This window comes from Bos indicus, chromosome 17 (assembly GCF_029378745.1).
Source record: "Bos indicus isolate NIAB-ARS_2022 breed Sahiwal x Tharparkar chromosome 17, NIAB-ARS_B.indTharparkar_mat_pri_1.0, whole genome shotgun sequence".
NCBI classification, from domain to species: Eukaryota; Metazoa; Chordata; class Mammalia; order Artiodactyla; family Bovidae; genus Bos; species Bos indicus.
Genome location: NC_091776.1, coordinates 33,571,422 through 33,643,510, shown reverse-complemented (window position 1 = coordinate 33,643,510; position 72,089 = coordinate 33,571,422).

Here is a 72,089-nt window from a genome sequence, read left to right as displayed (position 1 = left end):
GTTCAGTTCAGTTCAGTTCAGTTCAATTCAATTCAGTCACTCAATCGTGTCCGACTCTTTGCGACCCCATGAATCACAGCATGCCAGGCCTCCCTGTCCATAACCAACTCCCAGAGTTCACTCAAACTCATGTCCATCGAGTCGGTGATGCCATCCAGCCATCTCATCCTCTGTCGTCCCCTTTTCCTCCTGTCCCCAATCCCTCCCCACATCAGAGTCTTTTCCAATGAGTCAACTCTTCGCATGAGGTGGCCAAAGTACTGGAGTTTCAGCTTCAGCATCATTCCTTCCAAAGAACACCCAGGACTGATCTCCTTTAGAATGGACTGGTTGGATCTCCTTGCAGTCCAAGGGACTCTCAAGAGTCTTCTCCAACACCACAGTTCAAAAGCATCAATTCTTTGGTGCTCAGCTTTCTTCACAGTCCAACTCTCACATCCATTCATGACCACTGGAGAAACCATAGCCTTGACTAGACAAACCTTTGTTGGCAAAGTAATGTCTCTGCTTTTGAATATGCTGTCTAGGTTGGTCATACTTTTCTTCCAAGGAGTAAGCATCTTTTAATTTCATGGCTGCATTACTGCATGTATGTCACCATCTGCAGTGATTTTGGAGCCCAGAAAAATAAAGTCTGACACTGTTTCCACTGTTTCCCCATCTATTTCCCATGAAGTGATGGGACCGGATGCCATAATCTTAGTTTCTGAATGTTGAGCTTTAAGCCAACTTTTTCACTCTCCTCTTTCACTTTCATCAAGAGGCTCTTCAGTTCCTCTTTGCTTTCTGCCCTAAGGGTGGTGTCATCTGCATATCTGAGGTTATTGATATTTCTCCCAGCAATCTTGATTCCAGCTTTTGCTTCTTCTAGCCCAGCGTTTCTCATGATGTACTCTGCATAGAAGTTAAATAAGCAGGGTGACAATATACAGCCTTGAACATAGTCCTTTTCCTATTTGGAACCAGTCTGTTGTTCCATGTCCAGTTCTAACTGTTGCTTCCTGACCTGCATATAGGTTTCTCACAGAAAACATTAGCTTCAGCATTATGAGCTCTAGAAGAAGAGCTGAATTAGAAAGAAATAGATTTTGATCTGAGAGAAATGCAGAAATGGTAGGCTAATAATGGCACAGTGGGATTATTTAATTTGAACTAATCCAATGAGAATATTGGCAGTTCTGAGAATCTTCAGGTTACAAAACAGCTACATTTTCTCCTTATATATTATTATTTATTTCATTTTCTTTCAACTGATCTTCCAAACCAGGAAATGTTTCTAATATAATTAACTACAATAAGTGATGGAAATGGGATTGGTTATCCTCACTCATTTTCCAAGCAAGCAAGATATTTCTTAACTATATATACCTGTGCACTTATATGTATATATGTATATATATATATATATAGAGAGAGAGAGAGAGAGACACACACACACACACACACACACACACACACACACACACACATATATATATATACCTGTGTACCTAAATTTGCAAATGAAAACTTTTATAAAAGTCTCTATGTCCTAGCATTCTGTCAATAATTTTCAAATGTACTGGTTACCTCAACTGGTTAGAACCTGGTATATCAGAGCCCAGATTTGGTTCCAGTGAATTTGCACTAATTTCCCAACTGAGGCACTGCTTACACTACTGGCTTACCAGAGTGAGGACAAAATGTTACAAATGATTCTTCCCCAAACAAAGGGGATAATCGTGTGTTTTGTATGTTAACTATTGTGAGTTTAGTCCAATGGACATAAGCTTTAAGAGACATGTTTTCATCATATCCTAGTTGAAATTCTGTAGCATCTTCTTTTAGAACTTGGCTCTGATGCAAAGTTTCGATACAAGTTAAGATAAACGTGGGGCTTTTGTGAGATAAAACTTGACATTTGTTGTAGTGACATTGAGGTAGGATTTGTTACATTCCCTTTACAACTCATAGTCTCAACAATTCTTTTGAAAATTCTCTGGCCTCCTTTCTTTAGTTAGAAACATTTTCCAGCTGGAAGTTATATACAGTGACTTTTGCATGTCTTCCTGCTAGTTTCTAAACATAATGGTCAGGCTGATGTCTACGATATAGTTTATTTAGTCTTTTTCTTTGAATTTGTATCTTGTTTTGTGCCTGTCTTGTCTCCTAGCTCAGTGGAACAAAAAATGTGCTGGCCAGCTGCCATCCTGTGAAACAGCTGCTTTTGGCTCTGGAAACCTGCAAAGTGGAACTAGGCGGTAAAAATGGAGCTTACTACTCCCAAATCTTGAACACTCCTTTGCTATCAATAAGTCAAAATTTAATTGAGGAAAACCAAGTTGAGTGCCTTTTATTTTCACATTCCTATATTTACTGACATTGCTGACCCATTTGATGCTGTTGACCCAGATCCCCTTAAAATTATTTTTCTTTAACTTTTACAACTTTACTCCTGCCTGACTGACCAATGATTATTTTTGGTGGATTCTCCTAACCAGTCAGTTCTCCTTTAAATGTGCTATTCTCTACATTTTATTCTTCTTTGGTATATTATTTAGCTTCTTGCTCTACGCTTTAGGTCAGCAATTCTGACTTTAAGCTAGTGGCTTTTGAATTTGCCTGCATACCAGAGTCATTTATGTGACTTTCTAAATACAGATGCCTGGACTACTGCTCTCAGAATCCTGAGTCAGTGTTTTGGGGGTGGAGACCAGCATCTATCTTTTGAAAATACCTCACAGGTGATTCTGATGAGCTTTCATATTGAAAAGCCCTACCCTCATGAATGATCTATACTCCTAGCCAAATGCACCAGTGATTTCTGAGTCTTTATTCTGATCGTGGGTTCTTATCTAAGCTTCAGACCCATACTTCAAAACTTCTAAGAATCATCTTTACATAGATAACAGAGTTATTTCAAATTCAGTATACTCAGTCAAACACATGATTCAACCCTATCTCTTCCATTCTCAGTCTCTCTCTCTTTTACTCTTACCACCCCCTGGAACAACGGAGAACCTTGTTCATCCTCAGCTTTTTTGCTTTCTCATTCTTATTCTTTCCATCAGTCTTCATAGCATACCTGTGGTGATTAATTTTATGTGTTGACTTGGCTGAGATATCGTGCCCAGATATGTGGTTAAATGTTATTTTGGATGTTTCTGAGACAGTGTCTTTTGGAAGATATTGACATTTAAATTTGTGCCCTTTGAGTCAAGCAGATTGTCTTCCATAACATGGGTGGGCTTCATCTAATTGATTGAAGGCCTGAAGAGATCAGAAAGAATGACTTCCCCCAGGAAGGGACAATTTTATCAGCAGATAACCTTTGGACTTGAACTACAACATCAGTTTTTCCTTTGGCATGCCGGCCTATGTTGCAAATTTTAGGCGTGCACACGCACGCAAGCACACACACACACACACACGTATTAGTTCTATAGTTATAACAGAACTAATCACTGATTCTGTTTCTCTGGAGAACCCTAATACATAAACTTCAGATCCCTCTCTTATATCTATCTCTTCCTTCCATTTCCACTGTTTTTCCTTAGCTTTGGCCTCCATCAACTTTGGCCTGGGATGACCCTAGCTGGTACCTCAGTGTTACCAGTCTCACTTCCATCCACCAGTTTTCCACACCGTCTTGAACATGATTTTTCTAAATCAGTAAGTCTGTTCACATTGTTATACTACTACTACTTAGAAACCTTGAGTGTTTTACTGTTGCTTCCTGAAGGATTAAACTTAAATCCTTTGCATGCAAGGTATTTTGACAACATTTTACATCTATGCTTAAGCATCAGCCCTGCTCAATTTCCTCAGCCAAGAAACCATTTGCGTCCCCTTAACTTGCCATGCTTCTTCTCAACTCAATGATTTTGTGCATATTTTTTCTTCTCCTTGGAATGAACATCCCCTACCTCCAGTCTATGTAATGAGCTCTCCCTCATCTTTCAAATCTAGCACAAATATCACATTTCTTTGGACTTTTCCTCCACTTTTGGGGGAAACAGCAACTGGATTTTTACTTCCGTGCTCCTGTGGCACATCAGAGAGCATTATTGGACTCAGTGGGGGCCACTTATTGGATATTTACTAAGAGTGAAGCAATGCGTTGTCTCATTGAATCATCACAATCATTTCTCTTTTGGGAAACAGCTTTGGAGTAGTATAGCAACTTGAAAAAAAAAAAAAAAAGAATCACAGAGCTAGAAAATGGCAGACCCAGGAATTGAAAGATACCAAAGTCTGTGTTCTTAATCACTATGCTAGATCGCCTCTTCCCTATCACTGCTACTGTAGCCACTGCATGCTGCTTATTGTTATTTATTTATTTCACATCTTCAGACTGAACTACAGGATTCCGTCTGTATCACCCAATGTTTGACAGAATAAATGGACAATTGGATTAATGATAATCTGTGGTAGTATTGACAGGTTTCTATAATCTCCATAAAGTTTTCAGTATTTAGCTATGCTTTATAAACTTTAAGAGTTATAGACAAAAGTTAATATTTATGTGTTGAATTATATTTTATTTTTATTGACTTAAAAGTATAACATTTTAGAGGTAGAAGGAAATTTTAGAGTCATTTAATATATTCACCCATTGCAAATACTTATCAGCTAAAAAGTGGAAAAAATAAGAGTATACAAAGACTTAACTAATAGATAGTAAATCAAAGCGAGAATATTTGAATTTTCTATATATAGGTTATATTATCTTCTAATCATAATTTTAGAAATATACTCCTCAAAATATTTTGGTACTTGGCTATATAGTGCTTCAAATTTTAATGTTAAAAAGTAGTCTATTATATCATCATTTATGTATATTTATGGGACTTCCCTGGTGGCTCAGACAGTAAAGCATCTGTCTAGATTCCCTGGAGAAGGAAATGGCAACCCACTCTGGTACTCTTGCCTTGAAAATCCCATGGACGGAGGAGCTTGGTGCAGGCTATTATCCATGGGGTTGCAAAGAGTTGGGCACAATTGAGTGACTTCACTTTCACTTTCATGTATATTTTTTTTGTTACACAGCACCTGTGCAAAGAAAAATTTAATTAAAATTGAATTAAATTTGAAATTTAATTCAAAACTCCTATGCATATTTCTTACTAAAATCTACCTCAGAGTTACCTTCTGAAATTCTTTTGTTAAATATCACTTTATGAATGTGAAGAAAACTACTTTGGTCATATTATACAAAAATTTAGAAGTAGCTCACTTAAAATACCTGTTTAGATAGCTATGATCAAACTTGTTATTCAGATAAGATGTGGTATAGTCCCTTTAAAGTCCAAGACTCTCTTTATTTCAGAATATTTACCATATGGTTAACTGATAAGAAAAAAAACTCCTACTTCCACTTAAGAGGTCAACCACTACAATTAAAAACCTTCCCAATGCCACAGGTTGAGGGAAAGCCAAGCCTCCTGTCAGGTTTCCAGGCCATAATGCTCTAACCAAGGTAACTTCAATTCCTTCTTTAAGCTTTAAAAGTTAGTATACCTTCCAATGAAAATCCATAATTTTTTTTCTTTCAAAAATACCAGTCACAAGTATCAAATCATTCTGTTCTTTATCCAGTGCTAAATTTTTTTTTAATTTCCTATGGCATTGGCATTTATTCTGCATAAGGTAGAAGGTGAAGATGGTGGTTGCCTAATGAAGAAACCTCAGAGATGGAGCATCTCCCAATTCTTAAGTTGATTGCGGCAATCTCTAGGCTTCAGGTATTTATGAGGGATGAAGAGACTTGCCAAATTGAAGGCCTAATACACACATTTCTTCTACTTTTTTTCCACTTAAAAACTACAAGGCAAACATGAAGGATTTCTCTGGGCCTAAAATAAAACTCAAGGGAAAATGTTGATGTTGGAAATCCTACATTTTGTCTTTTTTTCATTACACCATACATTATTTGACACAATCTTTTCATTATCCGCCTTGTAACACATCAAAAAACATCACATTTCCCTTTATTTCCAAGCCAACCATTTTGCTCTTATGGGACACCAGACATATGAAGGGTTTAACTGTATTTTATTTATGTATTCATTTATTTGGTTAAAATAAAAACTTAGAAGGAACCTCTGAGTTTCCTTTCACAGCTGTGATTAGAGAAAAACGAGAATCTGAAGCAATGAAATTTATAGACCTGTAAATCACATTCCATTTTCAGAGTCTGAAAAATTGTAGAGATTAAGAAACTCGGCGAAGAGATGTTCATTACTCTTTCATATGGACATTTGTTTAGTCAGTCTACTAATATTATCACAAAACTTTTGGGGACGCTCTAATGAGTCACTCAGGTGACTTTATGCTCACACATCACTTTGAGGAAGCAAAGGTTAACGACAACAGGTGTTACTGGTGTGAAATATTGTGCAGGCTAAAAATGCAGTCCTATTTCTTTGGAAATATTTGACTTAAAAAAAAAAAGTGAAAAACAGCCCCCAAATGGTTCTGTGCTCCAACTTGATTTTATTTTAGAATTGCTTATGTTACCAGGGTTTATGAGTGTTACTTCCCTGAAAGAACGGCATATCTTTCGGCTCTCTGTGTATACTTTAATGGAAATAGTGTGCCTTTATGGAATAAAACTTCTCTGAAGCCCTGCCTAAGACTATTTCACACCAGAACCTCTACATTGTGTCTGGAAAATCACTAACAGAGAAACAGACAGAAAACGAGCAAATCTGTTTTTAAAATCTTCTTTCTGAAACTTCCTGTGTGACTTTCTTGCTAGTATTCTTATTCCATGATAGTTGTAGTATATCAGCGATTTGCATTTTGGAAAGTTATCCTGTGTTATTTACAACCTATACCTCTGTTTCAGTTATGTGTTCAACAGCTGCATTCCACATGATCATTAAAGGAGCTGTCAAAAAGGCAAAACATTTACAGATAAAGACCCATAAAACTGAAGTCAAACCTTAATTACCCAGTGAAAGTCATGATGTTTTGAAACAATAGATATTTCTAAATATTTCACATTCATAAGCCTACTGTGATTACATAGAGAAGATGTAGCTTTCAAATTAAATTTATCTAGGTCATTAAATGTGGGAGAAGGCAATGGCATCCCACTCCAGTACTGTTGCCTGGAAAATCCCATGGATGGAGGAGCCTGGTAGGCTGCAGTCCATGGGGTCGCACAGAGTCGGACACGACTGAAGCGACTTAGTAGTAGTAGTAGTAGGTCATTAAATGTAGCTCATATTCCCTGGATACAGCAGTGGAGAGGCAGGGTAGAAGCCTTGGTTTGTACTGGATGGTATATAACCTACAACATGGTACCACGACAGATAATAGACAACTAAGTGTTCCTCAGAGATTTTCTTCATTACCCTCTGGTTTAAAAATTTTCACTTTAAATGCACATTATTTTTAGAACAAGAAAAATTCTGCTTATTTTATACATATACATCTAGTTACTGAGAATCGTAGACTCTTACATTTGTTACAGATCTCCTTTATAGTTACCCCAATAAGTCATCAGCTACCTCTGTTCTTTCCAGCCATGAGAAGTTCATCAAGTCATACACTTGATCATTCCTCTGAAGAGTAACATCCTCAGAACCTGCTGTCATAGCAGGTTAAATTTATGATACACAAGTCTAAAGAATATTTGTTCTCAACCTTACTTAAAAATAAATATTAATAATTAGTTGAATTAGGTGCAGCTCATATTTCTTTACATTATAATCTGTATTCCTCATACTTTATATAACAATATAAAATTTATAATATTATAATAAATAAACCAAATAAGGTAATTTATACAAAATTATAGAATTACAATGTAGAAATATAATTAACCTTATTTTTTCTTTCTTTTTATATAACCTGATTACTGTACTAATGTATAATTGTAGTTACCACCTGGAGAGGCAATTTGAGGTAACATATACCATGTCAATATTCTGTTTTATAAATTATTTGTCTTCAGTTTTCTGAATTCCATCTTATCCTCATCAAACATTTTGCAAAGAAAATTTGAAATTTTTGCTTCATATAACTCCTTACTTCATTTTATGTTTTTTTCTATTCCCAATAACAGATAACCTTAATTTTATTTTGCTTTACTGAATAAATTCAAGATCTTTCTTTCTCAGCTAATAATAATAATAATAATAATAATAATAATTAATTTAAAGCATCTTCTGTGTTAGTGTCTGTCATGTGTTAGGAATCTAAGATAAATAAGTATAATAAGCCAGGAACTTTCCCAGATTAATGCCCAGTAAATCAGAGAATACACTTGTCTGAGACAAAAGAAATAAACACAAATTGCATTCTACTTCAAACTGTGGAATAGTGGTATTTCCTTTGTAACTTCCTTTTAGTTTTAAATTATTGAAGACAGTTGAAAGGAAAAGATATAATTAAATGGTAAAATATTTTAATGTTTAAATGCACTTTGCCATGATTTTTCTTTTTGTGTGAAATACTCTTGACATACAGTATTGTGTTTTAGGTGTATTACATAGTGATTCGATACTATATATATATATATATATATATTCGATACTGATAAGTCTAGAAAGACTAAGTCTTTCTCCACACAATTAGCTACACTATTGTTTACTATATTCCTTATGCTGTGTGTTCTGTCTTGTGGCTTATTTATTTTATAACTGGAGGGTTGTGCCTCTTAATCCGCTTCACCTACTCCACCCCACAACCCTCCTCACCTCTGGCAACCACCCATTCATTCTCAGTATATGTGAGTCTGTTTTGTTCAATTTTTAGATTTCACGTTTAAGTGAGGTTATGTAGTATTTGTATTTCTCTGTTTGACTTATTTCACTTGGCAAACTATCCTCTAGATTCATCCTTGTCATAATTGTCAAGATTTCAATTTTTTATTGCCTGAGTAATATTCCATTGTATACAGACATATCTGGGAAATATTACAGATTTGATTCCAGACCACCACAATAAAGTGAATATCAGTAAAACAAGTCATATGGATTTTTTTTGGCTTTTCAGTGCATATGAATGTTATGTTTACACTATAGTCTACTAAGTGTCCAATAGCATTATATTTAAAAAAAGGATGTACCATAATTGAAAAATATTTAATTGCTAAGAAGTGCTAACCATAGTCTGAGGTTTCAGTAAGTCGTAATATTTTTATAATAGTAAATCAAAGACCACTGATCACAGATCACCATAACAAACATAATAATAGTGAAAAATTTTCGACTGGTGTGAGAATCACCAAAATGTAACACATAAACAGAAAATGAGCAAATGTTGGAAAAATGGTGGCTATAGATTAGCTTCAAACAGGTTGACACAGACCTTCAATATGTAAAAAGGCATTATCTTCAAAGTGAAATGAAGCGAAGAGCAGTAAGACAAGGTGTACCTGCCTGTATCCCACATCTTTATCCATTCACCTATTGATGAGCACTTAGGGTGCTTCCATATCTTGACTATTGTAAATAATACTGTAATAAACATTTGGTGTCCATATATCTTTTCCAATTACTGTTTTTGTTTTCTTCTGATAAATTCCCAGAAATGAAACTGCTAGGTCACATGGCAGTCCTACTTTTAATTTTTCAAGGAAACTCCGTGCTATGTTACATAGTGGCTGCACCAATTTATAATCTTAACACACACAAAGTTTCCCTTTTCTCCACGTCCTTAACAATGCTTGTTGTTTTTTGTTTTTTGGATGATAGCCATTTGGACTATCATCCAAATGGCTGAGGTGGTGTATCATTGTGATTTTGGTGTAGAATTCCCTAATGATTAGTGATGTTGAACATCTTTTCATGTCCTTTGAACATCTGTATGTCTCCTTTGGAATAATGTCTATCAAACCCTCTGCCCTTTTATTTAAATTGAATTGTTTGTTTTTTCTAATATTGAGTTGACCGGGTTCTTGATATTTTGGATATTAACTCCTTAAGGCAGTGGTTTTGGCACCTAGTACTGGTTTTGTAGAAGACAGCTTTTCCATGGACTTGGTGGGGTAGGGGGCATGGTTTTGGAATGATTAAAGCACATTACATTTATTGTGCACTTTATTTCTATTATTGTTACATCAGCTCTACCTTAGATCATTAGGCATTAGATCCTGGAGGTTTGGGACACCTGCCTTAAGGGATGTATCATTTAAAAATATCTTCTCCTATTCAATATGCTGCCTTTTGTTTTGTTGGTAGTTCCCTTTGCTGTGCAAAAGCTTTTTAGTTTGAAGTATCCCAATTGGTTTATTTTTACTTTTGTTTCCCTTGCCTGAGAGACAGTCCCCCAAAATATTGCTGAGACCAAAGTCAAAGAGTATATTGCCTGTTTTCTTTTAGGAGTTTTATGGTTTCAGGTCTTACATTTAAGTCTTTAATCCATGTGAGTTTATTTTGGTATATGGTATAAGAAAATAGTCCAGTTTGATTGTTTTGCATGTAGCGGTCTAGTTTTCCCAATACCATTTATTGACAATGCTGTCTTGTCCCCATTGTATATTCTTGCCTCCTTTCTTACAGATTAGTTGGCCATATAAGTGTAAGTTATTCTGGATTCTCTACTCTGTTCCATTGATCTATGTACCTGTTTTGTGCTAAAACCATACTGTTTTAATTCCTGGAGCTTTGTTGTATAGTTTGAAATCAGTGAATATACTACCTCCAGCTTTGTTCTTTTTTCTCAAGATTGTTTTGGTTATTTGGGATCTTTTGTTTTTCCATACAAATTTTAAAATGATTTGTTTTAACTCTGTGAAAAATTGTTGGTACTTTGATAGGAATTGCACTGAATCTGTAGATTGCCTTAGGTTGTAAGATCATTTAAGCAATATTAATTGTTTCAATTAATAAGCATGAGATCTTTCCATTTGTTTTCATCATCTTTAGATTTTCATTAACTTATAATTTTCAGTGTGCAAGTATTTTACCTCCTTGATTAGATTTATTCCTAGTATTATTTATATTCTTTTAGTGCAATAGTAATGGAGGAGGCAATGGCACCCCACTCCAGTACTCTTGCCTGGAGAATCCCATGGACAGAGGTGCCTGGGTGGGCTTCAGTCCATGGGGTCACTAAGAGTCAGACACGACTAAGGAGCTGCACTCTGACTTTTCACTTTCATGCATTGGAGAAGGAAATGGCAACCCACTCCAGTGTTCTTGCCTGGAGAATCCCAGGGATGAGGCAGCCTGGTGGGCTGCCATCTATGGGGTCGCACAGAGTCGGACACGACTGAAGTGACTTAGCAGCAGTAGCAGCAGTGCAATAGTAAACAAGATCTTTTTCTTAATTTTTCTTCCTGACAGTTTGTTATTAATGTATATAAACACATATTAATTTTGTATTCTGCCAGTTTGCTGAATTGATTTATTAGTTCTAATTGCTTTTGGAAGCATCTTTAGGATTTTTCTCTATATAAAAAAATCTCATGTCATCTGCAAACAGTGACAGTTTTACTTCTTCCTTTCCAACTTGGATTTATTTTCTTTTTCTTATCTAATTGCTGTGGCTAGGACTTCCAATACTATGTTGAATAAAATCGTCAAGAGTGGGCATCCTTGTCTTGCTCCTGACCTTCAAGGAAATGCTTTCAGCTTTTCACCATTGAGTAAGATGTTCACTCTGGTTTTGTCATCTATGGTCATTATTATATTGAGTCATATTCCCTCTAAACCCACTTTGTTGATAGTTTTATCATAAATGGATGTTGAAATTTGCATAAGCTTTTTTTCTGCATCTGTTGGATGATCTATAAGATTTTTATCCTTCAGTTTATTAACATGGTCCATCATATTGATTGATTAGGAGATATTGAACCATCCTTGCATCCCTTGGATAAATCCGCTTGATCATAGTGTATGATCCCTTTAATGTATTTTTGAATTCTGTTAGCTGATATTTTGTTGAGAGTTTTGCATTTATGTTCATCAGTGATATTGTCCTTTAATTTTCTTTCATTGTGGTGTCTTTGTCTAGTTTTGGTATCAGGGTGATATTGGCCTCATAAAGTGTGTTTTTAAGTGTTCTTTCCACTTTATTTATTTATTTTTTTAATAATTGGGGAAGCATAGGTGTTATATCTTTTTTTATAGAACTCTTGTGTAATTCATGTATGAAGCTGTCTGGTCCTGGACTTAACGTGTGTTGAGAGTTTTTTAAGTTGCTGATTCAATTTTATTACTGGTAACCAATCTTTCTTCCTGATTCATTCTTGGGTCATAATCTCACTTATTAACATACCTCACATATGTAACATACCTTAATGGAAGCAGTTATATAATTTTGTCTAATTTCTGCAAGTCTAGAGAAAATATACATATTCTGGCAAAAGTTTTGCTTGAAGTGTAAATGAACTTTTAGTATTTTTTCTTACAAAGTGTGTTTTCATAATTTAGTAGTTCTCCAAAAGATTTGTCCATGTCTTAATCCCCAGAGTGTTCAAGGAAAAAAAGTCATTGCAGATGTAATTAAATTAAGGATCTTGAGCTGAGGATATTATCCTAGTGAGCCCTACATCTAATAAGTGACCTTATAAGAGAAAAATAGAAGGAGATTTGTTATAGGCAGAAAATAAAATGACACTGACAGGGAAAGCAGTGTGAAGGCAAAGGCAGAGCAGTGAGTGATGTCAAAACAGTTGTGGTACCAGGAAACTCCAGAAGACAGAAAATATGAAGAAAAGATGCTTCTTGAATACATACATGTATATGTATGACTGAGTCTCTTCGCTATCCACCTAAAACTTGCAGCCTTGTTAATTTGCTATATAAAAAAAAAGTTTGTTTCATGAAAAAAAAGAACAGATTCTCTCCAGGAGCCTCCAAGTGGAGTGCAGCCCTGATGATACCTTGACTTTGAACTTCTGACCTCCAGGACTTTAAGAGAATAAATTTCTATTGTCTTCAAGCCATCAATTTGTGGTAACTGTTACAGCAGTCACAGGAAACCAAGATATCATGTAAGATCAATAATATATGTTCATCAAACCCAGGAACTATAAATTCTATGAGGGAGGAAGCACTAAGATTTTATTGATTGCTATATCTTGCACAGCCAGCCTGGTGAAGCAGAGTACTTATGAGGTGGGGTATCTAGGTGTATGGCTGACTTAGGAAAAAAAAAAAAAGATTGTGTTTCTCAATCTCCCTTGCAGCTGGCTGTAGCTTAGTGACTATTTTGTGTCAAAGGGGTAAAAACACATGTGAAGTAGTATCTAGAAGTATGTGCCCCTGATAGGAAGGAGCACCATGATGGATAAACAGGAGCCGCCAATTCATATAAGAAATATATTTGTTTTGGCACAAGATGAGGTGAGATTGAGAACAGAAACAATGCCTGGAAGAATAAGAACATAAAAGTGCTAAGCAATTCCTGAATGCTTACATAGACTTTTCTATAACAGAAAGGTTAAAAAGTACTACTGCTTTTTTTTTTTTTTTTTTAAGTTGAGGACAGGGAGGATTTCTCTCACAATTAAACTTACTTCTAACTTATATAAAACATAACTTGCCTGTGATATTTTTTGAATGAGTTTAATGAGTTTAATTATTCAACATAAATATTTTATATTGGGTGACAATCTCTTAGAGAAAATGGGAAAAGTTATTTTCTTGAACTATTTCTGTGGAAGGAAAGTTATGACCAACCTAGATAGCATAATCAAAAGCAGAGACATTACTTTAGTATAGTCTTAAACATAGTCAAGGCTATGGTTTTTCCTGTGGTCATGTATGGATGTGAGAGTTGGACTGTGAAGAAGGCTGAGCGCCGAAGAATTGATGCCTTTGAACTGTGGTGTTGGAGAAGACTCTTGAGAGTCCCTTGGACTGCAAGGAGATCCAACCAGTCCATTCTGAAGGAGATCAGCCCTGGGATTTCTTTGGAAGGAATGATGCTAAAGCTGAAACTCCAGTACTTTGGCCACCTCATGTGAAGAGTTGACTCATTGGAAAAGACTCTGATGCTGGGAGGGATTGGGGACAAGAGGAGAAGGGGATGACAGAGAATGAGATGGCTGGATGGCATCACTGACTTGATGGACGTGAGTCTGAGTGAACTCCGGGAGTTGGTGATGGACAGGGAGGCCTGGCGTGCTGTGATTCATGGGGTCGCAAAGAGTCGGACACGACTGAGAGACTGAACTGAACTGAGCTGAATTTCTTGATTGAAATAATTTTGTACACTGTCTCCTATTTATCTGCATATCAAGGAAAAAGAAATGATTTTTATAAGAATTTAATGGAAATATATACATTGTATTTCTATTTCTCTACCTCCTACATGTAAGCCATAAAATATTTTTATTGTTTGCTTTTAAAATTTTAATTATAAATGCTTAAGAACCAGGTTCCAACCCCGATTGTTCATCTGTTATCACTAGACTGTAAATTTGTATTGGAAAGAACTGTTATTAAATCAATTTTTATCATTTCAATTCCTAGGATCAAACTTTTCCTATGTTAATTACCCATAAACCCATCTTGTCCTAACACCTTTGAAAAAGGAATAAAATTGGAAAAAAAGGGTTTTAGGTGATGTCTTATTGATACATGTAGGTTAACTGCTACCTCCATAAAATATTGATCCTTTGGAATTTAATTTTTGTTTCCATACTCACATCTATATGATGCTAATGAATACCTGCTGCATTGATTTTTATGTCTCAAAGAACCCCTACAGAGGAGTTTCTCTCAACAATATTGTGTGATCATACATATTTTGTAATTTGAACAAATTCCATGTCCTACAGTTGGTCTGTTGCCTCTATGAAATGCCGACCTAATGTGTTTCTGACAGATGATGTTTTACTGTAATGTTCAAAGATCTTATGAAAAAAGTTTTCTTAATAATTATCTATAAAGGCAAATTTGTTCATATGGATGCCAGGAGTCAGACAACTAATCAACACTTATTAGGGAAGTTTTTGTGGGAAAGGCCAGGGTATAAGTTGTCAAGCAGCTTTTCTCTTCCTTGCCTTTTTTCTCCCTATGTGAAACTTAAAATCACCTTCTCACAGATTCAGATTTTTTCTCTCAGTGAGGATTTCTCAATTGGTGCAAATGAAATTAACCATCTTTTATTTCACTGAATTTAGTGGATACACCATTTTTATGAATTTTATTTTGTGTGGAATATTGAAATAAAAGAAAACATTCATGGGAGTTCTGATATATGGTAGTTTCTAGAACCTACTAATATTCCTGAAAATCCTCCATTAACAGAGTCCCTATGCCTGATGAGGGAAATAGAGTCACAGCGTCATTTCTAAATGCTGAAGGGATGAGGGAAATGGGGACTGAGTGCTTGAAGAGTGAAGATGAAGTGTGGGGGAACAAGCCTGAGGCAGCCCTGGTGGGTAGAATGGATTGGCATGGTATCTCATGATCAGGTTGGGATGGCCAAACTCTGAGCAGACTTGCTGGGGGTTAACTTTATACAAATATTCAGCCACACACATGCAAAATTGATAGCTCTAAATAATTGAATATTTACAGAAAAATTACCCTGGATGAATTCACTCATTGTGGTTAAGTTCAGGCAAGAAGGAATCTCAACTTCTCCATCCAGGGCTTTTCAAAGAGGATAAAAGTCATAAGAAGATTGAACACATATAAAACTTTAGAGCCCTTTGGATCAAACTAGAGAGCATTACAGTGAGGCATGTACTTTTTTTGCTCTCTGTATTGGCTGAAGCTACTAAGTAGATATTAAAAATGGCATTGCTTGAAGTGTGGCCTTGAATCCTATGATTTATTCATTTTTAGATCTTTTTTCAGGAGTTTTCCTATGTGCAATCAGTGTACTTGCCACTTTTTGGAATTTATTAAGACAGTGTCCTTGTCTGATTTCAGCAATCTGTCTCACACAATTAGTTGTAATTTTTATTTCCCATTATAGAGCCATGGATTACTTTTCCACATCAGTCTTTAACTGAACTGGACATTAAACGTGGATTCTTATTGAGCCACACAAAGCAATGTTGAGAGTTATTTTGTAGAAAAGCCCTGGTGATGTTGACTTTATTTATTGCTCAATCACCTTAATGTAAAATTCAGTATGGTCAGTTTCATAAAAATCAAGGCAAGAGTTGCAGACAGACTGCTTGAATCACTTCTGACCACAAGAAATGGACATGCGTTTTCAATTCCAACAAAGTATTTAACATCTGCATGTTATGGTGCTTCCAAAAACCTGACAGAAATGTCATCAATGAAACTGAGAAGAAAATATTTCTGACAGACTTTTTCTTTGGCTTTCCTAGTATTCCGCTTGCCAAATTTATGAAGAAAAAAAGCCTTGCTCTCCTGTACTTTCCAGATATTTACTTAAAAAAAAAAAAAAAGAGGAAATCTGGGATCAGTGGCAGAAGATGGGATTGCAAAATGAGCTGCTGTAATAATCAGAACTAAGGAGTAACTTATATTCTTGGCTACCACCATCGCCTAGCATACTGCCATGGCTCTGAAATAATAAGAGAAGTGAAGTGAAGGGCTTTTAACAATATTGAAAATTCGCTGTACTGCTTGACAGCTTAACATGTCAAGTCAATGTCTTTCAGGGCAAAAGTTTAAGTAGTAAATATGTATCTGTGTGTATGTGTGTGTATATATATATACACACATATATTTAATTCAGGATACAATATTGAAAAATCATTCTTCATATTAATGAGATGGACCTGGTCTTTTTTTAGAAAGGAAACTCTGGTTTCCTGTTATATACTGTGTCTAGGCTCTTAGGGTGAAAGTTATTTATTAGCTTAACCACGTAACCACATAGCTGCATTACCCTATAGTCTTTGCCGTCAGGCAGCTGCCACACAGCTATTAAGTTTCAGAGTTAGAATGTGAAACCAAATCTTATTTAACTCCAGAGTCCTCCTGCATGGCGACTGCACTGATCTGACCTGTAGGAAAAAGTGAAATGCATGTGCTAAGGTGTATTGTGAGCAGGGGATGATGTGTGCTGGTCGATAAATAGCCTATCAACTAAGTCTCCCACATTTCCTCTGACACTCTTCCCATTCACCTAGGCTCCTTTCAATCCTTTCCTTACAGGGGAGCAAAGAATAAGCTTAAAATAGATGCATCAAATTATTTTACCTTTCAGTTTATTTGTAATGGTTTATTATGAAAAATTAAATTTACATTTTATATATATATAAATAATTATGAACTTCCAGGCATACAGCTTCCATAAGCACCAACTCATGGTCAGTATTCCCTCCATGTTATTTTGAAATGAATCTTTAAACAACATTATTTCATCCATAAACATTTTGAGTTGTATATCTAGAATAAAGAATTAAAAAAAACATAACTACAACAGTATTAATACTCGCCCAGATAAATGAACACTATTTCCTTAATCTCATCAAGGATCTTGTCAGTGTTTAAATTCCCCTGATGGTATCATACTTTATTTTCACAAGTTGATTAGCTTAAGACAGGATCCAAATAACTTTCACATCTTACTCTCTTTTCTTTTGGTTTATATGTTTTAAGTCTCTTTTCATCTCTAGGTTCATACTCAGTCTCTCAATTTCTCTTTCTCCCTTGTTCCCTTTACCTCGCTCTCCCCTACAGTTTATTTGTTGAAGAACCTGAATGAGACTTGTCCCAAAGTCTGGATCTTATTGCTTCCCACAGTGTTCCTTTGTCCTCACTATTTCCTGTAAATTAGTGGTAACTGCCAAAAGACTTGATTGGGAACAGATGTGACAAAACTATTTTATGGTTGCACCTGTTATTAGGATCAGGAGTTGCATATTGTCTTATGGTATCTCTTGTATTGATATTAACAGGGGCTTAGAATCACTGTTTGGACCCATTAACTTACTGCATGCGTGCTAAGCTGGCTTCAGTCATGTGTGACTCTTTGCGAGCCTACAGACCATAACCTGCCAGGCTCCTCAGTTCATGGGACTCTTCAGGCAAGACTGCTGGAGTAGGTAGCCATTTCCTTCTCTAGGAGATCTTCTCCATCCAGGGATCGAACCTGCATTTTCTATGTCTCCTATATTGGCAGGCAGGTTCTTTACCACTAGCACCACCTGGGTAGCCCCATTAACTCATTAGCACTTACCAAGAGCAATATTCTAATTCTTTATTTTTTTCCTGCATTTATTAGGTGGTGGTGGTGTGTGTGTGTGTGTGTGTGTGGTGTTTGTGTATAGATACTATATAATATACATATTACCATCAGAAGTTACATTTTGTTTGACCATCTCTCCCGTATTGTATACATGTAATATATACACACATATATATAGTCTGCCTCTTACTCTACTATACTATACTTGCTATACTATATTCTTACTGTAATATACTGGAGATCACGCATAATAGTATATAAAGATATTCCTTGTGATATGATCCTTTAGTTTTATCTGTCAACTGCACTATGATAAGGAGTGCCCAGATAGCTGGTGAAGCATTGTTTCTGGGTGTATCTAAAAGGGTGTTTCCACAAGAGACTGACATTTGAACCCACAGACTGAGTAAAGATCAGCCTCACAAATACAGCAGGCATCATCCAAACCCTTGGACCCAAATATTACAAAAAGAAAGGAGGGTGAATTGTCTTTCTTTACTAGACTGGGAATATCCATAACCTCCCACCCTTTGACATCAGCAGCTCCTTTTGGTCTTCAGGGTTTTGGACTTTGACATATACTAGCTTTCCTGGTTCTCTAGTTTGCAGACAGAGGATCATGGTGTTTCTTGGCCTCTATAATTGCATGAGTCAGTTCCTACAATAAATATCCTCTTGTGCATATCTGTATACATATGCTATTGGTTCTGTTCTCTGGAGAACGCTGAATAACATATTCTTCATTTCTTTTTCTAGCTACGGTTCAGACAGTTTAGTTGCTCAGTTGTGACCTACCCTTTGTGACCCCATGCACTGCAGCATGCCAGGCTTCCCTGTCCATCACAAACTCCCAGAGCTTGTTCAAACTCATGTCCATCGAGTCAGTGATGCCATCCAACCATCTCATCCTACGTCATCCCCTTCTCCTCCTGCCTTCAATCTTTCGCAGCATCAGGGTCTTTTCCAGTGAGTCAGTTCTTTGCATCAGGTGGCCAAAGTATTGGAGTTTCAGCTTCAGCATCAGTCCTTCCAATGAATATTCAGGAGTGATTTCCTTCAGGATTGACTGGTTTGATCTCCTTGTAGTCCAAGAGACTCTCAAGAGTCTCCAACATCACAATTCAAAAGCATCAGTTGTTCACAATACTCTATTATGTGGAAACACCACAGCTCACTCAGTTCCCTATTAATTAACATTTTGGTTATTTCCAGTCTTTAGCAATTTCAAATAGTGTAGAAATCAATACCCATGTGCACCAAGTTCATTATATTCTGGCCAATGTATCTTTGAGGGTGAGATTTCTAAGTCAAAGAGTAAATGAATGTATTTGATGATCTGAACTCCCTCTCACATACTGAAACTCTTATCTTTAGTAGGTTTCTATTACTCCTAGGGAGTGGGAAGTAAACCCTTAACATGAATAAAGATCCCATGGTCTTTAATTAGATTTTCAGCTTCCATGCCATCATGATCCTACTCATTCTCTGCCCCAGCCACACTATACCTCTGTTCCTCAAGTGGTAACATTTGCTGTATGAAATAAGAAATTTGAACTGATATTTAAAAAGATGCTTTTTTGATCATACAGGCACTCTCCAGTGTCATTATGTGGTGGTTAATGAGTTTGGTGTGAGAACTTGCACTCAACTATTGTAGAATACGTATATGTCTAAGGTCCAAAATCTTAAACTGTGATGTGAACAGACTTCCAATCCCCACTCCATGTATCTTATTTTACTTAATTGCTATCACCATCCCCATACTAATGTAATAGAGGAAAAAGATAAATAAATATTAATAAATAAAAGATGAACTTAGTGGTGCTGTTGTTTCAGATCTAGACAAAGAGCATTCAGGAATATGTCCTTCTTAGAAGTATAAACAGTAATAGCTCTCAACTTGAAAACAAAAATTGTGTTGGGTAGCATTATATGCCTCATTATAAAGGGTGCCTGTAGTGCATAAAAAATTTAAAAACCAGCTTCAATCTGCTAGAAGATTCATGGCCCATTTCTATCACCTAAATTCTGATAGCAGTAGTGGCAAGGAAAAAAAATATTGGCAAGATAGGGCAAAAATTTCTAATAGTGACCATATATACTGTTGATGTGGGAGATGCAGTTTCCATTTCTAGGTTGTGAAGATCCCCTGGAGGAGGGTAGGGCAACCCACTCCAGTATTTTTGCCTGGAGAATCCCATGGACAGAGGAGCCTGGTGGGCTCCAAGACCGGATTGCAAAAAGTCAGACATGACTGAAGCGACTTAGCATGCACACATACTGTTGATAAGACCATGAGAAACAACAAATACATTTTAGGTAAGAATATAAAAGAAAGTAAGAAATTTGGAAATTTCTGGTAGTCATGGGTGCCAGGATTACTTTGGTTCAATTTCCACATGAACATCATACCTTAGTCTAGAGGTCTAAAAGAGGAAAGAACACAGAAGGACTCCAAAAGCTCAGAAATGTCAGCATTTGGCTTTTAAAAATCCCAGAACTGTTTACATCTGGTACTGTATTGCAAGACTGCATAAGCTGTAATGTCTTGTGATTCACTTTAAGGCAACATATAAATACAGAAAGATCTGAAATGTAAAACAATCTGTTTTGCAACTCTTGGAGCATTCCACAGAGTCATTGTAGTTTCCAGGGAAAAATATGCTTGTGAAGAAGAATCTTTAGCAATTGGTTGCATTTACAAAAAAATATCTGATCCACAGAGAAACATCCTGTTCTTAACTAGATCATTGCAGAAATCCTCTAAGTGTAGGTTTGCATCTGTTAAAGGGAATGAAGCAGATTTTCCATTGACCTGGTGGTTTTCAGTGGGCTGTACATAGTGCACAGCTGTAGGTGCATTCTCCAAGTTTCCAGTTTGTCATTGATTTTTTTTTTTTTTTTTTGCCAAATGCAAGGTGCAATTGTAATACTTTATTGGCTTATAAAAATAGCCAGAAAACACATTATGACAATAAGAAAAAAAACTCTCACTTCAATAAAACTATATCCATCCACTCAAAATAACTTGGATTTCTTGTGACCAATGGCATAACTCTATTATTTACTTAAATTACAATTGTGATGTAAAATTTATTATGCACAAGGCCTATAAGATGTGATTTCACCAAAGTGTAGTATTTTTATTTGTAGAAAGTGAGAGGCTTTCCACACAAGTGGAGAACGTGGATTTGAGAGACAAAAGTTCTGCATCAAGGACTTGACTTCGCTAGCTTGTGATTTTGAACAAGAAGCTTGATATTTTCCCCAAGTTCTTTGAGTCCTTGTGAACAAAATTAAGACTAGGTTTCTTGACAGTCTCAAGAAACACATCTCAGAGTCTCCTGATGATCACAAAAATTATCAAAGAACCTTGAGAAGAGTAAATGTTACCATCTGTAATCTAATCATATAATTATTTGTTACTATTAGTAATAGAGTAGAAGACAATAGGTCGCAGTGGTAACGAATCTGCTTGCCAATGCAGGAGATGAAAGAGACCCTTGGTCGGAAAGATCCCTTGTAGTAGAAAATGGTATCCTACTCCAGTTCTTGCCTGGAGAATCCCATGGACAGAGGTACCTGGCAGGCTGCAGTCCATGGGGTCACAAAGAGTCAGACATAACTGAGTGACTGAACATGCAGGAAACAATAAAATTAAAACTAATATATTGAAGGGTAAAATATATTCTCTTTTAAATATTGTGTAACTGTGAATGTGCTAGTAACACATGACTAAAAGTAGAACTTTTACTATATTTAACAGAATTAATAAATGCCAGTTTGTATCACTTTCAAGACAAAATAGTTATTTCAGAAAGTGATGGAAAGCTTTTAAATATTAAAATATAATAGGCGCTTACATTTTGCTTGCATAAATTCGATGCCAAATATAATTGAAATTGTAGTTAAAGAAACCTAAGAAACTCTTCTAAGGTTAAGTATATGACTAATACATTCTTTTATTTCAGAAAGAAAACTTCATAGTAATAAGATTATATACCTAAAGGCATTGCTATTTTTTTTAACTTTTGCTTATTATAATTATTTGTATGCAGCCAAAGCTAATATTTTATGTCTGAAATGAAAGATACCTTTAGGTTGCTTCAGGGTTATAATTCTTTACACATACCACTTTGATCATATATGGGAAAAGTAAAAAACATTTTGATCAATGGGAAAACGACATTTTTGGCCAGTGTATTAGTACCCAATATCACTTTGCTAATTAAGTATAAGATAGCATGCATAATATTTTCCCTTTAATTACCAGATAAAAATTCATTCTGAATTCTATTTATGGAACAAATAAACGCAAAACAAGAAAAACCGTTTAGCATTCACGAAGGACACTTGAGTACTTTTATTTTACACATCAAAGATGAAAATCACAAACAAATTAAATGGTAGAAAACTATTTTCTTTTATCATTTAAAGTGTGTCCTGTACACAGTCCAGCAGACTGTGACAAGATTAGGGAAGTCCACTCTACTACTCTAAAGAGTTAAAAAAAAAAAAATCAAATAAAATGTAACCAAGTTTAAAGAAAATACCTTCTTGAGCCAGAAATTAAAACTATCAAATTTGTAAGTTTCAGACCCAAAAGGGAAAGTAAAAGCTAACCAGTGAGATACACTTAAAGCCAAATACCCCACAGTATATTGAAATCAGCTGTGCAAAGAATGGGCTCTAGTACTGCTTCAGTCATGCACAAATGTTAACAAATATTAAGATCTGGCTTGAGTTGTGGAAGGTAATAGTCTTGATTTAGAGTTCAGTGTACACTTGTAGCCTAGAGATAATACTTTTGCCCAATCTGTGACCAAGAGGTAAACCTGAAGCCTATTTTCCATGACATAGTAGTTAGAAAATCTTCACCCAGTAATGCCAAGATGCTATAAGAAACAGGAAGAGAACTTGCCTTTTATTCAGGGCATGGCTGGAAAAAGAATTGCTCACCCAGGGAGAAATTAAAATCATAGCCAAGACTCTTCATGCAGTGAAGTAACCTCAAGCTAAGTAATTAACATAAATAACCATGAAAACTTCACTTGTCCTAAAATAAAATATGTTAGGTCTTGAAAAAGGCAATTGTAAAAATCACATCATAGAAATGCCTCCCTATTTGAGAGAACCTGTAAATCTCACTGTAAACTCTGAAGATGAGCTTGGTAAAAGTGTACAGTCAAGAGAACAATGGATACATAAGGAGATAGGATATGGGGGAAGAAGAGAACTGGATATGGCAGAGAGGGGGAAAGTTAGATGGGAACCTGGGTTTTTGAATGTTAATACTTTGAAAACGAATTTGTTTTCCTAGTAACATTCTAATTAAGTCTTGGAAAATGACAATATGTTATTTGTCAATTATCCAACTATTTAATTTTCAGAAAAACGCAGTTTAGAAAATAGGACGTAAAACAGTATTGTATTTTTACCACATGCCTGTTACGAGAAAAAAAAAAAAAAGACTAAATTTTTTCTCTTTCTCCATCTGCCCAAATCTGGTGGACTCCTGTGAGTCTACCATTGGAATGTGCAGTGAAGAGTAGGACAGAGCAACCAGAAGTCAGGCAGAGGGTCCAGAAAATGAATAAGTTAGAAAAAACGATAAGACTAAAAAAATATATACGTCATAACCTCATCTAGACAAGAAATTCAGTAGGTATAGAATTCTTGGAATTTTCAACAGTATCTAGATATTATCTTCAGTATACTTTTGAAGCAAAAAGAAGACACATAAAACTGAAAAAAGAAAAAAAACATAAGCAAAAATGAATTCTTACTTTAAACAGACAGAACTGAGTTTTAGCTTGCTTATGACTTGCAGAAATGTTACATTGAGTAAACATAGTACTTAGATAAATAATTGAGAGAAGTTGACAAAATTTAAAATAGCTGGAGTTCAGAGTACAGACCATCAGTATGCATATATCAGAAAGAAAACATAAATTTAAAAAATTGGTATTAGAATGTAAAGAGTGCTTAGGCCGCCTCATCAGCCTAAGAGGAAATAGAACACCAGCGATGATGGAGGGGGGAGCCTGCCACTTGTACCCCAAAGAACAAGAGAATCTCATCACAAGATGCTCCACAGAGTGGAAGAAACAGTACTTTTAGGTTACAGTTGGAGGGACTGGATTCATTTTTACCCATTTATCTCCTAAAGAACATCTTGGTTGCTTCCAAGATTTGTGAATCATGAAGAAAGCTTCTGTAAACAGCCTCTGCATGTTTTTGTGTGGACATAAAGCAGAGACATTACTTTGCCAGCAAAGGTCCATCTAGTCAAAGCTATGGTTTTTCCAGTGGTCATGTATGGGTATGAGACTTGGACTGTGAAGAAAGCTGAGTGCCAAAGAATGCTGCTTTTGAACTGTGGTGTTGGAGAAGACTCTTGAGAGTCCCTTGGACTGCAAGGAGATCCAACCAGTCCATTCTGAAGGAGATCAGTCCTGGGTGTTTTTTGGAAGGAATGAAGCTAAAGCTGAAACTCCAATACTTTGGCCACCTCATGCGAAGAGATGACTCATTGGAAAAGACTCTGATGCTGGGAGGGATTGGGGGCAGGAGGAGAAGGGGACGACAGAGGATGAGATGGCTGGACGGCATCACGGACTCGATGGACGTGAGTTTGAGTGAACTCCAGGAGTTGGTGATGGACAGGGAGGCCTGGCGTGCTGCGATTCTGGGGTCGCAAAGAGCTGCACATGACTGAGCAACTGAACTGAACTGAACTGTCAAATGATCAAAATCCAAAACTTTGACAGCATCACGGACTCTATGGACGTGAGTTTGGGTGAACTCCAGGAGTTGGTGATGGACAGGGAGGTTTGGCATGCTGCAATTCATGGGGCTGCAGAGTCAGACACGACTGAGCGGTTGAACTAACTAACTAAAATATAAAGAGTGATGTGAATCATTATTTTTATCTCTATATCTCTGTCTGCCCTAAAATGCTTAATGACAGCTCCTTCCTTTTTATTTAAGGAAAAGTTAACATAGGAACAAATTTCAAAATACTACCAGATCTGGATTTCTATCATATTCTCCTCCTGTGTCTCAGACAGTCAAGAATCTACCTGCAATGCAGGAGACTCAGGCTCAATTCCTGGTTCAGAAATATCCCCTGGAGCAAGAAATGGCAACCCACTCCAGTATTCTTACCCGGAGAATTCCACGGACAAAGGAGCCTGGCAGGCTATAGTCCATGGGGACAGAAAGAGTCAGACACAACTGAACAGCTAACACTTTTCACTTTCACTTTCTCCTCCACAAAGATGTGAAGGTGATGAGCAGGAATGGTCTAAGTAACTGGCTAATTGGTTTAGTTATTCATTTGCACAGGTAATTTATTAAATACATTTATTGAGGATAAAATTTATGTTCACAAAGAAGAGACACTATAGAATACTCCTCTTCCATATATTCCTGGAAAGGATTGTTGAACTTGGCAAATATTTGCTTTTTTTAAGATACTAACATGTATCCCTGCATCAGCCAAAAGCAGAGAATGGTTAGACATTCCACTTGATACCTGTACTTATGTCTTTCAAATGGTGTTTCCAGTTTCAGTGTTTTAAATTAGATTAGGAACACAATGGGTAAAGTTTATTTCTCATTCCTAATTTGATTACACTGTTTGTGGTGATAATAATGATAATATTCACCATGGCATTAATTTCAAAGAAAATAGCTCTTCAAGTTCTTTCCCTGTTTCTGCAAAAGAAAAATACCATAGATCCACATTACAGATTCAGTATAAAGTTCGTCCTCAGCTCTGTCATTCATTAAAATACACATCTCATTTTCAAAGTTGCATTTCATGAACAAATTTAACTTGTTTAACAGCTTGCCCAATTCTACTGTACACCGTTATTGTATAGTGTAGTCAATTTACATTTAAACATAAATCAATTTTAAGAGAATAACTAAAACTTCACTGTCATTAGAGGCAGATGGAAACTGAGGCAATTGAATCAAGGAGAAAGGAGACATTGATCTTGTGGCTACACCATCCCTTGTCTCCCATAACTCTTCTAACCCTGTGAATAATCAGGCTTTAGGAGCATGAGATTATCTTGGTTGAAATAAAGACAGTTAAATTGAATTATGACAGTATGTACTCAGTGCCTATTAAGAAATACTAGGAGTGAGTGGGTATGGATTTGTTTATTCCAGTTAAAGTATTTACTGAACATGCAGGAAACTGGACAAATTTACTTCACATTGGCAGAAGATCACCAATGATTAAAATGGGAAGGGACTCCTGTCTTGAATAAGTGCATTGGGTTTTCATCAAAGAAGCAGAACTGCTCAGAGATACAGAATAAAGAACTGATTTTGAAGATTAGATCTTGCACAGACTTCTTAAACTCCCACACTTGTCTGTTTCCCACTGCCTTTAAACTGAGTTGCATGTTAACTGGAAGGAGATGACAGTGCTATTAGTCATGGAGATGCACAGGTACCTAACTCAGGGCTTGAGAAGTTGAAGACCCAGATGCTACCTCATGTCAACAAGATGAGCCAACAGTTCAGTAACAACTTGAGTGAGCTACAGCGGTGTTTGGTTCTGTATTAATTCTCAGAGAGAAAATAACTTCTTATTTATTCTTCATCTTAGACAAATTGTTTTGATGACCACCTTTAATCTGGACACATTCAGGGAAGGCGATTTTGGAAAATGAGGTTCCAGCTTACTTAATGTCCCAGAGTACAAAGGCATTACACTGATTACATTGTGGGAGATATTCATGAAACAAGCACACAGGCATATAAAAGTATAACTGGTACAAGTATCATGGAAAGGAGTTTTAAAGTGCTTTGGGATGAAAGGAACTGACTAGTCAAGGAAGTCAAAAGCTACCTTGAATTCTCAACTGAAGGAAAAGAAAATTTACTAAGCACACTTAGAGATAAAGAAGCTTTTCAAAAAGTGGGAAGAGCATATGCAAATGTCTGATGAGAGGGCTCATAGCACCTGTCTGAGTCTATGGAAAAGTGAAATGAAAGTATTAGTTGCTCAGTTGTGTCGGACTCTTTGTGACCCCCTGTACTATAGCCCACAAGGCCCCTCTGTGGGAATTCTCCAGGCAAGAAAATTGAAGTAGGTAACCATTCCCTTCTCCAGCAGACCTTCCTAACTCAGGGATTGAATCCAGATCTGCATTGCAGGCAGATTCTTTACCATCTAAGCCATCAGGGAAGCCTGAATCTATAGGTAGAATTTAATCTGGACTTTGAAATATTAAGTTCTATATCTTTATGTAGCTATATAACTACATTAGGTCTATAAGTATAGTTATAGACATCTGTGTATGAGATATGCTACTGCTGCTCTAAGTCACTTCAGTCGTGTCCAACTCTTAGCGGCCCCATGGACTGCAGCCCACCAGGCTCCCCTGTCCATGGGACTCTCCAGGCAAGAGTACTGGAGTGGGGTGCCATTGCCTTCTCCAATATGAGATATAGTCAGAGATAAATACTTAAAGATAGAAATCATTCAATTTCTAGACGTAGAGTATATAAAATGAAGATAACTGATCAGCTTATTTTCTAAACATATATTATTTTAAATCAAGGTTGTTTGCCTTAACCTTCAGAAGCTTAAAGTCAATCAATTAGCAAAATGTCTTAGAACAAGGCAAAAATATAAGTATAAATGATTTCAGTTCACTCATTTATTTAAAAGCATTTACTGTATGCATGCCTGCAAAGTACCAGATTATTGTAACAGAAGCTTAGAATGCGATATATCTATGACAATTGACTTCTATATATGGGGCAAGAGAATTTGCAGCAGAAAGATTTATGGAAATAAACAATTATATCGAGAGTGAAGATATATAAAATACTATTAGCATAAGAGTGGGTTTATCAGCAGGGGAGTAATACTAAAAATGACTTAAAAAGAATGATTTAGCAGGTGAGCAAGCATTAGAGGAGTTTCAAGACAAAATGAATTCTACATGCAGAAGTACTGAAGAGTAAATCAGCACATTTATTTAGCCCAAAGAGTTCTGTGCAGCATGATATTTTTTGAAGCATGAATGGAGAGATGCATGTGCAGGGAGAGGACAGGATCAAATAGCAAGAGTTTACACATATGTGAAGAATTAAAACTCTATCCTAGAACTAAGAGTGGTAATAAGTTTTGGCCAAGAAATGTAAATGATTAAAAAAACTAAACAGTAATATCGAAGATAAATTGAAGAAAAGATATCTGGAAAATCCAAAATGTCTGCCTAGTGCCATCAGATAACCTCAAAAAGACAGTTTGCAAAAACTCTCTTTGAGCCACTCCGTTATAGTAGTCTTGTAAGTATGGACAACTTAGTCTTTTTAGAGTAGCTGGGAAGTATGAAGCACAGAAAATAATTTTGTAGATATATTAAAAATTAATGCAATGAAAGGACTTCATTTTCTGTAATGGAGTGGAAAGCACTGTACTTGCCTTCCTGCCATAAGTAACTAGAAAACAGATAAAATATATGAAGTAACTGTGTTATGATGATGGGCATTATTGAAAGCAGGACTGTGATCCTTTAGGAAAGGGGGAAAGATAAAGTGAATGATATTCTTTCTGTATTTTTCTTCCTTTATAAGCCATGGTGTTGTAAGGGGGAACCCAAGCAGAGCACAGTATCCTCACTGAGTTGAGGAGACAGATTACACAGCAAGGATGTTGCTCTGGTGGGAATGTATAGACGAGAGTCACAGTGAGTAGGTAGCCATGAAGCAAGAGAATTTAAAATATCTGTACAGGATTCCCCTTAAGGATTGCTAGGCTGCATAAAGGTAAAATGAGATCTCATGAGGCCAGGCAAAAAACAACAACAACAACAACTCTCAGAGAAAGAACAATTACCATGAAACTCCAAGTGCGACAATTTCCACAGCTTCCAAAAGGCTAGGTGATAATTGACTTTGAAATGCCCAGAGGAGAAAGAGCTATATACCCAGGGCATTCAATAGAGATCTCAAAAAGCACAATTATGTGCTAAATTAAATAGGGTAAGTGAAAGTGAAAGTGTTAGTTACTCGTTCATGTCCAACTCTTTGAAATCCCTTGGACTATAGCCCACCAGGTTCCTCTGTCCACGGAATAAATTCTAAAGGCAATTCTAGACCTGCTGTAATAAAGCTTAAAAGCAAGTCTGAAAAGGATCAGGTAGTTTCACAAGTAATATAATTGCTGAAAAATAAAGTTGAAGGAAAAGTATGTCATATAAAAACTCATATATAGAAAGCAGTGAAAAATTTACAAAATGCTGAATACAACAAAATCTTTTGTTAAGAAACAATTGACTGTTTAAGCAAAAATAAAGGTAATGTATCATTGAGTTTATAAATTATGTATATACAAAGTGAAAGTCCCGTGCAACTCTTTGCAACTCCATGCACTGTAGCCCAGCAGGCTCTTCTGTCCATGGATTTCTCCAGGCAAAAATACTGGAGTGGGTTGCCATTTCCTACTCCAGGGGATCTTGCTGACCCAGGAATAGAACCCAGGTTTCCCACATTGCAGGTGGATTCTTTACCATCTGAGCCATCAGGGAAGCCCATGTTGAAAGTGAAAGTTGCTCAGTCCTGTCCAACTCTTCGAGACCCCATGGACTATAGCTTGCCAGGCTCCTCTGTCCATGGAATTCTCCAGGCCAAAATACTGGAGAGGGGAGCTGTTCCCTTCTCCAGGAAATCTTCCCAACGCAGGGATTGAACCCAGGTATCCTGCATTGCAGACAGATTCTTTACCATCTGAGCCACCAGAGAAGATTGTAGATTTAAGATCTAAAGATTATGACAATATTAAGATAAAGGGAAAGAGGGGATAATCTATGAATATTGTCTAGAAGTTTCCACATACAGGTGGAAGAATAAAGTATTTGAAGACAAATTGTAACAAATTAAGGATGTACATTTTAAACTCTGGAGTAATCACTGAGAAAATAAAACTTTATAATCATCCCTCATCATCCATGGGGGACTGGTTCCAAGACCCATTTTGAATACCAAAATCTGCAGATGCTCAGGCCCCGTAGTCAGCTGTCCTTATCCCCAGATTCTGCATCTGTGGATTCAGCCAGTAGCAGACTATAAACACAGTACACAATCTACAGTTGGATGAATCTGTGAATTCAGAACTCTCAGATAAGGAGAAAAAACTGTATGTTTATTGAAAATAGACCACATGTAGGTGGACCCACACAATTGAAACCTGTGTTGTACAAGGGTCAACTCTATTGCCAAAGATCCATTAAAGACCATAAAAATGAATATTAGAAAATACTCAATCCAAAAGTAATGAGAAAAAAACAAAATAAACAAATACTAGAGCTATACATTTTCCATAAGAAACATATTTTAAATGTAAGTATAAAGATAGTTGATAGAGGAAGTCGGCTAAAATTCAGTGAAGCTATAGAAGACTGGAACAATACTATCATCCAACTTGACATAGTTGGAGTTCATAAAATACTCAATTGCATGACATAAGGATACACATACTTTCTAAGTTCTTAGCAAGATAGACCATCTTCAATGAAATAAAAAAGCTCAAATTCAAATAATGGTAAATAAATATATTTTTTTTTAACCAAAATAGCATTAAATTAGAAATTGATAAAAGTAAGCTAACTCAAATATTTTGAAGTTAAGTTGCTACCTGTTTAACTTCTGACCTAACCATGACTCTAATAAATTGCAGATAACTAGAAGTATTTTGAAATAAGTGATATTTAATTTATAATATAATAGCATCTGTGAGATAATGCTAAATTAGTACATAGAAAGTTGATACCATTAACTGCTTTTGCTAAAAAAAATCATAAAATTAATGATTAAGGTTGCAACTTAATTAGTGAGAAAAATAAATGCAAATTAAATGTAAAAAATGCCGAAAATAATAAAGAAAAAAGTAGCAATCAATTAACTAAAAAACAGAGAATTAATAGAGAAAATAAGCCTAAAAGTAGTTCTTAACAAATATCAACAAAACTCATAAACCTGTAGGTTGATTTTATGAGAAATGAAAAAGTGACAATATTACAGATCCAATAGACATTAAAAATAGCAAGTGAATAAAATGGTCACTCTTTAGAAGCAGGATAGATTGCTACACAAAATTTGGTTCAGCTGTCAAGACTAACGATGCTGCACCCAGGCCAAGAAGACATAGAATTATTTATTACTTACGTAACGAAGCTTTCTGAGGCTAGCGTGGCATTTACCCAAGCAGTCTGAAAGTGGTTTGAGAGAGCAGGGAAAGGAGGTTGACTTGGGATTTTTTTGTGGTTATGGGGTGGGGTTGGGAATAGGGCTCTCAATTGTGTAAGCAGGGGCTTGTATGGTTTAAAACTCCATTTATAATCAAAGAAAGGAGCACACACACTCTTGGTTTTCCCAGCTATGAGGCAGAAGGAAAAGACAGATAGCTGAGGTATAAAAGCTGTTAGCACTCAAACATCAAAAAGTAGAGTCTGACTTTTAATTATAGAATATTATGAACCAATACATTTATGCCATTAAACTTTATAATTTGAAATGGACAAATGAAACATTCAAATGATCAAAGCCTATAAAAAGAGCAATAGAAAATTTTAATAATAGTATGCATATGTTTATGTATATAATAAAATTCACAATGAACACCTTCTCACAAAGAAAGATATCTTCACCGTTGAATTCTATCAGATATTTCAGGAAGATATAGTACCAGTTTTGTGAACTTAGTTGAAAATAAAGCAGAAAAAAATATTTACCAGCAAAATTTTTGAGGCTAGCATTATTACCATTATCCAGAAACAGACCAAGACCAAGGGAAAAAGCCCTGTAGATCTATGAACATAGACACAAAGACCTTAACAATGTTTCATTAAATTAAATCAAATAGTATATAAAAAGGATAATACATCATGACCAACTAGTATTATCCCAAGAATGCCTATTTGGTTTAACATTCAATAATAAATCAATGCAATTCATCATGTTAACAGAATAAAGAAGAAAGCTATTATTACTTCAGTAGATAGAGAAAAAGCATCTGCCAATGTTCAAAACTCTATGATTTTTAAAAGTCTCCTCAGTAAGCCAAGAATAAAGAAGGTTTCATCAATATGATAAAGGTTGTCTGCAAAAAAACTACAGTGGATGAGTGTTGAATGTTTTCTCCTCAACTCGGCAAGACAAAGACGTTCCCTCTCGTCACTTCGATACAGTATTGAGCTAGGGATCTTAGCCAGTATGGTGTACCAAGGAAAATAAATAATAGGCAAAGAGATTAAAAAGGGAAAGCTAACCTGGCTAGATATCTAGGCATTGAAAATCACAAGAAAATATTCAAAAGCTTGTAGAAATAAGAAGTGAATTTAGTGCAGTTGAATGATAACAGGTCAATAGAGAAAAAAGCAATAGATTTTAAGTGTGAATATTGTAACTATTCATGAATGAAGTGTAAATTAAAATAAAAGGCCCTATTAATAGCATGGAAAGAAATGGAATATTTAGTATAATTTAATAAAATATATTCAAGACTTGTACCTTGAATACTGAAATATATTGGTTGAGCTGAATTAAAGAGGTCTATTGGGGCTTCCCTGGTGGCTCAGAGGTTAAAGCATCTGCCTGCAATGCGGGAGACCTGGGTTCAATCCCTGGGTTGGGAAGATCCCCTGGAGAAGGAAATGGCAGCCCACTCCAGTATTCTGGCCTGGAGAATCCCATGGACGGAGGAGCCTGGTGGGTTACAGTCCACGGGGTCCAGAGTTGGAGATGACTGAGTGACTTCACTTGCACTTTTCACTTTCATGTAAATGAAGAGATATCATGTTCATTGATTTGAAGATGCAGTGTTCTAAGATGTTTATTCCCCTCAAACTAATCTACAGATTTAACAAAATCTCAATATTACTAGGTTTTATTTTAAACTTACAGGCTGATTTTTATTTTATAAGGAAATACAATAAGCTTAAAATAGCCAAAATTATTTTGAAAACAAAGAACATTGAGGAATTGACACTTTTTAAAATTCATATTAAAAAAAAAAAAAACGTTCTCAACCTGGATACTTGCGACATTTTGGGCTAGATAATTCTTTCCTTTGGGTAACTTTCCTGTGCACTGTATGAGGTTAGCAGCATACTTGGCCCCTATTCACTAAATGCCAGTAGCATCTCCTGCTGCCCTGCAGTTGTGACAACTAAAACTGTTTTCAGACGTGACCAAATGTCCCCTGAAGACTAAATCATCCCCACTTGAGAATCACTGAAAATTACGTAATTAAGACAGTTGGTGTTGGCTAAAGGATAAAAAATAAAGATTATTGGAACAAAAAGATAGGGCAGAAAAAGACCAATGCTTAGAGTCTCCTTAATTTCTTACACAGTGACAAAATAATTGAAGAGGATAGGATAATCTTTTCAACAAATGATCCCAGACCAACTGGATGTCCATATGGGAAAAAAACTTCTACACTCACTTCAAGCCTACACAAAAATTAGTTCAAAAATGGATCATATTCCTAGATACAAGAGTTAAAACACTAAACCTTCAACAAGAAAACATAAGAAGAACTATTTATGACAATAAGAAAATTTTTATTTACATCAGATTACTAAAGTATATAAAAACTTTGCAAATTGTACATCATCAAAATGAATAATTTGTTTTTTCCAAGACTGTTAAGAAAATGAGAAGTCATGCCATCAGAGGACAAAGAACTTTTATCAAGAATATAGTTTAGAAATCATAATACTTTTATACATATATAAATAATACATGAAGAACTCTTACAATTGATTGAAGATAAGTATCCCCCAATTTTTTTTACAAGGCAAATTATTTAAACAGATGCTTCAAAAAAGGAGCCAAAAAAGTCCAGAATAAAACAAACTTAACATCATTAATTGGAGAAGGAAATGGCAACCCACTCCAGAGTTCTTGCCTGGAGAATCCCAGGGACGGTGGAGCCTGGTGGGCTGCCGTCTATGGGGTCGCACAGAGTCAGACACGACTGAAGTGACTTAGCAGAAGCAGCAGCAACATCATTAATCAAGGTATGATTAAACTATAAATATAATGAAATGCCACTATACACATATGATGCTTTTGAACTGTGGTGTTGGAGAAGACTCTTGAGAGTCCCGTGGACTGCAAGGAGATCCACCCAGTCCATTCTAAAGGAAATCAGTCCTGGGTGTTCATTGGAAGGAATGATGCTAAAGCTGAAACTCCAATACTTTGGCCACCTCATGCGAAGAGTTGACTCATTGGAAAAGACTCTGATGCTGGGAGGGATTGGGGACAGGAGGAGAAGGGGGCGACGGAGGATGAGATGGCTGGATGGCATCACCAACTCGATGGACGTGAGTTTGAGTGAACTCCGGGAGTTGGTGATGGACAGGGAGGCCTGGCGTGCTGCGATTCATGGGGTCGCAAAGAGTTGGACACGACTGAGCGACTGAACTGAACTGAACTGAAAACAAAAGAAAAGTTCAACAATAGGCACGTGGATAAACTGTAATATATTTATGGAAATGAGTATTTCTCAGCCGTAAGTAGAAACAGAATCTTATACATGATGTGCTGTTGTTGTTTAGTCGCTAAGTTGTGTCTGACTCTTTGTGGTCCCATGGACTGTAGCCCGTCAGGCTCCTCTATCCATGGGACTTCCCAGGCAAGAATACTGGAGTGGGTTGTCATTTCCTCCTCCAGGAGATCTTCCCAACCCAGGGATTAAACCCATGTCTTCTGCTTAGCAGGCAGTTTCTTTACCACTGAGCCACCAGGGAAAAGCCCATATGATGTTCAAATCTCAAAAACATATGCTTAGTGAAAGAAGCAGTCACAAAAGAATGTATTTTATATGATTCCATGTATATGAGACTCTAGTACAATAAATATACTTGTAAAGGGGATTGAAGGAACTTGGAAAAGTGATGGAAATGTTCTACGATTTTATTGGATTCTCTTTCTTGGATGAATACATTTATTAAACTACATCCTTTTTAAATAAATGATATCTCAATAAAGCTGTAAAAGAAATAATTAAATGGGAATAAAATAAATTATTTCCTCAAATTTGTATGAAACACCTTAATAGAGTTAACAATTGTTCTGGATATAGCCCACAAATGGTTTTCCTTTTTTTTGTTCCCTCATTTCTGATTCTTCACAGACAGTACAAAGTGAAAGGAAATTGTAAGAAGAAAAAAAAAAATTCCTAGCAGGAAGCATGCTTATTTTGAGTTTTAAACTCTGATGTGCTCAGTCTCTTAGTCATGTCTGACTCTTTGAGACCCTGTGGTCTATAGCCTGACAGGCTCCTCTGTCCATGGAATTTTTCAGGCAAGAATACTGAAATGGGTTGCTGTTTTCTACTACAAGAGATCCTTCTGACCCAGGGATAGAACCTGTGTCTCCTGCATTTCCTGCATTGGCAGGCAGATTCTTGACCACTGAGCCACCTGGAGAGTCCAAACTCTGTATTGATACTTATATGATCCTTTTAGTGATATGAAAATTCTCATTTATTAACTTGATGAAAACAACTGGTTTATTCTTATTGTAATTGAAGTTTTTTGATCTCTTTAGACAGAAACTTAATCCTTATGAGTTCTTCTAGCAACTGGACTGAAGAAGGGTAGGGCAACTCACTCCAGTTCTCTTGCCTGGAGAATCACCATGGATAGAGGAGACTGGTGGGCTACAACATAGAGTCAGACAGGACTGAGCGACTGAGCACACACATAGCAACTGGATGTATGTTCTTTTAATTTCTGTGTGTGTGTGTGTGTTAGTCATTCAGTCATGTCTGACTCTTTGCGACCCCATGGACTGTAGCATGCTGGGCTCCTCTGTCCATGGAGTTCTCTAGGCAAGAATACTGGAGGCCGCTGCCATTCCCTTCTCCAGGGGATCTTCCTGACCCAGGGGACAAACCCCAGTCTCCTGCATTGCAGGCAGATTCTTTACCATCTGAGCCACCACAAAAGCCCTTTAATTGCTATTTTTAGTTAATTATTTTGAAAAATGCTACACCAAAATATTTATGATTATAAATAATTTCTAATTATTGAGACTGCATATATATACATGATACATACATAATTTTTTAAAGGAAAATTAAGCAAGTTAAAAAATGTATGTAGTAGTTAACTTTGGAAGTAACCTGTGCAGAGCTTGTACTGGAATTTTATTTTCAATGCTAGAGTTCTACTGCCCTCTGCTGATCACTACACCCTGTACTGATGGGGAAATGGAATTTATAGGAACTGTGACTCCCTGCAAATACAAGACTGAGCAAGAGAAGCAGAATTCTCTCCATCAGCTCCCCATCTATGATGTATCTATCCATTAAAGGAGAAACGTGAATTCATACAGAATTAGAATTGCAAGGACTGTAACCTTTTAAAGTCTGTAGTGACGTAGGAAATTAGATATCTTTCTCATTTTATTGAAGTCAAATTTGAGACTTCCAAAATGAAGTGACTTTATCCAATTAAACTCAGTGGTGAATCCAGAAATAACATTCAGAGCTTGTCTTTATTCAAATGAAACAGCCAACTACTGAACACAGTATCACACATGGTCCAAATTATTTGTAAAAGCGAGATAACAAGCAGTAACATGAATACTTGAATGTAGCAACTTTTTTTTTAGGTACCCTTGAATACTATATACAAAAAGTTCTTTCTTCCTTCCCTTCTTTTTATTTTTGCTTTCTCCTTCTTCCCTTTCTCTCTCTCTTTCCCTCTCTCCCTCCCTGTCCCTCTGTCTTTCTTCTTCTTTCCTATTTTCTTGAGTAAATTTTGGCCCTATTTATGATCAATGGGGACAGCATAGGATTAAGGTAAAGAGCCTGGGTTTTGTCATTAGATGTGTATTTTAATCCCATTTCTACCACTGATAAACCACATGATTCTTAAGCAATTAATTAAATCTCCCTAAACCTCAGTGGCTTCATCAGAAGATTGGAGATGGAAATAATGGCATGATGTCATGCAGAGACTGTGAACATTAAATAAGATTGTGAGCACTCAATCATACTCACTTAAGCAATAAATATTATGAATATAAAAATAGAATTTGTGCAAGAATTTAAAGTGCTTATGTATGTAGTGGGCTTAGAAAATGCCCAGTACTAAAATACAGATAATAGTGTTATTACTCCTACAACTCCTGCAATTTGGTTTTTTTTTTTTTTGGAATATTATACTTACACTTCTAAATATTCATTTTGGCTGGCTTATTATTTGGTATTTAGTACTATTCCATAAAATTTCCCCTATAGCCAAAGTAAGATCTGTGAAATTTTTAAGTGATATGATTTATGAATGTTGAGAATGACTTCCCTTTCTGTAGATTAAAATGAGTTTCCATCAGTCATATCCCAGTGGATATAAGTCTCAGTGTACCTTTGGATGAAATACTGACAATTTCATTCTAATGCCAGTTTTTGTTTGGGGGAAGAACACGCATAACTGTATTATTCTCTATTGACATGTTATAGACATGAAGCAAGATTGCCCGAAGAAATATCAACAACCTTAGCTATGCAGACAACACCACCCTTATGGCAGAAAGCTAAGAGGAACTGAAAAGCCTCTTGATGAAAGTGAAAGAGGAGAGTGAAAAAGCTGGCTTGAAACTCAACATTCAAAAAACTAAGATCGTGACATCTGGTCCCAGTACTTCACGGCAAATAGATGGGGAAACATTGGAAACTGACAGAACTTATTTTCTTGGGCTCCAAAGTGACTGCAGCCATGAAATTAAAAGATGCTTGCTCCTTGGGAAAAAAGCTATGACCAACCTAGACAGCATATTCAAAAGCAGAGACATTACTTTGCTGACAAAGTTCCGTCTAGTCAAGGCTATTGGTTTTCCAGTGGTCATATATGGACGTGAGAGTTGGACTGTGAATAAAGCTGAGTGCTGAAGAATTGATGCTTTTGAACTGTGGTGTTGGAGAAGACTCTTGAGAGTCCCTTGAACTGCAAGGAGATCCAAACAGTCCATCCTAAAGGAAATCAGTCCTAAATATTCATTGGAAGGACTGATGCTGAAGCTGAAACTCCAATCCTTTTGCCACCTGTTGCAAAGAGCTGACTCATTGGAAAAGACCCTGACACTGGGAAAGATTGAAGGCAGGAGGAGAAGGGGATGACAGAGGATGAGATGGTTGGATGGCCTCACCGACTCGATGGACATGAGTTTGAGCACGCTCCAGGAATTGGTGATGGACAGGGAAGCCTGGCATGCTGCACGGGGTCACAAAAAGTTGGACAAGACTGAGCGAATGAACTGAACTGAACTGAGACATGAGCCAGGCAGTTTAAAGAGAGAAAAGTAAGAAAGGGAAAGGTGGAACTGAGTATTGTATTTCAGTGATGGGCGTGTAGTTCAGGTCAAGAGCTTGTAGATGTGTTCTTTATTACTGGGGTGTCATTGCTTCTAAGCTCCTCAGTTGACAAAGCAAGGGAAATTATGTGTTAACACAACTTGTTATTAGCTTTCTCCTCTTGCTTATTTGTAAACTCTCACTCCAACACTGGAAAATCTAATTCTTAATATCTCCCTTTATTTACTTAGTTGTTCATTTGCAGGATACATTTATACCAGTACTGGAATTGTTAACTTGCTCCCCTATTGATGCAACTTTAAACTTTACCAACTAGAGTATAGTATTTATGTTCATGTCCTTTTGCCTTATATATTGACTCCATTCATTTCCAGAGTTACTTGGGTCAGGATTTTTTCCTCTTGTTCCGGTCAGTGAGATTGTTTCATACATTTGTTATATTCTCTGGTCACCATCTTGATTTCATCCTGAGCTCCCCTAAACTCCTAAATGATTTGTTTCTGTTTTAATCTGCATACATTAGTGTTTAATCTTCGTGCTATAAAGCTGTATGGGTTTTGATAAATGCATAGCATTATATTTACTCCATTATGGTTATTGTTCAGAATAATTTCACTACCTTAAAAATCCTTTGTGGGGAATTCCCTGGCAGTCCAGTGGTTAGGACTTGGCACTTTCACTGCAAAAGCCAGGGAACTAACATCCCAGGAGCCACACAGTATGGCCAAAAAAAAAAAAGAGAGAGAGAGAAAATATCCCTTCTGTTTCACTTACTTAACGCCCCCTCAGAAAACCTAACAATTACTGGCCTTTACCTCTCTCTGGTTTTGCTTTTTCCAGAATTTCATATATTTAAAAATATAGTATATATGCCTTTCCAGACTTACTTTTTTCACTTAGCAATGTGTATTTAAGATAACTCTATATTTATTTTATGGCTTGAAAGTTCATTTCTTTTTTATCATTGAATATAATTTTCCATTATGTGGCTGTACCACAGTTTGTTTATCCATTCGTCTATTAAATGAGGATTCCTGTTGCTCCATATCCTAAACAATAATACTTGTTTTTCAGTCACTCAGTTGGGTCTGACTCTTTGCGACCCCATGAACTACAGCATGCCAGGCTTTCCTGTCCTTCATATTAGCCGTTCTAATATCTGTTCAGTGGTTTTAATTTGCACTTCTCTGAAGACCAGTGATATTGAGCATTTTTTCACATGCTTTTTTTTATTATCTGTGTGTGTTTTTTTTAATGAGTTACCTGTTCACATCCACTGCCCATTTTTAATTAGGTTGCTTTGTTTCCTTACTGATATATTTAGGTATTATATATTATTCCTGAATCAAATATATGTTTTGAACATTTTTTGCAGTCTGATTTGTCTTTTCATTCTCTTAACTGTATTATTCTGCCTTTTACAGAGCACACATTTTTAAAAAATTTTAATAAAACCCGAGTCAGTTTTTTTTTTTTTTTTTTTTCATCTGTGGATTATGCTCTTGGAATTGTACCTAAAAACTCATTACCAAACCCACGGCCATCTGGATTTTCTCCTTTGTGTTCTTCTTGAAGTTTTAGAGGTTTGCATTTTACATTTCGAACTATGATTCATTTTGAGTTCATTTTTGTGAAAGGTCTGTTTCTGTTGTCTCTGTACCTAGGTCCATTTTTTTTTGTCTTTTTGGCATAAGGATGTCTTACTGTTCCAGCACTATTTGTTGAAGACTGTTCTTTCTCCATTAAATTGCCTTCACTCCTTTATCAAAGATCAGGTATCTATATTTGTGTGCGTCTTTTTCTCTGTTCTATTCCTTCTGTATATGCATTGATTCTTTTTCCACTTTGAGGAGCTATTTTGATCACTGTAGCATTATATTAGGTCTTGAAATCAGGTAATCTGATTCCTTCAAATATGTTATTTATTTTAATAGTGTATTGTCTCTTCTTGTTTTTTTGCCTTTCCATATAAAGACTAGATTCCTGAAGGAATTCCCTGGTAGTCCAGTGGTTAGTACTCAGCGTTTCCACTGCCAGGGGCCTGGGTTTGATTCCTGATCAGGGAACTAAGATTCCCATAAGCTTCAAGGAGCAACAACAACAACAAAAAATACCTAGATTTCTGAGATTTTGATTGGGATTTTGTTGAGTCTATAGATCAAGTTAGCAAGAAGAACTGACATCTTGATAATGTCTTCCAATCACAAACATGAAATATTTCTCCATTTATTTTGCTCTTTAATTTCTTTCATCAGAGGTTTTATCGTTTTCTACATATAAATCTTGCATGTGCATTGTTAGGTTTATACATATACTTTGCATTATTTTAAACGGTATTTTTAAAAATTTTAATTGTTCATTGCTGGAAAGTAATTTAATTTTGTATATTAGCATAATATCCTGTACCAGTTTTATAACCACTTCTTAGTTCCAGAATTTTTTCTAGATAGATAATCATGTCATCTCTAAAAGTGTTTATTTTCTTTATTCCTTTCTTTCTATCAAACTGGATAACTTCAATTGATCTGTCTTCATGTTTGTTAATTCTTTCTTCTATCTGCTCAAATCTGCTGTTAAGTACCCTCAGTCATTTTTTAATGTAAGTAATAATGTAATTTTTAACTCCAGAGATTTTTATTTTGTTCTTTTTAATAATTTTTACTCTTCATTAATATTCTTTATTTGATGAGACACCATTAGTATACTTTATAGTTATTGTAACATATTTTTAATAGCTGAATTAATGCCTTTTTTACCAAGTTCAACATCAGGGTCCTTTCAGGGACATTTTCTTGTTGGCTACCTTTTTTTCCCCCCTGAATATATACTGCTGTTTCATCTTTCTTTGCAGATGTTTTATGTAAGATATTGTAAACCTCTGGCATCAAATCCAGCCCCTCTCCAGGATTTTTTGTTGTTGTTGCTATTTTTTTATTATTATTAATAATTTCTCATTGTTTATTTAAGTGATGTTCCTAGACTAATTCTATATGGTCTTTATTCACTTTAGTATACCACCATGACTCTTCAATTAGCTTTCTTTTTTAAATTCTTTTTTTAAATTCTTTTTATGTTTAAGCCTGATTTCCTAGGAATCATCCTTGGGTCCCTATAATTTAGTGGCCATCAGTGACTGGTCAGAAGATTTCTAAAATGCCTGAGGTACTCTTTGCCAAGTAGGGCAAAAAAATGAACTCATCCTTTCAAACTTGTGACAACTTAACAGTCAGTGTTAGCTTTCACTTCCTGCATTAAGAGGGCCTAAAGTCAGCTAAACATGAGTAATAAAGATTTGTCTTTCCCTGTGTCTTATCTGGGTATACTAACACCTTCATCCGCACACACACTTCTAGGTCCTCAGGATACCTCAGCGCTTTTTGGAGTTCCCCAGGGTTATCTTCACCCCCCCCACCCCCCTCAGGTTTTCCTTTAAAGTGTTTTGTCAGGGAACACATGTATACTAATTAAATTAAAAAAAAAAAATAAAGTGTTTTGTCAGGCTCTTGTTTCAGTTCAGTTCAGTTCAGTCGCTCAGTCGTGTCCGACTCTTTGCAACCCCATGAATCGCAGCACCCCAGGCCTCCCTGTCCATCACCAACTCCTGGAGTTCACTCAGACTCACGTCCATCGAGTCAGTGATGCCATCCAGCCATCTCATCCTCTGTCGTCCCCTTCTCCTCCTGCCCCCAATCCCTCTCAGCATCAGAGTCTTGTCCAATGAGTCAACTCTTCGCATGAGGTGGCCAAAGTACTGGAGTTTCAGCTTTAGCATCATTCCTTCCAAAGAAATCCCAGGGCTGATCTCCTTCAGAATGGACTGGTTGGATCTCCTTGCAGTCCAAGGGACTCTCAAGAGTCTTCTCCAACACCACAGTTCAAAAGCACTTCTTTACATCAACTGAAATCACAGCCTGAGGCAGCTGCGGTGTTACTAGCATACTGTTAATGTTTTCGGTTTTTCAGTAATGCCCTGGGAATAGAGGTTTTTTGTTTTGTTTTGTTTTTAATTATTTACTTTTGTTGTGTTGCAGACAGGAGACAAAGACAAAAAAAGAAAAAATGACAGTCCTGTGGGACTAGATCACGTTCAGGAAAATGCTGGTTGGTTCAAACTATTGACTGCTCTGGGTATTCATCTTTTAGTGGGGTCCAGAAGAGGCTAATCTTTGCTGCTGGCTGTGAGGCCACCTGCTTTTCTCAATCACCATGCCTCCTAGCTGAGGAGGGAAGGGGAACAGGAATAGACCCAGTTGCATGCATGGGTGCGTGCGTGCCTGCTCAGTCACTCAGTTATGTCTGATTCTTTGCAGCCCCATGGATTGTAATCTACCAGGCTCTTTTGTCCATGGGATTTCCCAGGCAAGAATATAGGAGTAGGTTGTCATTTCCTTATTCAAGGGATCTTCCTGACCTAGGGATCAAACCCACATCTCCAGTGTCTCTTGCATTGGCAGACAGGCTCTTTATCACTGAGCCACCTGGGAAGCCCCCAGTGTTCTTATTGAGGCTCATTAATTTTTCTTGAATTAACACTTTCAGTTTATTCTATTCCTTTGGTGAGTTTTAAAAGTTCTGTCTAGAATGATTGAGTTTAATTGTTTAGTCAGGAATTTCATTGTGTTTGTGGGATAGTGAGTTTACTGAAGGACTTATTCAGCCATTCCAGAAATCAATATTCCTGATATTTATATAAACTAAATTTTACTCCATGAGCTTCCTTAAGTCTTCTCTCTTTGACTGATCGTAACATCTGTGTTATTCTTTCATGTTGTTTTTGCTTGCTTTTCATTGCTATGTAGTGTTCTATTTTATGAATATACTGTAATTTATTTATTCTATTCTTTGTGAACATTTGTGTTATTTCCAATTCAGGGTTGTTACATTATGGAAGTTCTTATGTTTTTGACAAACGGAGGAGGAAATGGCAACCCACTCCAGTACTCTTGCCTGGAGAATCCCATGGACAGAGAAGCCTGATGGGCTTCATGGGGTCACAAAGAGTCGGACTCGACTGACTAAACAGCAGCAGCAAGCGCTCATTAAGTATGTACCCAGAAGTGCTGTATCATAAGGTAGAAATATATTTAGCTTCAATAAAGTGAAAGCCGCTCAGTCGTATCCATCTCTTTGCGACCCCATGGACTATACAATTCATGGAATGCTCCAGACCAGAATACTAGAGTGGTTAGCCTTTCTCTTCTCCAGGGGATTTTCCCAACCCAGGGATCTAAACCAGGTCTTTACCAGCTGAGCCACCAAGGAAGCCCAAGAATACTTGAGTGGGTAGCCTATCCTTTCTCCAGCTGATCTTCCCAACCCAGGAATCAAACTGGGGTCTCCTGCATTGCAGGTGGATTCTTTACGAACTGAGCTATCAGGGAAGCCCCTTAGCTTCAATGGATATTGCCAAATAGTTTTTCTAAATTACTGTAAGAAGTATCTCCCACAAGAAACTCATAATTATGATTATATTATTTACTAATTACCCTAAATTTGAACATACACTTAATATAAATTTATTTAATAAATTTTATAGGAATTCAATATATTGATTCTTCTCTTGAAAATGGCAAAGATCTTACACTGCTTTAACTATCAGCTAAGCTGTTCTCCAGTTTGTTGTTTAGTGTTTTATATTGGCCTTTTTTTTTAATAGTCACACACACTTATTTTTTAATAATCAAAGGTAAATTAAGTTCTCTGATAAAGTTCTCACTGTTTCTATTGTTATTGTTGTAGATTGTACCCTATTCTGTTCTGTGCGTTCACTATTCTTTGGTACAGGACATATTTTAATAGATATTTTAATTAGAATCTATGGATCACAAACTGTCATAGCCATCTTACACTCTAAAAATGTTTTAATTTTGCTTTCACACTTTAATGGTGATTTGATCTGCACTACAATTCTTACAATTTTATTCCTTCAGCCCTTGGGATATATTTCTTTTAATTCTGCTAGCATCTATTATTATTGCTTATGAGAATCTGTCTTCTCTCTTGAGGTTACATTTTACAATATTTCTTTTTGCTTTCGATGTTTTTCAGATTTAAACGATGATATATGTATTTTCATTTTGCTTAGAAAACACAATTATTTTTAGTTGTCATACTTTTTTCAAAATTCTAGATAAATTTTAAATATTATCCTTTTTTTGTAATTTCCTGCTTTTTTTTTCCTAAAATGATAATAAGTTTCTTCTCAAATGCAAATTAATTCGTTTCTCAATCTGCCTTGCTTGTGTCTTGATCAAATGTTTTCATATCTTTATATATCTTCATTTTTTTCCCCAGTGGCATCTTCATTGCCATCATATATTCAGTAATTTTATCTTCTGCTTGAGCTATCTAAAGTATATTTCCTATCATGTGTGTATATGTTTATTTCAATGACTGTGTTCAGTGTCAAGATTTTACATGGATATGTTTTGTTTCATCATTTCTGCCTTCATTTTTCATAATGTCTTATCAGAATAAGCTATTAAGGATGAAATGAATTCCTTAATTTGTCACTTTCAGGACCTAAATATACCTTAAAAAATTCAGTCTATTCCATACAATTATTTTCATATGAAGTTACTTAATGTCCTGGCTATAGGATTTTTTGTCTGTAATTATTAGAATTCTCTCTTCTTTTTCATTTAAAAATTTTGATTTGCATGCTAATTTTGACAGAGAAGTGTTTTTCTGTCAATATTTGTTCATATTCTCTTTCTTCACCCTTCTGGATGGCAACTAGATCCTCAGATGAGAACCAGAATTTATAATTAATGACATTTCCATTCTCCTGTTTGTAATTATATTGAAGATGACATCATGTCAGTGGGTGGTTTAATTCTGTTCTGTATTAGAAGACTGGGTCTGCTTCTCCCTACCTCTTGCTAAAAAACTGTGACTTTAGGTGGTGGTTAGCAGCAGTTTCCTTCGCTTGCTTTTATGAGAGGGATTAAGGATACTATGTCCATAGCTCCTAAATTCTCTCTTGAGCTTGGACCCATTTGAGTTCTCTCTTGAGCTTGGATCCATTAACTTGGTCATGTGGAACATGGGATTCTCATTGTCTCTAAGATCTGAGTTGCTTGTTATGACTTGAAGTTTAGCACCACACTTTGGATATTAGTTCTATTTTTACACAGTGATCTATTTTCCTTGGTTTTTGATACCACATTTCATTTTAACATATTTTATGTATTGTTTCTACAAGTTGAAGTAGAAGTTCCTATATATTGTCCTTTTCTATTGATTGCCCTAATATCTCGCACTGAGTTTGAGCTTCTGACATTCTATCTTTGAGTCAATTTCCAAATATCAAGTCATTTTCCCTCCCTCTATTGTTTGTCTGTTTGCTTCAGATTTTTTTTTAATTAAACAAGTATTTCTCATAATATTAACAAATTAGTTAAGGTACAGAATGTGTGTTGAAATATATGATGAATATAGAAGCTTACATAATACAGAGTCTGTTTTTCTCCTGTACAACAATACTGAGATAACAAGTGGATAAAGGTGGATAGATGGCTCTGCCATTCTCAACATTTAACATTAAATTATAAATTCCAGGTATCACTGCAGTAGTGCATCATTTCCTAGCAAGCAGAACATGTGAATAGGACTAGAGATGCAATCTTCCAGTTTTACTGAAAACAAAAACAAATATACTTTCTTATCTTTGTGCCAGGCAGTTCTGGGACCAAGCATATTTTCCTGTGTCTGCACTAAACACAGGGATCATAGATAAATTAATTAATAAACTGCTTCATGAAATAATTCTTCCTGAAAGACTAGATAGCAAACTAATCAAAATACCTTGATGACGGAAACAAACAACTTTTTAGTCAAGATTGGCTTTAAAACCCTTGTCTGGTTTGTACCCACCAATCCAAAGCTAGTATGTCATCAATATTGCTTTATTTCAACTATTTTTTGCCTTTCAAATTTCATATTAAAATCACTCATCCCAGTCCCAAAAAGTCAAAAGATATTTTCCCCAAATTCTCTGCTGCAGAACACTGCTGTTCAGATGATGTTGCCTCCTGGCACAGTAGGCTTAATAAACTTAGCTTTTACTTGATTAACAATTGTTTCTAGTGATATTTTGGGGAAACTATTTTCAATATTATTAAGGACAGTAACTGAAAATGGTGCAGATCTACTCAAATTCCACTGGCCATAGTTTTTGAATTTCCACATTTCGGTCAATGTTGGAAATTGTAGCATTTGATGGGTAAATTTGTGTCCTGCTAAAAATATGTTATTATAGAAGAAGAAACAAAGGATACTGGAAGACTATTAGTACTGTGGCATGGCCAACCTCTCTGATCATAGAAATAGTCATCTTTATCCTTCCCATTCATTCAGCATTTCCCAAGAAAGACTAATAAAACCTCCAGTCAGTTATTCAGTTTATACTGTATTTTGGGGTGATGTTCAAAATTCTCTATCAGGTCTAGTCAGTCAGTCAGTTCAGTCACTCTGTCATGTCCTACTCTTTACAACCCCATGGACTGCAGCATGCCAGGCTTCCCTGTCCATCACCAATTCCTGGAGCTTGCTCAAACTCATGTCCATTGAGTTGGTGATGCCATCCAATCATCTCATCCTCTGTCATCCCCTCTCCTCCTGTCTTCAATCTTTCCCAGCATCAAGGTCTTTTCCAATGAGTCAGTTCTTTGCATCATGTGACCAAAGTATTGGAGTTTCAGCTTCAGCCCTTCCAATGAATATTCAGGACTGATTTTGTTTAGGATGGACTGGTTTGATCTCCTTGCAATCCGAGGAACTCTCAAGTATCTTCTCCAACAACTTTTCAACACAGTTGAAAAGCATCAATTCTTCGGCACTCAGCTTTCTTTATAGTCCAAATCTCACATCCATACGTGACTACTAGAAAAACGATAGCTTTAACTACATAGACGTTTGTTGGAAGAGTAATGTCGCTGCTTTTTAATATGCTGTCTATATTGGTTATAGCTTTTCTTCCAAGGAGCAAGCATCTTTTAATTTCATGGCTGCAGTAACCATCTGCAGTGATTTTGGAGCCCCCCAAAATAAAGTCTGTCACTGTTTCCATTGTTTCCCCATCTATTTGCCATGAAGCGATAGGACCGGATGCTGTGATCTTAGTATTCTGAATGTTGAGTTTTAAGCCAGCTTTTTCACCCTTTCTTTCACTTTAATCAAGAGGCTCTTTAGTTCTTCTTTGCTTTCTGCCATAAGGGTGATGTTATCTGTATATCTGAGGTTATCGATATTTCTCCAGGCAATCTTGATTCCAGCTTGTGCTTCATCCAGTCCAGAATTTCTCATGATGTACTCTGTGTATAAGTTAAATAAGCAGGGTAACAATATACAGCCTTGATGTACTCCTTTTCTGATTTGGAACCAGTCCAATGTCCAATTCTAACTGTTACTTCTTCACCAGCATACAGATTTTTCAGGAGATAGGTAAGGTGGCCTGGTATTCCTGTTTCTTGAAGAATGTTCCACAGTTTTTTTGTGATCCACACAGTCAAAGGTTTTGGCATAGTCAATAAACAGAAGTAGATATTTTTCTGGAACTCTCTTGTTTTGTTCGATGATCCATTGATGTTGGCAATTTGATCTCTGGTTCCGCTGCCTTTTCTACATCCAGCTTGAACATGTGGAAGTTCATAGTTCATGTACTGTTGAAGCCTGGCTTGGAGAATTTTGAGCATTACTTTGCTAGTGTGTGAGATAAGTGAGTTGGGTGATAGTTTGAACATTCTTTGGCATTGCCTTTCTTTGGGATTGGAATGAAAACTGACCTTTTCCAGTCCTATGGCCACTGCTGAGTTTTCCAAATTTGATGGCATATTGGGTGCAGCACTTTCACAGCATCAACTTTTAAGATTTGAAATAGCTCAGCCGGAATTCCATCACCTCCACTAGCTTTGTTTGCAGTGATGCTTCCTAAGGCCCACTTTACGTCAGGCTCCAGATTGTCTGGCTCTAGGTGAGTGATCACACCGTCGTAATTATCTGGGTCATGAAGACCTTTTTGGTACAGTTCTTCTGTGTATTCTTGCCACCTCTTCTTAATATCTTCTGCTTCTGTTCAGTTCAGTTCAGTTCAGTCGCTCAGCTGTGTCTGACTCTTTGCGACCCCATGAATTGCAGCACACCAGGCCTCCCTGTCCGTCACCAACTCCCGGAGTTCAACCAGACTCACATCCAGCGAGTCAGTGATGCCATCCAGTCATCTCATCTTTTGTCATCTCCTTCTCCTCCTGCCCCCAATCTCTCCCAGCATCAGAGTCTTTTCCAATGAGTCAACTCTTCTCATGAGGTGGCCAAAGTACTGGAGTTTCAGCTTTAGCATCATTCCTTCCAAAGAAATCCCAGGGCTGATCTGCTTCTGTTAGGTCCATACCATTTCTGTCCTTTATCTTGCCCATCTTTGCATGAAATATTCCCTTGGTATCTCTAATTTTCTTGAAGAAATCTCTAGTCTTTCCAATTCTATTGATTTCCTCTATTTCTTTTCATTGATCCCTGAGGAAGTCTTTCTTATATCTCCTTGCTCTTCTTTGGAACTCTGCATTCAGATGCGTATATCTTTCCTTTTCTCCTTTGCCTCTAGCTTTTCTTTTCTCAGCCTCTTGTAAAGCCTCCTCAGACAATCATTTTGCCTTTGTGTGTTTTTTTTTCCTTGGGGATGGTCTTGATCACTGCCTTCTGTACAGTGTCATGAACCTCCTTCCATAGTTTTTCAGGCACTCCATCTATCAGATCTAATCCCTTGAATCTGTTTGTCACTTAGGTGAATGGTCTTGTGGTTTTCCCTACTTTCTTCAATTTAAGTCTGAATGTTGTGATAAGGAGTTCATGATCTGAGCCACAGTCAGCTCCCGGTCTTGTTTTTAGTGACTGTATAAAGCTTCTCCATCTTCTGCTGCAAAGAATATAATCAATCTGATTTCGGTATTGACCATCTGGTGATGTCCATGTGTAGAGTCTTCTCTTGTGTTGTTGGAAGAGAACATGACATGGACCTAACCATATGTTAAATAAAAGAAAATTACCAATAATCTTTGCCCTCCATATTCAGTAATTGATAAGAAATAGGTTAACTTCAGACTCCTATTTTGAAAACAATAAATGGGAAAAGCATAGTCATAACAGTAATGCATTCCTGAGATGCAGAATGTGTGAAGACTATCTTTTAAGACATTAGAGCAAGTTTTTTTGTTAACACCGGTTTCTACTGTCTGGGAACAATTCCCTTGTTCATTGTCCTCCATGAGATCTGGGGGAATCTTGCTTGTCCATTATTGTCCCTGGTTACATCTAAAATTTGCATGGGTAAAAGGTAGGCTTGGAGAGATTCTCAGCCTTTATTTGCAGGTTGGAGGATCAGGAATTTCTTTAGGAGTAGATCAACCTACATTACAAGCTTTTGTAATGTAGGCTCATAATGTTTTTGTAAATACAGGTATCTCAAAACTAATAGGCTTCTAGTCTGTTTGCTTACAGTCAGTTTCATGTGAATTACAGCCAAGGACCTTGTCTAGTCATGGATCTTAAACTTGTTCAAATCTTTTTTAGTTACTAGTCTCTGGAGATGGCCCATCTCTTTTCTCTCTATTTAACAGCAACTGCCTTGAGGCTATCTAAAACAATAGGGATTGAGAAGCAACACTTTCAATCTAATCTCTGATTTGGGCTAGCTTCCACAGTCTGGCCAGGATCACTTGAGACTCAGGTCTCAATCTTACCTCATTATGTTTATGGTTTAGCAACCTTGGCTTTCTAACACTATAAAGGTCAAAATTACTTGCTTCTGCTTATAAGTTATATAGGCTTCAGGCTGCAGACAGAAACTTTCATTATCAGAATGTGTTTTCTATCATAGCTGTTTGAAAATACTCTCATTAGAGTTTCTCTCCTATTACTTTGTTTGTTTGTTGTTGTTTGTTGTTGTTGTCGTTGTCCAGTCCCTCAGTCATGTCCGACTCTTTGTGACCCTGTGGACTATAGCACGCCAGGCTTCCCTGTCATTCACCATCTCCCAGAGTTTGCTCAAACTCATGTCCATTTGAGTCAGTGATGCCATCCAACCATCTCATCCTCGGTTGTCCCCTTTGCCTCCTGCCTTCAATCTTTCCCAGCATCAGGATATCTTCCAGTGAGTTGGTTCTTCACATCAGGTGGCCAAAGTATTGGAGTTTCAGCTTCAACATCAGTCCTTCCCATAAATATTCAGAGAATGTTACTAGTTTACAAGCTATAAACTATCAGCCAGAAGATACCAATATTCTGAATCTTTCTGATAAACTTACTAAAATATAGACTACTGACATTTGATTTTCTTTCCAAGTTATCAGAAAAATTGAGAGTGTTAGTCACTCAGTTTTGTCCTTCACTTTGCAACCCCATGGACTCTAACCTGCCAGGCTCTTCTATCCATGGAATTCTCCAGGCAAGAATACTGGAGTGGGTAGCCATTCCCGTCTCCAGAGGATCTTTCGAACCCAGAAATTGAACACAGGTCTCCTGCATCCATTGCAGGCAGATTCTTTACCATCTGAGCCACCAGGAAGCCCCAAGTTATCTGAGATAATAGTAAATCTAGGCAAGATCCTGTGGGACTCCTGAACATGGAAACCTTTCTGTCTCCCTCCAGCCTCCATAACATTCCCTGAGTTTCAAAGGGCAGATTTAGACAGTTGCTAATCAGAGAAGGGAGAGGTTACAGAGACAAGGAAGGAGTAGTCAAGAAACAATAGTGCAACCTTGGGGCAGGGTCTTGATTTTGCCTCAAGTGATGTATACATAACAGTATCTGTGACCGACTCTTTGCGACTCCATGGACTGTAGCCCACCAGGCTTCTCCATCCCTGGGGTTTTCCAGGCAAGAGTACTGGAGTGGGTGGCCATTTCCTTCTCCAGGGGATCTTCCCCACCCAGGGATCAAACCCAGGTCTCCTGCATTGCGGGCAGATTCTTTACCAGCTGAGCCACAAGGGAAGCCCAAGAATACTGCAGTGGGTAGCCTATTCCTTCTCCAGCGGATCATCCCAACCCAGGAACTGAACCGGGGTCTCCTGTATTGCAGGCAGATTCTTTACCAGCTGAGCTATGAGCCAAATCCTTTATAGAATTAAAACCCAGCAAATGGAAGATATCAGCATTTTTCACACCAGAGAAGACCACCTGACACCAACTAAAGGAAACAGAGAAGCTCATCAAGAGGATTATCAGATATTAGATTAAGGGAATGGAGGCCCTGTACACATCTTAAGTCATATCAGTAACTCTACCCTTGAACCATTGACAAAAAACTCCTCACCAAACTCCCCTGGGTTAAGACACATAATTTTTTTTTTTCCACAAGAGACTCCTGTGTCCCCCTTTGCCTGGCAAGGCAATAGAGCTATTCTTTTCTACTTCACTCAGCACCCTATCCCTGAGATTTAATTCAGTACTGGTGTAGAGAGGTCATACTTTCAACATCAGCAGTTTGAATAAATTTGGTTAATGGCCATCATATAATTAGAATAACTGGATCTCTAATTAGCAGTTTTTATATTCCTAATACCAGCTGTTTGTCCACTAAGTCAAGCACACACACATTTATCCTTAGTATTACTTCAGCATGGGAAAGATTAGAGATCTCTTCAAGAAAATTAGAGTTACCAAAGGAACATTTCATGCAAAGATGGGCACAATAAAAGACAGAAACGGTATGAACATAACAGAAGCAGAAGATATTAAGAAGATGTGGCAAGAATACACAGAAGAACTATACAAGAAAGATCTTCATGACCCTCATAACCATGATGGAGTTAACACTCACCTAAGCTAGACATCCTGAAATGCAAAGTTAAGTGGGCCTTAGGAAGCATCACTGCGAACAAATATAGTGAAGTTGATGGAATTCCAGCTAAGCTTTTTCAAATCCTAAAAGATGATGCTGTGAAAGTGCTGCACTCAATATGCCATCAAATTTGGAAAACTCAGTAGTGGCCACAGGACTGGAAAAGGTAGTTTTCATTCCATTCCCAAAGAAAGGCAATGCCAAAGAATGCTCAAACTACCGCACAATTGCACTCATTTCACACGCTAGCAAAGTAATGCTCAAAGTTCTCCAAGCTAAGCTTCAACAGTATGTGAACTGAGAAATTCCAGATGTTCAAACTGGATTTAGAAAAGGCAGAGGAACCAGAGATCAAACTGCCAACATCTGTTGGATCATAGAAAAAGCAAGAGAATTTCAGAAAAAAAACATCTACTTTTGCTTCATTGAGTATGCTAAAGCCTTTGACTGTGTGGATCATGAGAAACTGGAAAATTCTTATAGAGATGGGAAAAGCAGACCACCTTACCTGCTTGCTGAGAAATCTGTATGCAGGTCAAGAAGCAGAAGTTAGAATTGGACATGGAACAATGGACTGGTTCCAAATTGGGAAAGGAGTATGTCAAGGCTGTATATTGACACCCTGCTTATTTAACTTATATGCAGAGCACATCATGCAAAATGCCAGACTTGATGAAACACAAGCTGGAATCAAGATTGCAAGGAGAAATATCAGTAATCTCAGATATGCATATTATGTAGAAAGTTAAGAGGAACTAAAGAACCTCTTGATGAAAGTGAAAGAGGAAAGTAAAAAAAAGTGGCTTAAAACTCAACATTCAATAAACTAAGATCATGGCATCTGATCCCATCACTTCGTGGCAAATAGAGAAACAATGAAAGCAGTGACAAACTAAATTTTCTTGGACTCCAAAATCACTTCAGATGGTGACTGCAGCCTTGAAATTAAGACACTTGCTCCTTGGAAGAAAAGCCATGACCAACCTAGACAGCATTTTAAAAAACAGAGGCATCACTTAACTGACAAAGCTTTGTATAGTCAAAACTATGGTTTTTCCAGTAGTCATGTATGGATATGAGAGTTGGACCTTAAAGAAAGCTGAGCACTGAAGAACTGATGTTTTTGAACTGTGGTGTTGGAGAAGACTCTTGAGAGTCCCTTGGATTGCAAGGAGATCAAACAAATCTATCATAAACAAAATCAGTCCTGAATATTCCTTGGAAGGACTGATTCTGGAACTGAAGCTCCCATGCTTTGGGCATCTGATTCGAAGAACTGACTCACTGGAAAAGGCCCTGATGCTGGGAAAGATTGAAGGCAGGAGTTTGAGTAAGTTCCAGTAGTTGGTGATGGACAAAGAATCCTGGCATGGTGCAGTCCCTGGGGTCGTAAGGAGTTGGACATGACTGAGTAACAGAACTTAACTGATCCTCCTTTTTATATAGATCTTGGCTTTAATTAGGCATCAACTACAGTGATTTTGAAAAAAGGAAAAAAATGAAGGACTTTTATTTCCCTTTCCTGTAGTGGTCCAGATGCAAGCAGTTGATCCAGGGTGGCTAGGCATCACTGGCTTCCTCAACAAAGGGCCTCAACTGATGAGTTTAAGGCAGCTTCTCTGGTTCAAGTCAACTCCCAGCCAGTTGGGAAGGGGAAAAAAAAACAACGAAGTTCACAAACAATTGTTTCAAGCACAAGATTCAGAAGTAGCACGTAACTCTTATCCACATCCTATTGGCCAAAAGTTAGTCACATCTACAGAAGACGCTTGCTTCTTGGATGGAAAACTATGACAAACCTAGATAGTGTATTAAAAAATAGAAACATCACTTTGCTGACAAAGGTTCATATAGTCAAAGCTATGTTTTTTCCAGTAGTCATATATGGATATGAGAATTGGCTGAGCACCAAAGAATGGATCCTTTTGAACTGTAGTGCTAGAGAAGACTCTTGAGTGTCCCTTGGACAGCAAGGAGATCAAACCAGTCAATCCTAAAGGAAATCAACCCTAAATATTCATTGGAAGGGCTGACGCTGAAGCTGAAGTTCACTTTGGCCACCTGATGCGAAGAGTTGACTCACTGGAAAAGACCCTGATGCTGGGAAAGATTGAGGGCAGGAGGAAAGGAGCAACAGAGGATGAGATGGTTGGATGACACCACTGACTCAATGGGCATGAGTGTGAGCAAACTCCAGGAGATAGTGAAGGACAGACTAGCCTGGTGTGTGCAGTGCATGGGGTCCCAAAGTGTCTGTTGTTCAGACTTAGTGACTGAAGAACAGTAACAACAACTAGCAATAAGGAAGACTGAGAAATTTATTCTTTAGCAGTTTTATTGTGTGCAGAGCTATAATTTTATTACCATTACCATAAAGAAGCTTCTCTGGTATCTCAGATGGTAAAGAATCTGCCTGTAATGCGTGACACCCAGGTTCTATCCCTGGGTTGGGAATATCCCTTGGAGAAGAGAATCCAACCCATTCCATATTCTTGCCTGGAGAATTTAATGGACAGAGGAGCCTGGAGGGCTACAGTCCATGGGGTCTCAAAAAGTTGGATACGACTGAGCAACTAACACACACCATAAAAAAAGGGGAAAGGTATGCAAAATTAACCAAGAGTATTTCACAGGTATATGTAAAAAGCACAGGGTCTGGCACCAGGAAGTTCTTTATGATTTGATATCAGGCACTTCACATAGATAAAAGGAAACTCTTAAGAATTCATCTCCACTAAATTTCCCTTCTAAGAATAAAATTTGTATCAGCCCTTAGATTGGGTGACCAAAAATATCACCTGATCTTTTCCTCTAAAAGCCTTCACTGGATTAGTCTTACCTATTTGGACCAATAAGATAGCTTTTTTTAGAAATGGAGAATTGAAACAAAACTAATAAGGTGAACCAAGGAAATTCTTTTTTCTATAATGGAAAATATAGAATATATGAGTATGATTAGACAGGGAAATCATATTTGCTCATACAAATGATCTGATAAAAGGGCGAAAGACAAGAGATCATGCATATCATGAGGAGAAGATGAATAAGAGAGAAGTTGATAACCAGTCTCCAATTTTCATGAGTCCCAGGTCTGTGACTTGTTTCCATGAGATTCCTCTCTATCATGCAGTAATCTTTTTCCTTGACTTATTCTATTTTTTCCTTTTTAGTAAATATTTTATGATTCAAGAGGTATTAATACAACCTCAAGATCTCAGTTTAGCTCAGAGAAGTAAATACTTCTTTGAAATACTGTTTAATATTTGAGTAATATTTTAATATATGTAATATATGAAATACTCAGAAATACTATAATTCAGGTACTTAACAGAGAGGAGACCATTTATCTTAGAAAATCAGCGAAGTTAGGCCTTGAATGTGAGTGAGATTTTATCATTTGGACTAGGAAAGACAGGAGACCCCAGGGTAGGACAGACTTTTTCAGTTGAGAGCATGTTTATACACAAGAGAGTAATTTCATGTGTTTAAAGATTTATCTGGTCCATAAATGTCAGTAAACACTGAGAAGTCTCTCTTTTTTCATATTCAGAATCTAGTGAAACCTACATTTTTAGATTTCTGTCTTGAAATGTTTAGTTACTGGGACTGTTGGAAATGTCCTTAGTTCCAGTGTGATTATGAATTAAGTGCCATGTAATACTGTATCTTGTAAATTTATACAAGTCCCTGGTCCTTGTTTTATTTTGTTCTATGTTATGTATGATATATATAGGAGAAAGAAATGTGTCCGTGTTTTTCCCTAAAAATTCTTCTCTAAGTTTATTCTAGGTGGTCTGACCATGTTACTACTTGCAGAACTATGTGGCAAATAATGGATTTTTTAAAAAATCTGTTTTATGACATGAATGCCTTTATTTTCTTTAATCAAGAAGAAGAGATTTGTTTTGGAATAGAATGACTTTTGCTTCAAACAGACTAGTCTCATCATTATTTGGCAGGCTGTAGTCAATTAATTGGGCTTCCCAGATGGTGTTAGTGGTAAAGAACCTGCCTGCCAATGCAGGAGACATAAGAGATATGGATTCAATCCCTGGGTTGGGAGGATCCCCTGAAGGAAGAAATGACAACCCACTCCAGTATTCTTGCTTAACACCCAATATGACAGACTAGATGGCCAGAGTCTGGAATAAGTTTTAAAAGAAAGTACACAAAGCAAATATGTAACTTTTCATCTGGAAGACAAGGATTTGGAAGAGGTGACAAACTGGTATTGGCTTACCAGAAGATCATGGCTATTTAATGTACTGCATAAACTGCAGTTGTGTTCAGTTTGATTGTCTTCAAAGAGGCAGCTTGGAACATTAGCATGGTAATTCAATCTCAGTTTCTGACTACTGTGGAAACAGATTTGTTGCCTAAATACCCAAGGAAATATAAACATGTTCCAGTTTATTCAAAGTTTGCTTTCAAAAAGATATTCACTCTTAACCTGGAAAAGTACTGGTAGACCTTTCTTCTGAGCTTCAGGATGATATATGCAATTGCCTAGTTGATATCGCCACTTGTCTCTCTCAACATGTTCAAAACTGCAATTTCAGTCATATCTCCCCCACAGCTGATCCAATCTTCCTTATCTCAGTAAGTGGTTCTTCTAGGTACCCGGTGCAGAAGACTAAAGTCTGCAAATAGTCCTTGACACCAGCCTCTCTCTTAGATACATATCCATTTTATCTCCAGAGCTTGCCTTTTCTACCTACAATGCATTTTTTAAAGCATCTCTGCAACTTTTTTCCTTGTTCATTGCCACCATTTTATCCTAAGTTGTACCTCTCTCCTGAATGACTGAAATAACTTTTTAATTCTTTCCACTTTCATTCTTGCCAAGCTCAATCTGTTCTACACACAGTTTTCAGAATATCTTTAAGATATTTTTGGATCAGGTTTATCTCTTATTCAACATCTTTGATTGTCATCTCGTTACACCAGGATATAAGACAAAGTGATCTCTCCCTTGCTTGCTTCCCTAGATTCCTTACACTGTCCCCCCTTCCACTTAAGGGTAAACTTACTGGCAGAGGAGAGTGATGTGGATTTAAAAGCATTTCTTGGAACAAATTATTTACAACCAGAACTACTTTGAAACTCACACCAGCCCTTCATATCCTCAGTACCTCCCATACGCACATTCATAGACTTCCAGATCACTTTGCCATGTTAAATGAACATTTTGGGATTGGCTAAAAGACATCTTTTTTTTTTTTTTTTTCTTGGTAAATAATGGATTTCCCATATACTGTTTTCGTATTTTTTACTTCATGAACTTGTGTTCATCAATATTTGGTAAAATTTTATCATGCATTTTTTATTCATTAATTCTTAAATATCCCAAGATTTCTTCCTGATATTTCATGTCATCTCTTGTTTTATTTCCATTTTATTTATCTCATTAAGTTCTTTAGTTTATAATGTATCACCTTGACACGTTGGAAAACTAAACACTTTCTCAGAAGTAAATGTAAGGAAAGACTGCTTTGGTTTGGGGAGAAACAAGCCATCACTTTTAACTGCTTCAACTGACAACATTTCACCTGAAAATAATCTGAATACATCCACCCATTTTCCTTTCTTCTTACATTAGACACAAAACATACGAAAACTCCTATTTTATTATTCTCCTTACCCACCAATACCAAGTCCTATTTTCAAAAGCTTTTTTACAAAGACCTTCAATATTATGGTACTATCGCTATTGCTAAGTCACTTCAGTCGTGTCCGACTCTGTGTGACCCCACAGACGGCAGCCCACCAGGCTCCCCTGTCCCTGGGATTCTCCAGGCAAGAACACTGGAGTGGGTTGCCATTTCCTTCTCCAATGCATGAAAGTGAAAAGTGAAAGTGAAATCACTCAGTCGTGTCCGACCCTCAGCGACCCCATGGACTGCAGCCTTCCAGGATCCTCTATCCATGGGATTTTCCAGGCAAGAGTACTGGAGTGGGGTGCCATTGCCTTCTCCGATTATGGTACTATAGAAAATCCCAAAAATGTGAACACATATTTCTTCTCTGTTAAGCTGATGACCTTAACAAGTTACTCAGTACTTGCCTATTCCATAGTCTAGCTTCTAGTCTCTGCTTGGATTGCTTATTGCAACTGGGAGAAAATAATTACTAAAAATGCATGGTCTAAAACCTGACTTAAGCCATTTGATATCTAGTCCTAACTTGTCCAGTTGTCCTTTCAGGAGCCATTCTATATATTCACTGTTTTCTTTAATTTCCCTCATTTCTTTAATCTCTTGACCCTCATAATTTCTTTTTTTTCCACTTCTAAGGCCTTGAAAAAAAATTTGTATGTAGTAGGGAATCATAAAAAATTATTTAATTCTTTAACTCTCAAGTCTTGGTGTCCATTAGAATCATCTAGGTACTTTTAAAAATATTGACATCAGGATTCTATCTCAGACCAAATAAACTGAACTCTGAGAATGGTGCTCTAATACCGATAGTTTAAAGAAAGTCCCAAGTTTTAATATGCAGCAAGAATTGATCCACTGAACCCTTATTATGGGTCTTTTGATTATGGAAAGCATCAGAGTAAGTCAACAAAGTGGCAAAATAGTGTCTAAATACTTGTTACCCAGCTTAGAAGACATTGTGAACCACCACGTGTTCAAGATGAACTAGCGTGTTCTTCATAGAGAAATGGTGTTGCATACACAAATAAGAGTTGATCAGCAAAGTGCATCTATAAACCTGCTGAGAAATGCCCTTTCCATTCCTTCCCCAAGGCTTCAGGAAGCTACGCCTTCCTTGAATAAACCTGTTGAAGGTAGGTAGATTGGCTGTTCAGTTCAGTTCAGTTCAGTCGCTCAGTCGTGTCTGACTCTTTGTGACCCCATGAATTGCAGCATGCCAGGCCTCCCTGTCCATCACCAACTCCTGGAATTCACTCAAACTCACATCCATCAAGTCGGTGATGCCATCCAACCATCTCATCCTCTGTCGTCCCCTTCTCCTCCTGCCCCCAATCCCTCCAGCTTCTCGTAAATGCTGGCATTTGAACTTGGCCTAGGCAAGCACCTCTTGTAATTTACTTTACACTTGGCTGAAAGATGATGATTTTATATTTGGGTTAAGGATGAAGGGAGCTTCTATTTCCCTCTGGGAACCTATGAGGGGTGAGAACATTTACTGCGTATGCTTTATTCTTCCCTTGAAAAGAAATAAAACCACATTGTGCTGTTCGGCCATGCAGAGTCATTCATCCTGTTGTATGATGCTTGGAATAAAAGATGTTACAAAAAGCGTGATTTGCTTTTGATAACCCAGTGATGGCACATACTTAATAACTGATTTGACTGTAATATTCCTGAATTCAAAAGCATTACTGCTACTTCACATTATCATGCTTTCAGCAAAGAATTAAATCTTTGTTTATTGTGACTCCAGATATTTTAGGCATTTTGTCTAAATTATCAGCTGTTACCAAATATCACAAAGAAATGAAGAACATTATAAAAAGACGATCAGCAGTTTAACAATCAATCTAGAATAAACTTTAAAGAATTTTTTTTGTAAGGGAAAAAAGTCATCTTGCTTATCTAAGGAAATTTATCAACTTTTATTTTGACTTGTACAGTTCTATATAGCTGAAATGGGATTTCATAGAATTTTTTAACAAGAATATGTGAGTTTTTAGCTTTATAGTTTTAGTTTATAACCTAAACATATTAGGTTGCATTCTGAATTAAAAATATTATGAAGAATTTGAAAATGCCTGAGAAGAGTCATGTGTAATCAAAATCTCAGATAGAATAATTATTCTATTGCTGAAAAAAAGTACCTTAATATATTAATTTCTTCAAATATCTCTTAAATAGTCAAACATTCTATGATTATTTAATATTTAAAATGAACCAATTCAGTCTATAAATATTTCTGTGTCATTTTATTGGCTAACTGTGTGAACAATGTGCAGAGTATGATGCCTCACACATAGTAGACAACAAGAAAATATTTTGGGTTGATTACTTAATATTCTTAATATCACCTAATTTTTACCTTATAACATTCTCAATGGTAATGCTTATTTTGACCATATTTTTGTATTTTAATTTTTATCTATGGTAAAGCAAAATAGAGAAATGAAGACTAAAAGAAATTTGTATGTTGATTATTGGGAATTAATTTCTGAATTATACTTGTCATACATTTTGCTTTCCTTTTCTACCCAGCTGAATTTTTATGAATATAAATTATAAAGTTGTAAAGGAGGTGTATAAGTAAAAAGAGAAACTTAAGTAAAGAGGAAATACACTAGTGTGGAAAAAGTATTTTTAAAGAGCCTGGAATGATTACCTCTATATAGTGGAACTATTTTATCTTATGGTGTTTTGATTAATTAAGAGTAGTTATACATTCCTAATTAAGAGGAAATTTTGTTTTGTGATTTTTAGTAAGTAATCATTACGTATTGAGGTAGCACTAGAAATGCTACAATGTGCCAAGCATTTTGCAAATTCTGAAAGAACTGGGACCACTGTCCTGAGAATCACCCCTGGCTGTCATTTACCTCTCACAATCCTGATTTATAATGGTGTCAGTGCATTGATTAAAGGTGCTTCTTTTCACACTCAAAAGTGACCTAGTTTTGATGATAAATAAGTGTATCATAGGAGTAGGGAAAGTAAAACTTCCAGGTTGATGTTGATTTAGGTATCCAAGAATATGTATCCATTTTGGTACACTGAATTTGGGGGTTACAAACCTCCTGGGAATCCTCTGCACCTAAGCTTGTTTTATGATATGGGTGTGGTGACTGAAAGAGAGTTTGTCAGGTGATGAACCTCAGAGCTGGTCCTTGCTCCTCAGAATAGGATGACACTATTTTCCCACCTGTCTGAAAGTTGTATGGATGTATCACTGTGATCCTGAGGACCTGAAGAGAGACCATGTGTTCATCTCAGCCAATGCAGAACACAGACTGAATCAGGCCTTCTGCTGCAGACCTGATGGTTGTCTCCTCAAAAGGTCCCTAGAACTTACAGGGAGTAAGTGAAGTAAAAGTTGCTCAGTCATGTCCAACTCTGCAACCCCATGGACTGTAGCCTGCTGGGCTAGACTCTAAATGCAAAGGAGTCAAGTTTCTAACATCTTAAAGAGTTAAATGACATGTATTTCCACAATAAGGCTAAATGTGGACTTAAAGAAATTTATTCAAGTAATTGAAAAAACAAATCTATATTTCTTTCACATTTAAATGTGCAAACTAAAGTTGTATTCCTTCCTTCCTTCTTTCTCTCTTCTTTTCTTCTTGTCTCTTATTTTTGAACCCACAAAATTTTGGAGTATACTGGCTTGTTTTTTAAGTGTTCTCCCCTAAAGTAATTAAACTTGTGAATTATTGCTTTGATGTTTAGAAATGTTACCAATACATTGAAAGAAATAAATAAACAGGAGTAATTTTGTAAATCTCTATCCTTCCTAGTTTTAATATCAAGGCACTATAATGACATCACAAGTTTTTTCACATATCAACACTTTTCAGCACTATATTTATATTACAAAGCTAAGACTTTATTCAGCCACAATATACCTGGACTTATATAGGACACAATCACAACAGACGAACTAATTAATTAACTCATTTGTACTGAAGTTTTAGTCACATTATGCTCCCAGAAATTTTTAAAGATTTCATGATTAAAAAGTTGTTTGACCTGGCAGAATGGAATTGTAAACATTATGCTTTAGAACACAGAGGACTAGATATATTAATATATTCTTGATGCTTTTCAAAATGATACCACCTAACTTGTTCTCCAATTATTTAAGCAACTCTGTGAATGCCTCAGAATTTTGAACACAGCCTGACCCTGCGTAGGCAGCAGAACCTTCCTTAATGGACAGCAAGTCAGACTGGCCATGCTTGGTCACATATTTTAAAGAGAGAAATCACTTTGTGATACTTTGCCTTATCATCATATCACAGAATCAGTTCACTTCTTTGTGCCCTTGGGGAATTGATACCTAAGCACTGTCTCCCTCTGGAGACTTTGGTTTTGAGTGGACTTTGTCTGTGAGTGGCACTGGTAGAGATCATAATATTGGAAAAGGAGGTTCAGGGTCTTTATTTTCCCCCTCTCTCCCTTGATTAGTTCTGCTAGTGGCTATGCATAATTATAGTTGTTTTTCTTCCTCTAATCAGTTCTATTACACTCCAGTTTCACCCTCCCACTCTTTTTTTGCCCATCAGTTATAGAGAAAGTAATGTTTTTGCTCTGTTATTTGTCCCTAAATGCATCACCTTCCCTTGCGGATTTCATTAATCTGCCACATTCCTATTAAGAATCTCTCAAGTTATTTTTGTTAAAGCCCCAAAATATGCTATCCTTTTTATGTCAGAGCTTTTGGCTAATCCAGAGATCTGTTTGCACCTGCAGCCAGCCTTAGCAGATTTCCAAAAAACATCATCACTGATTAGCGCTAAAAATGACCTAGAAAATTCATCTCAATCCAATCAGCACCCTATCATTAGATCTGATATACCAGGACAGGTTCTGCAGTCATAATATTCTTCTCTCTATATCCCTTTCCTTCTACAATTGCATGCCTTATGCCTCACAACAAGCTTCCCAGATGGCTCAGCGGTAAAGAACCACTTGCCAGTTCAGGACACTCAAGAGAGAGGGTTCAGTTCCTGGGTCAGGAAAATCCCCTGGAGAAGGAAATGGCAACCACTCCAGTATTCTTGCTTGAGAAATCTTAAGGACAGAGGAGCCTGGTGGGCTACATCCATGGGGTTGGAAAGGGTCAGACATGACTATCATGCCTCACAACAGAATTACATCTTTGGTTTGACATTCTGCAACATCCATTCCCTTTCTAGTCCCCATATGTCTGTCTTTATATTTTTTTAAACTACAGTTGAGTGGAATAGAGATGTTAGAAGGAAATCAGGTCACTTTGATATTTTTAGGTTTGGTAACTGAAAACCTGAATCAAATAGCTTATGAATTAAGAAATCAACCCAACATCCTGGGTAGGGCTCATTTCAGGGCTGGGTGATTCATTTGTTCAACAGTGACATCTGATACGGAGTCACTATCTGCTTTTCTTCTCTGCAGTGCACTCATTCACTAGATACTAACACAACCACTAGATACTTGTGTTTCTAAGATGGCAACAAAAAGCAGTATATGTGAGAGTGAGTGTTCTTTCCTGTGGTTCACTCTCGGGGGCGGGGAAACCTGAGTAAGTCTTCCTCTCTTTTTAGACTTTGATATGGAGTATACATTCTCATTCATGAGATAATCCGAGTTTTAAAAAATATAGTCATGACTAACTTGAAAGAATCAGATGATAGTGAGATGGATATAGGAAATTAATCACAGTGGTCACCTTGGTCATACTATTTGTAATTTACTCTAAGCAAACTCTTAAGTGTATTGCTGATGGCATATTTATACTTCTTTTTAAAGTAGAGAAATTAACTGTACAATTTCAAAAAGTTATATATATATACACACACATATATATATGTATGTATTCCTCTTCTCTTCAAGTGATCCATAGAGAAATACACTTTTCTATTAATTCATCCTTTCAATATTTTGTTTCTAACATTCCTGCCTAAATGCAGTGAGGTTTGGAGAGTTTATGCTATCTTCTTAGAGTTTAGAATAATAATCTTGTCCTTGCTAATACTATAATTAAATATATATTATTAGGATTATCTAACTGTTGAGAAGAAACTAGAACAAAGTTTTGAAGACCTGTGTTTAGTTTCTCATTTGGCATTCCCTCATAACTGACTGTGAGGGCTTTCATGGTTTAGTGCACATTTTTTGGCTTTGACCTCATTATATGTAAAGTAAATAAGTGAATTAGAGGTCTATTTCAAACTTCTGAGATTACCATGTGATGTTACTAAATTTGGGGGAATGGTTGTTTTCTTTTTAATTCTCTGACCGTGGGAAATATAGTTTTTAAATAAAATGTGACTTGTCAGTTATTTCCTTGTGCACAGAGAATAAGGATAATAAAGTTATCTTCACAAAGTTTAAAACAAAGATAGTGTATAATTTTAAAATGCCCAAGGCATCTATAACTGACTTAGAGGATGAAGTCTTCCTACTTATAACATTTCTAGCTAAATTCATTCTAAATAAATGTCAATGAGATTTAAAGCCTATGAAAGTGTAAATATTATTTCTACAGTTAAAATAAAAATGAAATATTTCTGTTTCAAATAATTATCAGTTATTTATGTGATTAAGTTACAAAGATAGATAGTTATCATGAAAATTCCCAACAGGCAACAACACCTGAGCCAGTTATTTAAATTTAATACCCAGTGTTTTTAACATAAACCCTCACTCATCACATTAAAGCTGTTAGATCAGGTCTGTTTTTCATCTATAGTTCACGGGAAATCAAAGAAAGAAGGGTCTGAAACCATACCTTGGAAATTCCCAGTGGACTTTGAACATCTGTTTTCATACACTTTCATTGTTAATGTATACCTCTGGGACAAATCCGACTAAAGAGCATCTTCAGATATAGGTTCACTTAAAAATAACATAATTAGCTCTCTTCTCTTTATGCAACCCTTTCCCCCAACCCAGCAATTTTTGTAGCACTATTTATACTCATGCCTTTGTTTATATCTTTTCCATAACTCCTTACTAGAAAAATCCCATTTTTAAGCTTCCTTATCTCACTTATAATTAGTCTCACTGAAGGAGGAGTCCATGCAGAATGTTTGTTTTCATCTCTTCCTGCCTTATTCTTACAACCCATTACAATTTTATTTCTATGTCCTTCACTTTACTGGGCTTCCCAGGTGGCACTAGTGGTAAGAACCTATCTGCCATTGCTAAGAGACATAGGAAACATGGGTTCTGTCCCTGGGTTGGAAAGACCCGCTGGAGAAGAAAATTGCAACCCACTCCAGTATTCTTGCCTGGAGAATCCCATGGACAGAGGAGCCTCGTGGACTACAGTCTATGGGGTCACGAAGAGTCGAACACAACTGAAGTGACTTGGCACTGGCTCTGTCACACTTCACGGGAATTCCTCTCACTAAGATAACCAGAAGCTAATTGCCAAATATGGTTGTCTTTTCTTGATTTTTATTTAACATTTTTGAGATTACATTGCTACTTCAAGTACCATTTCTTCTTTCTTGGACTTCATGACACTGTCTTAGGTTTTTACACTACTTTTTTTCCGAAAACCTCCTTCAAATAATGGCCAGTTATTCAACCTGGGAAAACTCATTAAGTGTTGGATTAGGTACATACAGTCCAAAAAGTTCAAAATTCAACTCATTTTCTCTCCATGTACTTATCCAAACATATTGTATTTCTATTTCTTGATCTGTGTCCAATTCTTAAAATCTGAATATAGAAAGCTGTTAAAAGAACAAAATTGAACTGAGTAAATTTGAAGATATAATTGGTTTTTGTTCAACAGTTCATGAATTGGGCAGCATACCATCTAGTAAATAAAAAGGTCCTCTAAGTAGCTGATAAATTGAAAGACTTTTATAGAAATGGGGAAGGGACAGGGGTAAGTAGCCAAAGAAAAGAGCCAATCCTGTTATCAAGAACTTTGTCCAGAGAATCTAAATATTTTTGCCATGTAGCTAATTTCATAACAGAATATGCATGATATTCTCATTTATATTTCTTCCAAAGACAAGAGTAGTCATAATTTTAATATATATGGGAAGAGAATCTCCTATCCTGAAACAAAAAATTGTTCTAAATTCCAGAGTTTATTCCCCTTAGCAGCTAACTGAGAGATATGGGTGATGGTATTATCTTTCCAGGTCCAAACCAAAGTAAAGGAAAGAAATGAGAGGGTTTTCTTCTCTGAAATCTCAGCAGATAAAGAATCTGCCTGCAGTGCAGGAGACACAGGAGATGCAGGTTCAATCCCTGGGTAGGGAAGATCCCCTGGAGAAGGAAATGGCAACCCACTCCAGTATTCTTTCCTAAGAAAATCCCCTGGGCAGAGGAATCTGGAGGGCTACAGTCCAATGGGTCACAAAGAGTCAGACACGACTGAGCCACTAAGCATGTATGTTGTTAGTTAAAGTATAAAGCCTGATCTGGTATCTTGAGCAGAAATGACCTATAGTGATGTTAGCTACTTCTGTTCATTTTTAATTTTAATTCGTAGATCTCCAGAGTCTGTACAGGATAAAGTATCAAGTGGAATCTTTTTCAGCTGTGAGATGGTCATCCAAAGTTCAAGTTGAAAAGGTTCAGAAGGAGGAAGTCAGAGGCCTCTAGGGGCAAAACTAGTCTTTTAAAATGTATTACAGTGGGTAAAGGAACGCAAAAACCAAAATGTGGTTTTCCAGGGAGCTAGGTTTTCCCTAGCACCAGCTGTTCTTTTCATTTACAGCCATTGTTTACCCATCTTAATTTCTCTGGAAGGGAAAGTTGCCATGTTCTAAGGATATCAGGATGGCAATAACCTGGCAATGAGAAGTCATTTTTTGCAGAAGCAGAGTGGAATTCATCCGCATTTGCCACTGTCATTAGAGATTCTGTTGCTGCTGCCTGTGCACAAGTCAGCTAGGGCATTTCATTGATACTCAGGTTCAGTTTTTTTTGATGTAATTTTGATGACAGCAATTTCAGAGAGTTACATAGTTCAGAGTAGAACTTAGCTCTTTTAATGTCAGGAGTACCAGATATAAAAAAGCAAAGACCTGATAAACACAATAAACTATTTTGGCAAAATAAAGTTCTTGTTTCTGGGTGGATTACTTTAAAAGGAAAAGAAAACGCTTTCATAATTTCCTATCATGGGTTAGTTGCTCAGTCTTGTCAGACTCTTTGCAACCCCATGGACTGTAGTCTGCGATACTCTCCCATCCATGGGATTTTCCAGGCAAGAATACTCAAGTGGGTTGCCATTTCCTTCTTCAGGGTGTCTTCTTGACCCAGGGATTGAACCCACATTTCTTACATCTCCTGCTTTGGCAAGTGGATTCTCTACCACTGCGCCACCTGGGGAGCCCAAATCAATGATGTAATAAGCATTAATTTTAAGAAATTAGAAAAAAATTTGCAACTTGAACCCAGAAAAAGCAGGATGAATAAAATAATGATGATAAAATCAGAAAAAATACACTAGACAACATGTATACAATAGAGAAGATTAGTGAAACCAAATCTTTTCATTGAATAAACTAACAACATTGGTAAATTCATGGTGCTATTGATCAGGAAATTTTAAAACTAAGTGCAGATTCCAATGTCATGAATTTTTACAAAAGTAACAGCCCTATAATCTTAATGATAACAAAAAATTATAAGTAAGATGCTGTTATAAGCTGTTTTACAGCATACATTTGAAAACTTAGATAATATGGCAAAGTTCCTAGAAAAGCACTTATTATCATTTATTTTCTAGCTACTAAAAGATTAAATTTTTAATTAAAAATTTCCCATAAAAAACCTTAAAGCTCAAGTCATTTTACAAAGGAATCCTATTAAATATTTAAGAAAGAAAAAAATGCTGATTTTACACAAAATCTTCAAGATAATTATATATGTTTAACATAAGCTAGACAACAAACCTGACATGGTATAAATAATTTAAACATTTCTTACAAGGTTTGTTAATAATTAAAAAAGGCTTTTGTTCTCAATTTCTTCTGATTCCCAAACTTTTACTCTCTTTGCTATACTGTCTCCCCTAGACTGTAGTGTGGATCCATGGAGAAATACACAGATGCTTTTCTTTTAAAAGTGACCTTATTTCCAATGACATCACCAGATGGTCAACACCGAAATCAGATTGATTATATTCTTTGCAGCCAAAGATGGAGAAGCTCTATACAGTCAGCAAGAACAAGACCAGGAGCTGACTGTTGCTCAGATCCTGACTCTTTATTGCCGAATTCAGACTTAAATTGAAGAAAGTGGGGAAAACCACCAGACCATTCAGGTATGACCTAAATCAAATCCCTTATGATTATACAGTAGAAGTGAGAAATAGATTTAAGGGACTAGATCTGATAGAGTGCCTGATGAACTATGAAATGAGGTTCATGACATTTTACAGGAGACAGGGATCAAGACCATCCCCATGGAAAAGAAATGCAAAAAAGCAAAATGACTGTCTGGGGAGGCCTTACAAATAGCTGTGAAAAGAAGAGTAGTGAAAAGCAAAGGAGAAAAGGAAAGATATAAACATCTCAATGCAGAGTTCCAAAGAATAGCAAGGAGAGATAAGAAAGCCTTCTTCAGCTATCAATGCAAAGAAATAGAGGAAGACAACAGAATGGAAAAGACTAGAGATCTCTTCAAGAAAATTAGAGATACCAAGGGAATATTTCATGCAAAGATGGGCTCGATAAAGGACAGAAATGGTATGGACCTAACAGAAGCAGAAGATATTAAGAAGAGGTGGCAAGAATACACAGAAGAACTGTACAAAAAAGATCTTCACGAACCAGATAATCATGATATGATCACTCACCTAGAGCCAGACATCCTGGAATGTGAAGTCAAGTGGGCCTTAGAAAGCATCACTATGAACAAAGCTAGTGGAGGTGATGGAATTCCAGTTGAGCTATTTCAAATCCTGAAAGATGATGCTGTGAAAGGGCTGCACTCAATATGCTGTCAAATTTGGAAAACTCAGCAGTGGCCACAGGACTGGAAAAGGTCAGTTTTCATTCCAATCCCAAAGAAAGGCAATGTCAAAGAATGCTCAAACTACGGCACAATTGTATTCATCTCACACACTAGTAAAATAATGCTCAAAATTCTCCAAGCTAGGCTTCAGCAATATGTGAACAGTGAACTTACTGATGTTCAAGCTGGTTTTAGAAAAGGCAGAGGAACCAGAGATCAAATTGCCAACATCCACTGGATCATGGAAAAAGCAAGAGAGTTCCAGAAAAGCATCTATTTCTGCTTTATTGACTATGCCAAAGCCTTTGACTGTGTGGATCACAATAAACTGTGGAAAAGTCTGAAAGAGATGGGAATACCAGACCACCTGACCTGCCTCTTGAGAAATTTGTATGCAGGTCAGGAAGCAACAGTTAGAACTGGACATGGAACAACAGAGTGGTTCTAAATGGGAAAAGGAGTACATCAAGGCTGTATATTGTCACCCTGCTTATTTAACTTCTATGCAGAGTACATCATGAGAAATGCTGGGCTGGAAGAAGCACAAGCTGGAATCAGGATTGCCGGGAGAAATACCAATAACCTCAGATATGCAGAGGACACCACTCTTATGGCAGAAAGTGAAGAGGAATTAAAAAGCCTCTTGATGAAAGTGAAAGAGGAGAGTGAAAAAGTTGGCTTAAAGCTCAACATTCAGAAACAAAGATCATGGCGTCTGGTCCCATCACTTCATGGGAAATAGATGGGGAAATAGTGGAAACAGTGTCAGACTTTATTTTTTTGGGCTCCAAAATCACTTCAGATGATGATTGCAGCCATGAAATTAAAAGACGCTTACTCCTTGGAAGGAATGTTATGACCAACCTAGATAGCACATTCAAAAGCAGAGACATTACTTTGCCAACAAAGGTCCATCTAGTCAAGGCTATGGTTTTTCCTGTGGTCATGTATGGATGTGAGAGTTGGACTGTGAAGAAAGCTGAGTGCCAAAGAATTGATGCTTTTGAACTGTGATGTTGGAGAAGACTCTTGAAAGTCCCTTGGACGGCAAGGAGATCCAACCAGTCAATTCTAAAGGAGATCAGTCCTGGATTCATTGGAAGGACTGATGGTGAACCTGAAACTCCAATACTTTGGCCACCTCATGGGAAGAGTTGACTCATTGGAAAAGACCCTGATGCTGGGAGGGATTGGGAGCAGAAGGAGAAGTGGACGACAGAGGTTGAGATGGCTAGACGGCATCACCGACTCAATGGATGTGTGTCTGAGTGAACTCCGGGAGTTGGTGATGGACAGGGAGGCCTGGCGTGCTGTGATTCATGGGGTCGCAAGAGTCAGACATGACTGAGCCACTGAACTGAACTAATTTCCAATCTGGTCTTATTTCAAAATAATAGAAGTCTACGAACAAAGCTAGTGGAGGTGATGGAATTCCAGTTGACCTTTTTCACATCCTCAAAGATAATGCTGTGAAAGTGCTTCACTCAATATGCCAGCAAATTTGGAAAACTCAGCAGTGGCCACAGAACTGGAAAGTATCAGTTTGCATTCAAATCCCAAAGAAAGGCAATGCCAAAGAATTTTCAAACTACTGACAATTGCACTCCTCACACGCTAACAAAATAATGCTCAAAATTCTCTAAGCCAGGATTCAGTAGTACATGAACCATGAACTTCCAGATTATCAAGCTGGATTTACAAAAGGCAGAGGAATCAGAGATCAAATTTCCAACATCCAATGGATCATCAAAAAGCAAGAAAGTTCCAGAAAACATTTACTTCTGCTTTATTGACTATGCCAAAGCCTTTGTGTGAATCACAATAAACTGTGGAACATTCTTCAAGAAATGGAAATAACAGACCACCTGACCTGCCTCCTGAGAAATTTGTGTCCAGGTTAAGAAGCAAGATTTAGAACTGAACATGGAACAACAAACTGGTTCCAAATTGGAAAGGAGTACATCAAGGCTGTATATTGTCACCCTGTTTATTTAACTTATATGCAGAGTACACCATGCAAAATGCCAGAGTGGATGAAGCACAAGCTGGAATCCAATTTGCTTGGAGAAATATCAATAATCTCAAATATGCAAATGGCACCACCCTATGTCAGAAAGCAAAGAACTAAAGAGCCTCTCAATGAAAGTGAAAGAGGAGGATGAAAAATTTGGCTTAAAAGTCAACATTCAGAAAACTAAAATCATGGCATCTGGTCCCATCACTTCATAGCATCTAGATGGGGAAACAATGGAAACAGTGAAAGACTTTATTTTTTTGGCTCCAAAATCACTGCAGATGGTGACTGCAGCCATGAAATTAAAAGATGCTTGCTTCTTGGAAGAAAAGCTGTGACCAACCTAGACAATATATTAGAAACCAAAGACATTACTTCGCCAACAAAGGTCCATTTAGTCAAAGCTGGTTTTTCCAGTCGTCATGTGTGGATGTGAGAGTTGGACTACAAAGAAAGCTGAGTGCTTTTGAACTGTGTTCGATAAAATTCTTGAGAGTCCCTGCGATTGCAAGGAAATCAAACCAGTCAATCCTAAAGGAAATAAGTCATGAATATTCATTTGAAGGACTGATGCTGAAGCTGAAACTCCAAACCTTTAGCCACCTGATGCAAAGAACTGACTCATTGGAAAAGACTCTGATGCTGGGAAAGATTGAAGGTGGGAGGAGAAGGGGACGACAGAGGATGAAATGGTTGGATGGCATCACCAACTCGTTGGACATGAGTTTGAGTAAGCTCCAGGAGTTGGTGATGGACAGGAAATCCTGACATGCTGCCGTCCATGGGGTTGCAAAGAGTTGGACCTGACTGAGCAACTGAACTGAAGCGAGAAGGCTAGTGGATCTCCAAGGTGTAGAATATCATGGAAACAATCACAGTGGCCCTTATCATAGAAGTACATGTGTTTAGTCAGTCCCTCATCTTTCACTGTCTAAAGTCAGGAATGGCTAAGTGACTTTGCTGTTAAGTAGCATCTTCAGTGTTTCCTACTAATTAGGTCATAAGGACTTTCTTTCAACACTAAAGGCCTTGTCATAATGAGACCTTGCACCTGGGAAATCTTGATGTCTAAGGGAATACTGTGGGAAGGGAACTATTTCCATAGGCTTTTGTTCAAAATAAATCTTATCTCAGGTACATTAACAGCAAGACTAGTTGATGATGAAAACCTTTCTCTCTTCATATGTC